Raw genomic sequence first — 72,089 nt, 5'->3', positions numbered from 1 at the left:
GGTAGATTGGAATTGCGAATGTTAATGTTATCCGCAAGAACACTTTTTAATTTATATCAAAATTGTATAAACAGGGTCACCAGTGCTAAATGGGATGTCAATGACCTATGAAGATCAGAAAGTAAGCAAAGATCTTAAAATAAGCAAGTAACCTGAACACCTCGAGAATTGTTGTATATTGAAAGGCATTTGTTTACATAAAGAAAGGGAAAATTACTTAGTGCTAATTCAGTTTGTGGCAGGCTCCTTCTTTCTCAATCCATCAGCAAAATTGTGATGGACCAAAGTTTCACCCTGTCTATTTTAAAGGGCTGTGGAGAAAACCAACATGAACCAATGGTTCATTCACGTCCTTTGAAATCATGGGCATTCAGAAGCTACTTCCTTTATGGGCTATTTAACTTCAGGCCAAGTTCTTTTTTTCAGGATGAGCATCACTGAGGAAAGAGGATAGCCAGGAAACTTGAGCAAGATTAAAGGAGTAAGATACAGCCGGCAGGAAGAGGTAGGTAGATTCACTGAGGACATGTTCAGGGATTTCTTTGAAGCCCAAACTCCCAACTTTAAAAGGAATTCCAGACAGATGGAGAACAAATGGGAACATGTTTTGGGGTGGGTGAGCCACATGTTTTGGTTTCAGGGGTGAAGGAGTGATGCATCCAAAAAACGTTTGTGTAAAAAGAGGAGAATGAATTAAGAAAAAGAAACACTATTTTTATTATGACTTATTAGATACATTTGATTATGGATCTGAAACTGAGGTAAATTAAAAATTCACCAAAATATGGTCATCCTCCCTTATCCTTGGGGATACATTCCAAGAACCTCAGTGGATTTCTGAAACCACAGGTGGTGCCAAACCCGATTGCTGTCAATTGAAACACATTTTTGTTCATTTCTTCCACAGATTTAATGCCTTTTCTATCTTAATTATTTATCACACACTGTAACCTTAACATTTGTAGCTAAGGTGTGACAGCAAAACTGGTACAAATTTGTTTTTCCTTCTTCACAATTATTGGATAGAAGATTTATTCTTACCATAGATCTTAGCATCCCCAGCATAGGATTTTTTTCTTTCCTTATTAAGTCCAGAACTTTCATCTTTTCACTTAAAGGAAGTAATTTATACCTTCTTTTTGGTGTATTCGAATGGCTAGCATCATTACTCTTGCCTTTTGGAGCCATTATTAAGTAAAAGAAGAGTTACTTGAACACAGCACTGGGATGCTGCAAGAGTCCATTTGATAACCGCACCAGTTACTATTAATAGGTGACTGACTGGAGGGTAGTGTAGACAGCCTTCCAAGTCACCAAGGACGTGATTCCAGAGGTAGTGTAGTCTAGCAACTGTTGCTCTGTGGTCATACTGCCTAGATTTGGATCCAGGCTCTTCAAGTTACACTGCATGACTCTCAGGAGGTAATTTGGCCTCTCTGTGCCTGACTTTCCTTATCACTAAAATGAAAGTAATAATAGTTTCCACCTGCTAGGTTAGTTGTAAAGAGTAAATGAGCTATTAGGTGCAATGTGCTTAGAACAGTGCTTGACACATGTAGTAAGTCCTCAATGAATGTTAGTCTATTTGTTTGAATAAAGACCCACTGGATCTTTATATAAGCTGGATATACTTCTTGTTCTCCCTCCCTTCCCTCCCTCCCCCTCCCTTGCTTTCTTCCTTCTTTCCTTCCTTCTTTCCTTCCTTCCTTCCTTCCTTCTTTCACTTTCTCCTTTCTTCCTTCCTCCCTCCCTTTGTCCCTCCCTCCCTCCCTCCCTTCCTTCCTTCCTCTTTCTTTCTTATCTTTCTGTCTTTCAACAGGGCCTTACTTAGTGGCCTAGGCTGGAGTTCAGTGGCTCAATTTCGGTTCATTGCAGCCTCATACTCCTTGGTTTAAGCAATCCTCTCTGCTCAGCCTCCCAAGTAGCTGGGAACACAGTCGTGTGCCACCATGTCTGGCTAATTTTTTGATTTTTTCTTTTTTGTAGAGATGGAGTCTGTGTTGCTCCTGGGCTCAAGAGATCCTCCCGCCTCAGGCTCCCAAAATGCTGAGATCACAGGTGTGAGCCACAGGGCCTAGCCACCATTCCTTTTGATATCTTAATTTATTTGGTTCTTAATGACTGTTTTTTTTTTTGTCAAGAGTCACTTCTCAAAATATAAAGTCTATTAATGATTTATATTTGAGTGGACCCACCCCAAAGCTGCTATAATTAATAAATACTACAGCAGGGTTTAATTTGTTTCCATATTTACTCAATGGGATACCACTTTGGGGGAAGAGCAAGAAGTGCTGAACCAGTGGGAAGCATCCTAGGACAAACCTAACTCACCCTTTTCTACTTTATACTAAACAGCCTACCAATTATAATTTTGCTAATTGCAAGGAAAATGTTAAGCCTACAATTTTTCATGCAAAGCACTAAAGAAAGAACATGCTAATACAATTCTGTGAGATAAAATAGAAGGTTGTGATACGTTTTCTGGCTCCTTGCCTGAACCATGGGAAGAAAAAAGTGTCTTATTTGAAGGCAGTCATGAAAGGGGAGGAGCTCATGAAAGAGTCGCATAGGTTGATTGTGAAAAACATGATGTGGAGGAATTCCAGAGTCTCTGTTTTAGTTGCATGCTGTGGAAAGCCTAGTTAGCATAGAGCTGAGGATGAATCCCAAACAACCACATGCTTGAGGCATCAAAAGACAGAGACAGGAAAGGAAGGACAGGCAGGCACGAGCGCGCGCGGGCACACACACACACACACACACACACACTCTCAAAGGAATTATTTTAAAGCAGTAAACGTGTCTTTTACTGAAATACCAAATTTTATTTTATGGGGTTTTTTTTCTTTTGTTTTTCAGTTATATATGTCAGAGAAGGGCACTCTCATCCTCTCAATGTTTGAGTTTGTTCCAGTGTTGATCCAATCCTAACTGCAAGATTTGTTCAGTGAACAAAGACATGCATCTTTAAAGCCAAAGGTCGTTTCCTTAAAACAGTGATTCTCAAACTTTTCGATCTCATATCCTTATACAACTTTTTAAAATTATTGAGAATTTCATTTTGTTATTATATCCATTGATATTTACCATATTAGAAACTGGAACTGAGAAAAAACTACTTATTCACTTATCTAAATCCCATTTCACATTTTGACAAATTTTTTTTTGTGAAAACATATTTTTCAAAACAAAAAAATAACGAGAAGAGTGGCAAAATGTTCAGCTTAATAGATGACAGACTCTCATATCAGTTTCTCGATTTAATTTGTTTTGTATTTCATGTCATGTAGTCTCTAGAAAACTCTGCTGTACTATAATGAGAGAACAAGAATGAAAATGGAAAGAACACTTTAGTATTTTGGGGGAAATAGTTTTGAATTCATAGACTTCCTGAATGTGTCTCAGGAATACCCCGGGAATCTCCATACCGCACTTGGAGAGCTACTATCCCAGGACAAAGTCGTATGCTTGGTCAAGACTGAGTGGCCTGATTTAATTGTTGCTGTTGTTATTGCATAACTATAGGTTATTGGTTTTAAAAAGCCCATCTCTTCACACTCTGAATTTGGAAATATCTTACATTGAGAATGACTTACAACAGCTGTTGGCCCAGTGGCAGTTGTGATGTAGTTATTACCTGCACAAGCCTGAATTTGGTCATAGCTATTCATACATAATCTTTTTTATTGAATTATCTGCATTGTTGTTATTATGTGTTCAGAGTTTAATTGTCATTTAAAGTCTCTTTCTCTTAGAATTTATAGTATAATATAGTTCTGAGATGAGAAGTTACTATAGAAGCAGAAAGGCAAGAAGAGAGCAGTGGGGCATATATTTGACATTAGGAAAGCAGTTTTGGGGGAAGGAGTAGGATTCTATATTTTCTTGCACAAGAACAACAATGTGCTTCATGGTACCAGAAAAGGTACTAAGTCCACACGTATCTGTGGCTGAATTGTGTGTGGTTAGTGAGAAATGTGCAAAATGATTACCTTTCATATGCCAAACCACACACCTGAAGACACAAAAACTTGCCAAATCTCTTGGTATCGAGGAAAGATGCTGCTCAGCAATGAGAGGATGATGTGACCAATTTACGTGTCATGCAGGATTATCATTAAGGTAGGGTGTCATTACTTAATTGGCAGCCTTTTTCCTTCCTTAGAGGTTCATGAAATAATTCATGTCTTTCCATTGATGACACCTTAGGTTGGATACAATACTCACAAAGACATTTTTAACTGGTTTATTAGTTTCCTAGACTTGTGATAACAGGTTACCACAAACCAGGTGGCTTAACACAACAGAAATTTATTCACTCACAGTTTTGGGGACTAGAAGCCTGAAATCAAGGTGTCAGCAGAGTCATGTACCCTAACACTGGTGGAATCCCTCCTTTCCTCCTTCTAGTTTCTGATGGTGGCTGTAATTCCTTGGTGTTTCTTGGCATGCAGGTGTATCATCCCAGTCTTTGCTTCTGTCATCACAGGATGGTCTCCTTGTGTACCTCTGTCTTCACATGGTGTTTTTCCCTCTTTGTAGGGACACCAGTCATATTGGATTAAGGGCTCACCCTACTCCAATATGACCTCATCTTAACTAATTACAACTATAAAATCTCTATTTCCAAAAATGTCACATTCCGTAGTACTGGGGGTTAGGATTTCAACATGTCTTTTGGGAGGCTATAATTCAGCCCATAACAACAGGTAAGGAACATAGCATTTCTATGCCTGTGGCAGAGAAAATTCTATGAGTTTCCAAATTCTATTTTGTATCCCTCTCTCCTGGGCACAATAAAGATTTTATTTTCCAGTTCCCTTGCAGTAAAGCAAGAGTGTGTAATCAATTATGGGCAATGAAATATGAGAATAAGTGGCATGTGTCATTTCTGGGCTGAGGCAGTAAAAAGCTGCCGTGTGAGTTTTCAGTTTCTTGATTTTCCTCAGGTAGTGAGTGTAAGACCAATGTGTTGAGCTAGCAAAGCACAAGATCACAGCAGCCTGGATCTCTGAGTCACTATATGGATGATGAAGCACTACACTGTTGAGTCTGACCTAAAGCAATCTTTATATTGTGAGAAATTTGTGTGTGTTAAACCACTGAGATTTTGGAGTCATTTGTCACAGAAGCATAATCTAGTCTATCCTGATTAACACATGAAGATGCACCAAAAGGTAGAGGATGGCATGAAGTGATGAATTTCCAATTAACTTTCTATAGCCATATCTATAAATTCTTTCGAAGGATGAAATACTCCTTTTAACATTCAAAAATCAATCAATGTTACACACCACATCAACAGAATAAAGGACAAAAACTACATGATTACTCAATAGATGCAGAAAAAAACATTTGACAACATCCAACACTTTGTTATGATGAAAACACTGAACAAATGAAGGCAAGTCAACTTTCTCAACCTAACAAAGGGCATCTACAAAAAATCCATCACTATGATCATATATAATGGTGATTTCCCCCTGAGATTAAGAACAAAATGAGAATGTCCACTCTCATCAGTTCTGTTCAACATTTGTACTGGAGGTTTGCTAGCCAGAGCAATTAAGCAAGAAAACAAGATAAAGGCATCCAGACAGGAAGGGAAAACGTAAAACAATTTTTATTCACATGTGATATGGTCTTATGTGTAAAAAATTTGAAGGAACCCACAAAAAATGATTAAATATAATAAATTAATTGAGCAAAGTTGCAAGGTACAAGCTCAATATATTAAATCAATTTTATTTATATGTATTAGCAATGAACAAGCCAAAGTGAAGTTAAGAAAACAACTCAATTTATAATAGAATTAAAAGAATAAAATTCTTGGGAATACATTTAAAAAGTGCAAGATGTGAACACTGAAAACAATAAAACATTATTGAAAGATATTAAAGAAGATGTAAATAAATGGAAAGGTATCCCATGTTCCTAGATTGGAAGACAGTATTGGGTTTTGTTTGTTTGTTTGTTTACTTTCTTAAGTTGTATTTTAGGTTCAGGGGTACATGTCAAAGTTCGTTACATAGGTAAACTCATGTCAGAGGGGTTTGTTATACAGATTATTTCATCACCTGTGAATTAAGCCCAGTGCCCAATAGTTATATTTTCTGCTCCTGATAATATTGCTAAGGTGATAATACTCCCCCAAATTGATCTATAGATTCACACAATTCCTATTAAATTCCAGTTGCCTTTTTTTTTGGTAAAAGTTGATAACTAATGTTAAAATACATATGGAAATTCAAGGGACCCAGAACACCTAGAACAACCCTGAAAAACAGCAAAGTTGGAGGACTCACTCATCAGAATAAAATTAACAGGCTCACACACACTGCTTTTCAGAAAAGCAACATCTTTATTTTACACATAAAATTAATATATTCTTACTTGTGCTAGTCAGGATAGGCAAGGTCATTCTTCATGAACAAACTCTCCAAATCTTAAAAGTTTAGAATAATAAGAGTTCATTTTTTGCTTTAATTAAGTGTCCACTGGGGATTGGCTGAGAGCTTAGATCCACATCTCATTTCCGAACCTAGACTGATGGAGCAGTCACTATCTCAAACTTGAGCCCCCATCTCAAGGTTTTGTGTCAACAGAAAAGAGCTCAGAAGGATCCTGCACCAGCTATAAAGCATTCCAGCCTGGAAGTGACACATACCATTTTTGCTTATAATTCTTTAGAAAGAACCAATCACGTGGTGCCACCCAACCACAAGGAGTCTGGTATAATTCTTTCATGGGCTACCATAACAAGGAAATGCAACTCTGTAGTGAAGAGATAGCTTATCTCTTGTAAGAAAATCAAATGATACAAAACCATTTCACTCAGTAATACCCCGGAGATTATCACCGTTAACAAGGTGGCATATATTTTCTAGACTCTTGTAGGAATATACATATCCACACATACACAATTTAATTTTAAAAATCACACTAGAAATATCATTCTAAAATCCGTTCCTCCCTGGGCCCCCAATCATATAACAGTCACATTTCTCCACGAAAAGACATATAATTTTACCTCACATCTTTTAGCTGCTGCAGGCTAGGATGGACTGTGATTTACTTCATTTACTCTGCATAGAGTTATATTTAGTTTCTTTCTAGTTTTTGATATTATTAAACACTTTGTAATCAATACTTTTGCACATGTATCTTAGCTAACAGTAAATGTTTATGACTGACTGAATAAAGATGTCAACAAATGAATGAATGAAGATAATCAATCACCAGTGATTTAAGACTCCAAACACACCGTGAGAGAAGTAAAAAAATGCATTATTCTAACCTTTTTCACGTTGTTCAGCATGTTCCAGAATGGCAATAAAGGCAGAGGAATTCTTAACTAAGCTAATGTAGCAGTTCATTCACATTAGCGTTTCCAGAGTTCGTTGTACCCCTGGATTCCTGTTCAAGTAAAAAATTTTTTGATTATAAAACTTAATATCCACTCTGAGAGCCTGTGGAAATTGAAAGTAGATGGCAATGTTATTGCCGGAAGTCTGAAGCTCCCAAGACATGAACAAGATGGTAATGTGACCCCTCATTTACTTTTTATCTTCAGCTTCAATTTTTTAGTCATCATGTATCTAGAATGACTAGTGATTTAAATGAGAAATTGGAATCTACAGATAATCTGAGTTTTAGTAGTTTAAACCAATCACCAGTGCACCAGCTTGAAAAGCTTTGTGACTTTGACTGTGGAGCTATTTACAGTCCCAGGAGGAAAGTGTCTTTGGCAGCTCTCAGTTTTGATGGGTTAAGTAGTTTGTAGTTGGTTTTGGAGGGGGTGTTACTGTGGAAGATAAATGAGTTCCTCAGTTTATGAACTTACTCCCCAGGCTGCTCAACTCAGCTAAGCTCTCCTGGCAACTGCTCGATGGGGTTCTCACTGTGAGACAGTCAGCACCGTGCTTGAAGCCCTGCAGGAAAAACAAACCCCACTGAACCAACCAAAATACTTGAGAGAACTTCAGTAGTTTCAGTAAATCCTAAATCAGAGAAGATGGGATGTGTGTGAGTGTGTGTGTGCGTGTGTGTGCGCGTGCATGCTTATCATACATCCTTATTCACGTGAACTTTATAAGGACTCATCATAAAAGATGACTGAAAGCAACCAGAAAAACATTCTTCTTAGGCTGATCTATTTCATTTTCAATTCAAGCTGTATATAGTATGCATAGCACATTTTAAAGATCTGTTTAATTTTGGCAATTATATTTGAGTAGTTATTTTCTTAGTCTCTCTCTGTGTGTGTGTATGTGTGACAAGGGGCGGGGGGAGGGAGGGAGAGAGAGAGAAAGAGAGAGAGAGAGAGAATTTGGCCAAGGAGATAATAAGGGGGAAGGTAAATAATATGAGGAATTGAAGCAAATTATTATGTCTGATTTGGGAATATAGAACAGGAATGTATCAATTAACTAGGAATGCACTACAAAATGCCATAGATTGGGCTTATTTCTTACAGTCCTAGAGATAGAGAATTTTAAGATCAAGGTTCCAGCAAGGTAGGCTTCATTCTGAACCTTTTTCTCATGGCTTGTAGGCAGCCACCATCTGAATGTGTGCTCACATGACTTTTTTGTATGAGCACATGGAGAGAGAGAGGTAGAGAGAGGTGTGGGGGGGAGGAGGCAGCACATTAGCTCTCCAGTATGCTTTCTTGTAAGGGCACTAATCCCATCATGAGTGCTCCTCTCATTACTTCATCTAATCCTAATGATCTCCCAAAATCCCATCTTCAAACACCGTCACGCTGGGGGTTAGGGTTTCAACCAATGAATTTAGGGATGCACAAACATTCATTCCATAATAAGAGGTGTTAAATTCTTTGCTCACTAATCAGTCCCCAAAAATTTCCTAGGAAACTGAAGTTTAATACATTTCTATTTTGGACAATCTCCAGGTTAAAAATCTCCACTCTGAAAATGATGTCTACACAAACATTCTTTGTTGCCCCTCCATCTTACACAGGGTTGAACGTCTTCACTTTCATTCCCACCCTGATCTCTTACATCAAATCCTTGTGAAGTTTTTAAAATGGTAGAGTCAGATAAAGATTAAAGAAAGAAGCAGAGAAAAGCAAATTTGAGAAACTGTTTCCAGGGGCCAACCCTGGATACTCTCCTGTTTGCCAATTTCCTACTGCTGCTACCCAAACCTTTAATTTGACTTCACTTTCTTACCTGTCTGAAATTTGACAATTAACGATGCATTTAAGCTAACAAGCATTAGCATTTTAAAAATGCAAATGTGTGTGTGTTTGTGTATGTGTTGAGGAGAATGTCATGTTAATAGACTATTAATTATTTTGACAATAGTAGGATATTGGTCAATCCAAGTCCTTTTCTTTCTAGCAGACGGTTGAAGCTAACTGCACTGAGATCACAGAAGTTGTATGAAGAGGAAGAGATGGAGTATGGAGAAGTGGATATGGGGAGAGGTCAGAATCGTGCACCAATGTGTTCACCCCAGTACACATGACAACTCAAAAGGCTCATTTCCCATAATGGACACTGTATAAATATTTGTCAGATGAGTGAAATGAAGAAAGACTATTGAAGTGTCTTTGCGGTAAATACTAAAAGTTGGGTGTTGGGTCTTATAAAATGATGCTGACACAGCATAACAACTTCTTTTAACCTTTGCCAAGATTTCCTGAGTGTAACTCCCTGTTTATCTTTCTTTTGATTTTCTATCAGTACATCCTGAGCTTGATCTTGGGGGTTATCCGACATGTTATTATCACTTAGATAAACTGTTCACTCTCTGTAACTTGCACCTGAAAATGAACAAGGCCAGCCTCTTGCAGAAAAGGGATGACCTTTGTCACGTGCATAATTTACAAATATTTTCCCTATTCTGTAGGTTGTTTATTTATTCTGTTGATGGTTTCTTTCATTGTGTATGCAGAAGCTCTTTTGTTTAGCTAGATCCCATTTGTCAGTTTTTGCTTGCAATTGCTTTTGGCATCTTCCTCATGAAATATTTGCTTATTCCTATGTCCAGAATGTTATTGCCTAGGTTGTCTTCCAGGATTGTTATAGTTTTGGGTTTTACATTTAAATCTTTAATCCATATTGAGTTTATTTTCATATGTGGAATAAGGAAGGGATCTTCTGCATGTGGCTAGCCAGTTATCCCAGCACCATTTATTGAATAGGGAATCCTTTCCCCATTGCTTGTTTTTGTCAGCTTTGTTGAAGATCATATAGTTGTAGGTGTGTGGCCTTTCTCATAAGGGCTCTCTATTCCGTTCCATTGGTCTATGTGTCAGTTCTTGTACTAGTGCCATGCTGATTGGGTTACTGTAGCCCTATAGTAGAGTTTGAAGTCAGGTAATATGATGCCTCCAGCTTTTTTTTTTTTTTTTTTTTTTTTTTTTTGCTTAGGATTACCTTAGCTATTCAGGCTCTTTTTTGGTTCCATATTAATTTTAAAATAGTTTTTTTCTAGTTCTGTGTAGAATGTCATCGGTAGTTTAATAGGAATAGCATTGAATCTATAAATTGCTGTGGGCAGTATGGTCTTTTAAATAATATTGATTCTTCCTATCCATGAGCATGGCATGTTTTTCCATTTGTTTGTGTCATCTCTGATTTCTTTGAACAGTGTTTTTTAATTCTCCCTGTAGAGATCTTTCACTTTCCTGGTTAGCTGTATTCCTAGGTGTTTTATTCTTTTTGTGGCAGTTGTGAATGGGATTGCATTCCTAATTTGGCTTGCAGCTTGGTTGTTGTCAGTGTATAGGAATACTAGTGATTTTATCCTTTGCTTTTGTATCCTGAGATTGTTGAAGTTGTTTATCAGCTTAAGGAGCTTTTGGGCAGAGACTACGGGGTTTTCTCAATATAGAATCATGTCATCTGCAAAGAGTAATTTCCTCTTTTCCTATTTGGATACCCTTTATTTCTTTCTGTTGCCTGATTTCCCTTGCCAGGACTTTCAGTACAAATGTTGAATAGGAGTGGTGAGAGAGAGCATCCTTGTCTTGTGCCAGTTTTCAAGGGGAATGTTTCCAGCTTTTGCCTGTAAAGTATGTTGCTGGCTGTGGGTTTGTCATAGATGGCTCTTATTACTTTGAGGTATGTTCCTTCAATACCTAGTTTATTGATAATTTTTAATGAAAGGGGTATTGAATTTTATCCAAAGACTTTTCTGCATTTGTGGTTTTTGTCTTTAGTTCTATTTACGTGATAAATCATATATATTGATTTGCGTATGTTGAACCAACCTTGCATTCACTCAAGTAGGGATAAGGCCTACTTGATTGTAGTGGATAAACTTTTTGATGTGCTGCTGGATTCAATTTGTCAGTATGTTGTTGAGGGATTTTTGCATTGATGTTCATCAAGGATATTGGCTTGACATTTTCTTTTTCTGTTGTGTCTGCCAGGTTTCAGTATCAGGATGATGCTGGCTTCATATAATGAGTTAGGGAGGAGTCCCTCCTTCCCAAATTTTGGAACAGTTGCAGTAGGAATGGTACCAGCTCTTCATTGTACATCTGGTAGAATTCGGCTGTAAATCCATCTGGTCCTGGGCTTTTTTGGTTGGTGGGCTGTTTACTACTGATTCAATTTCAGAGCTTGTTATTGGTCTGTTAATGGATTCACTTTTCCCTGGCTCAGTCTTGGGAGGGTGTATGTGCTCAGGAATTTATCAATTTCTTCTAGATTTTCTAGTTTATGTGCGTAGTGGTATTCATAATATTCTCTGATGGTTGTTTGTATTTCTGTGGGGTCAGTGGTATTACCTCCTTTGTCATTTCTAATTGTGCTTATTTTGATCTTCTCTCTTTTCTCCTTTATTGTCTAGCTAGTGGTCTATCATTTTATTTTATTTTTTCAAAAAATGCAACTTCTGGATTCACTGATATTTTGAATGATTTTTCCTGTCTCAACCTCTTTCAGTTCAGCTCTGATTTTGGTTATTTCTTGTCTTCTGCTAGCTTTGGGGTTGGTTTTCTCTTGGTTCTCTAGTTCTTTTAGTTGTGATGTTAGGTTGTTAAATTGATAGCTTTCTAACTCTTTGATGTAGGCACTTCGTGCTATAAATTTTCCTCTTAACACTGCCTTAGCTGTGTCCCAGAGATTCTGGTATGCTGTATCTTTGTTCTTACTACTTTCAAAATAACTTCTTGATTTCTATCTTAATTTCATTATGTGTCCAAAAGTCATTCAGGAGCAGCATACTCAATTTTCATAAAGTCATATGATTTTGAGCAAATTTCTTAGTCTTGATTTCTAATTTGATTTTTCTGTGGTCTGACGGAGTGCTTGTTATGATTTCAGTTCTTTTGCATTTGCTGAGCAGTGTTTTGTGTTTATGTGATTGATTTTACAGTATGTGCCATGTGGCGATGGGAAGAATGTATCTTCTGTTGTTTTTAGGTGGAGAGTTCTGTAGATGTCTAGCAGGTCTGTCTGTAGATGTCTAGCAGGTCCATTTGATCCAGTGCTGAGTTCAGGTCCTAAATATCTTCGTTAATTTTTTACCTTGATGATTTATCTAGTACTGTCAGTGGGGTGTTGAAGTACCCCACTATTATTGTGTGGGAGTCTAAGTCTTTTTGAAGGTCTCAAAAAACTTGCTTTATGAATCTGGGTGCTCCTGTGTTGGTTGTATACATATTTAGGATAGTTAGGTCTTCTTGTTCAATTTGATCCTTTACCATGATGTAATGCCCTTCTTTGTCTTTTTTTGATATTTGTTTGTTTAAAGTCTGTTTTGTGTGAAATTAGATTGCAACACTTGCTTTTCTTCTGTTTTCTATTTGCTTAGGAGATTTTTCTTCTTCCCTTAATTTTGAACTTATGTGTGTCATTGTATGTGAGGTGTGTCTCTTAAAGATAGCATACCAATGGGTCTCAGTTCTTTATCTACCTTGCCACTTAGTGCCTTTTAATTAAGGCATTTAGCCCACTTACATTCAAGGTGAGTATTGATACGTGTAGATTTGGTCCTAGTATCATGTTAGCTGGTTATTTTGCAGACTTATTTATGTGTTTGCTTTACAGTGTCATTGGTCTGTGTACTTAAGTATGTTTTTGTAGTAATTGATAATGACCTTTCCTTTCCACATTTAGCACTTCTTTCAGGAGACCTTGTAAGGCAGGTCTAATGATGATGAATTCTCTCAGCATTTGCTTGTCTGAAAAGGATCTTATTTCTCCTTTGAATATAAAGCTTAGTTTGGATAGCTATGAAATTCTGTGTTGGAATTTGTTTTCTTTAAGGATGTTGGCTATAGGCTCCCAATTTCTTCTGGCTTATAAGGTTTCAGCTGGGAGGTCTGCTGTTAGTCGGATGGGCTTCCATTTGTAGGTGACCTAACCTTTCTCTCTAGCTGCCTTTAACAATTTTTCTTGCATTTTGACCCTGAAGAATCTGATGATAATGTGTCTTGAGGATGATCTTCTTGTGAAGTATCTTACCTAGGTTCTCTGCATTTCCTGAATTTGAATATTGACCTCTCTAGCTAGGCTGGGGAAGTGCTCGTGGATGATATCCTGAAATACGTTTTACAAGTTGCTTATACTCTCCCCATTTCTTTCAGGGATATCAATGAGTCATAGATTTGGTCTCTTTACATAATCCCATATTTCTCAGAGATTTTGTTCATTCCTTTTTATTCTCTTTTCTCTATTCTTGTCTTACTGTTTTATTTCAGAAAGCCAGTCTTCAAGCTCTGAGACTCTCTCTTCCACTTAGTCTATTCTGCTATTAATACTTGTGACCGCATTATGAAATCCCCGTAGTTTGTTTTTCAGCTCTGTCAGGTTGGTTATGTTCTTTTCTACACTGGTTATTTTGTCTGTCAGCTCCAGCATCAGTTTACTGTGATCCTTAGCTTCCTTGGATTGGGTTTCAATGTACTCCTGCGTCTCAATGATCTTTGTTCCTATTCATATTCTGAATCATATTTCTGTCATTTCAGCCATCTTAGCCTGGTTCAGAACCCTTGCTGGAGAGGTGGTGTGGTCATTTGGAGGAAAGGAGGCACTCTGGATTTTTGAGTTGTCAGGGTTTTTGCATTGCATTGGTTCCTTTTCATCTTTGTGGGCTGACGTTCCCTCAGTTTTTGAAGTTGCTGACCTTTGAAATGGGTTTTTTTCTTGTTTTATCTTATTTGATGACCTTGTGAGTTTGATTGTGGTATAAGGTTAAATTCAGCTGACTGGCTTAATTTCTGGAAGATTTTAGGGGGCCAGCGCTCAGCTCCCAACTCCTAAACTGTGTGCTCTAAATCTGGGGTACTTGTATCAGGCTCCAACTTTGTTCTTTGGCTCCTCAAGGTTAGGAATCCACTGTGGTGGGGGTGCTGAGGTGGTCCCAGACTGCTGGTCACTACACTCTAATTGGTAGTGTCATCCAGTTTCATAGTGTGGTGACAGTGGAATCTGTCCTAGTTCATATGTGCTAGCAACAGCTGCAGTGGCAGTGAAGTGGGGTGCACCCTCCTCAGCTGCAGCAGGGTGCTAATGGATGCCAAGGTGCCTGCCTCCGTGCAGGTATTCACCACAGTAGTGGAGGCAACATGTCTCAAGGGGACCAGGGGCTCCTGCTGGCAACTGTGTTTACAGTTGTGCTGATGGTGGTGTTGGCACGGGGTGGAGCACCAGCAGGCACAGGTCTGTGTGTGTTCTCTGCACTGCAGGCCAGGGTGGTCGCTCAGGGCAGGGGAGGGTCTGCTGTTTTCTGTACCTAGTTTCACTCTCGCAGCAGTGTTGGTGCAAGAGCAGGGTACTGGTGGGGTTGGGGCTTACTGGCTCTGTGCCTGTCAGGACTCCGACTGCAACGGCAGTCAGTATGGGGAAGTGGGATGGGCTGCACTCTCACTGCAGCAGGGGCAGGGCAGGGTGCATGCACACGCAGCATTGGTGGGATAAGGAAGGTAATACCGGCCTGTGTACACAAGTCCAGCAAAATAATGTGGGTAGTTGCTGTGGGCACAGGGGAAGCTGCTGTGTGGGGAGTGGTTGAGCTGGTGCATGGCCATGGGGGCCACCCTGCTGGAGCACTCCACTGGTTCGGCATGGTTGCCAGTACAGGAGCTATGATGTGGGTTCCCAGGGCACCTGAGGCTGCCTTGCAAGCAGGCCTGGCCAGGCTGGGGCGGCAGGAGAGGTCAGCAGACCAAGGAGTGCCCAGATCAGACCAGGCTGATCTGATGGGTAAGATCAATCTGTAAAGTTCAGGTCCGACAGTTCTTTTAGGGCTAAAGTCTCCTATGGGAGCTACTTGACCCTAGGTGGATGGCCGTCTCTGGCTGTGCTTTGCTACAGATGCAGTGGCACCAAAACATCGGAGTTCCACATCATTGCTGCCCCTACCACTTCTCTAAGCAGCTCTCCCTGCCAACTCGAGTGGTGGTCGAGGGGTCTCCTCCTGCAGTGATTCCAGAGCCCTGTGGTGAGAGTCAGTTGCTCCTTGCCAAGAGTTACTGGAAGCCAGGAATAAGTCCTGGTGCACAGTAGCCCTGTGCAGGGTTCCCAGCTTTGTCTCCCTTCAGCCCATCTTCTGTGTCTTCCCTCTGTCCATCCTCGGGGCCTTCACTCTGAAGCTCTGTTAGGAGATGTCTTGGTCCCTCTGTGGCAGCTGTTCTAGTTGGCTGCATCTAGTCGGCCATCTTGCCCTCTCTCTGAATCCATACTTTCTATGGAAAGATTTTCCTAGCCATACCCATCTTTGGCTTAATTTCATTGATATATTTATTTTTATGTAACCTTTAAAAAAGTGCATTATAAGTTATCTATAAATTACCTACAATAAAATACACAGATCTTAAAGGTCAATTTGATGAATATTGACAGTCAGAGTTTCATGTGTAACCACCACACAAAACAATATATAGGACATTTTTATCATTCAGAAACTTCTATCCTTCCACTTTACTGTCAACTGCCACACCCCACTCACATACAACTGCTTTCTAACAACTATAACTAAAGATTAGTAGTGTCTGTTTTCAGACTTCATGTAAATAGAAACATACAGTATACACACACACACACACACACACACACACACATATATCTATATGTTTCTGTCTTCTTTGTATCAGTATGATGATTTTGAGGTTCATTCATGATGCTTTGTGTAACAGTATATTGTGCCTTTTTACTGTTGTGTAGTATTCCATTGCACAGATTTACCTGAGTTTTAAAGGGGCTTTCCAGGAATAAGAACCTTTTCTCAAAATATGAATTAGAATATAATGACTGAAAGAGAAATGTAGAACTAAAGGGCAGAATGATCTGTGTTGAGTACTCACTGTGGATTTCCTGTCATATTTCTCTCCTTATTTAGGGACTCATCATTAATAGTGTCAGTGGATTTCTTCTTTCCTCTGTGTGTCAACTGCAGACCTACACTTGATAGCATTTTGGCCACTAACCTTGCTTAACCTTGCACTAACCCTCTTTCTATCAATTTCAGACTCCCACACCTGGGTGCCAGACCCACACAACTGTTCCTATCACTGCTACTCCAGCTCCTCAGACATGCTATCAGCCAAGGAACTCCTTTGCCCAATTCCCTCTAAGAACTGCAAGATGCAGCAGCAGTCCCACATCCTCGGCTGCATGTATCTGGCATGCAGGTGTTAGTTTTTATAGTGCACCAGGTGGGAGAGATGCCACTGGAGTAGGCGAGGTTCCCAGGTCCCTTTTTTGGGGATTGCTCTTTTCGTGTCCTCGCACATACTGATCTGACTGTCAAGACAGACCGAGCTGGGTAGCTGAGGACAGAGGGGAAGGAACAGTGCTCTTCATCTTGGGACTTGTCTTTGAGAGGCAACTGAACAATTTTTGATCAATTACTGAATAGCACAAGCCTGGATTCTCCAGAGAGGTGATTATGACATGAAATAAGCACACTCTACAGGTGTTTCTCAGATGCGTAACTCCAAATATACAGTTTTAAAGAAGTCATAAAATAAATGATTTTCCCAGAGAAACTGAAATTATATTCTGAAGGGTGACTTGGCATGATGTCCAGTTAGTTGATATATGACTTCTTGCAGGTATTCCTTTGCATCCCTGCTGCAGTGAAGAAAGCCATTACTACCAGGGAGAAGCGTGGGATTAGTCAGTGGCACATGGCTGTCACCACTTGTCTTACACTGTTGTTAATTTGTTTAACAATTCTGCTTAGCCATTTATTCACACAGTATTCCTCAGCAGCAAGGAGAAAAGTATCAGGGCAACCAAGCCATGGCTTGGAGCCACGACGTGTATAAATGGAAGGGTTAGTTTTACCCTACTGTTCTTTTCTTCCCCATCATTCTTTCTCCTCTCTTGAAACTCAGGCTCTCAATAGTGAATATCATGTGGTATATTTACATAATGGGATAATATGCAATGATGAAAAATGTGTAAACTAGAGTAACATGTATCAAAATGGATATATCTTTAAAAGTATGGAGTAAAACAAAAACTAAATTACCTATGTACAATATGATGCCATTCATACAAAATTTTAAAATATGCAACATGATTCTGTATGTTGTCTAGGGATAGTTATATATATGTAAATCTATAGATTAATATCCTCCCAATTCAGAATCAGAGTTTCCTTTGGCTGGGGAGTTGGAGAGAGATGCACTTGGAAGGAGTACACAACTATGCTTGTAATGTTTAATTTTCTAAACTAGGCCATGACCCAAATGTATTTGGTACATTGTTATTCAGATATTTTTACATATTCAAAAATACTTTACAATAAATGAATAAAAATTAATAAAATAAGATCATTGTTGGTTTATATTGTCTAAATCGTTAAACTTCCAAAGGTTTAATATTCATTCATTTTCACCAGCTGCCAAATTCAAGATTTTGGCAAAAAAATGAGATTGGTATGGAAGTGGGTGTTCTCTTTGTTCTCTGATTTTACAACCTTTTAATGTCAATGAATTATTATTAGAAGGCAGTTTGACCCTCTGAGACAAATACATGGTATTATGTACACCTAATTAATGATATAGGACACAGGCTTTTAGATAAATGCCGGTGTAACCCCTTTTCTCATAGAATTCTGCAATTCCTGTATTCATTTATGAAATATTTATTGAGGCTGCCATGTCTATTGCTGTGGAGTAGGTATCAGGACAGGTGCAGGTAGAAAAAAATGTCACTTTACAAAATGTGAAATACAAAATGAGAAGTAGAGAAAAAACCATGATGAATTCTAGCCAGCTTGGAAAAAGGAAATGCAGCAAAGTACAATGGACAGAAACCTGTCAGGAGCATCTGTACAAGAATGGATAAATGGGGTGTGCTGAGTCATTTCACTTTGTCTGAGTCTGGTATGGGGTGCTGCAAACTGGACATGGGTCAGGGCCTTCTGGAGCTGAGATCAAACCTCTCAGACCTCAGCCCCGGGCTTGCATTCCTTTCTGGATTATCAAGATCCTGTAGCTCAGATCCTGTGAGAAGAGCCCTTTGTCTAATGAGAACCTATGAAAGCCATTCTGGGGACCATGCTGGCCTGGTCTAGAGCTGTGGGCAATGCTGACATCCAGCACACTTGAGGATGCAAGGAGCACCCTACGAGAATGGAGATGCAAAGGCAGAGGAAGAGAAATGATGCAATTTCTTTTTGAGCTAGGGAGAAGGATAGCAGAAATGAACGAGATCTGTGAGGAAATTTATATTAGGGGATAAACAAATGAGTTCTGTGCCCGCCTCTTTAAGTCTCGTCAATGCCATGTTCATTTCTCTTTTTTGATTACCAGGTAGTGCTGTCCTCAGTCTCTTGGGGCATACTTCTTTCCCGATCTGGCACAAACGACCCCTCAGGGCTTAAAGACTTGCGAATGATGGATGATCAAGGTATGCATTTCTTAATCAAGCTGCTGTATTTGCCCATCTAAAGAACTGTTTAAAAAACACATCTAGCAGATCTCTGCCTCCAGTGCTCACATATTATTTAACTCCAACTTTTACTTTTGAAAAATCTAACTAAAATCTTATTCAGGCTGTGACCACAGGAGAGGGCAGGCTAAAAAATGTCCTATGCAGGTGAAGGGCATTTTTTTTTTTTTTAATTTTCAATTCAGTTGCTGATTTTGTTAGCTGCTGTTCTGACCTTCCAGCTAACTTCAGGATTGTTTCGGTTAAGATTGAAAATGTAAATTTGCATGGCAAGAGTGCTTTTCCAAAGGATGCTGTGTAGATAGCTCTTCAAATTGTTGGATGATAATGACTATTGTCCCTTACCTTTCAAAGCTGGAGGAAGGTCTGCAGCCTGTTTACCTGCCCAGCTTATCTAGTGAGAACCTACCAAGTGTCCAGCCATGGGCTGGGTCCTTTCTACCCAATTAAACCCCTCTGACAGAATAGCAAAGATCAAGTTTCAAAAATGTTATTCTCACGTATTTACAGATATTAGGGAGCAACCCAACAAAAAACAAAACAATATTGGTAATGCTAGTCTAGAACATTCAACTTGTTTTACTCTTGCTGACATTTTCCGTCAGGAAAAGTAGTTTGATAGTGAAGTTAGTGAAATGATGGGACTTTACAAGGAGATCAGATCCACAGATAAGAAAAAAAGAAAAAAAAGAAAAAGAGCCAGATGTGCAGGTCCATGTCTGTAGTCCCAGCTACTCAGGAAATGATAGTGGGAGGATTGCTTGAGCCCAGGAGTTTAGATCAGCCTGGGCAATGTAAAAAGCCTTACCTAGTAAATCTCCAAGCAAGTCCCTCTAGAAGTATTCTGGGTACAACTGTTGTCCTCTATGGGACTTCTCTCTCATGCATTACACCGTCAGATTGATCCCCATCTCTGAAAGCCACCGTTGGGTCCCTGCTTCAGTCTGAACTCCTGGGAAATGTAGCATAGCTATTCCTCTTCAACTAAAGATTGGAAGCACTCACTTAATGGTAGGTTTATAGAATGAGAGGAAGTAGGTATTTGACCATTACTTGCCATTCTTCCCAGTTGGAACATTTGGGCCTTTGTTGAGTTGTTCATAGTGGTAAGATGAAATAATAAGCCAGATTTCTACCTTACTCTTTGTTGTGCATAAGATGCTTTACTGAGTACTTCAAATTCACTAATATATGCACTGAACTAGTCATCCAATGTACATTAATTATCTACTGAGACCAAGACCAGAGTGATCTGCTCAATCGAAAACCATTCATATCTTTGAAAAATAAAATTTACTGCTTTTATACAATTTATAATAGTTCCCCCTTTTTTGGGTACTTGATATGTGTCAAGCCCTGACATGGTGTTTTTTTCATACATTATTGTTAACCACGACAACAATACAGAGAGGTTGGTATTAACATAGCTATTTCATAGATGAAGAAACTGGGGCTGAGAAATATTATGTGACTTGCTCAGACTTGTATGGACACCCAGTAGCAGCATTAGGGTAAAAACCCATTTCTTATCATATCTTGGAATCTGTTCTCTTTCCATTGAACCAAACTTCTTTCCTGTTCAAACCATCAATGTGGTCAGTCTGGACCTGGTTAGATCCCTGCAGCTGCTGAATCCACTTGCCTCGTTTGGAGCAACCAGAACAGAAATGTGTTTCATCGGCTTGAGCGAGAAAAATTCATTACAATAGATGTGCTTGTAAAGTGGCCCTCCTTTAAAAGGGATTTGCCTTTTCTATACAGCATAGGACATTAGAAGGGTTTTGCCAAAATAATATACTTTCCAGTATGAATCGTTTTCAGGGAACTTTTGGTTGTTTCTCTCATTATTACATAGGGTATCAAGCTGAAAGCTTTGCCATCCTGGCTACTGAATCCTCAGTCACAGTAAAGTTTTAATTTTAGTTTTTACTAGCATTGAAAATGTAGCAATAAGACACATAAACAGGACATCTAATCCATGAAGTCCTTTGGTACAAGGGAGATTTTCTATCTGCCACTTGGAAAACTTGTATGAAATAAACCCCAATTTGGGGTGTTTTTGGAGGGCAAAGGGTGATGTACCCTATCTGATTGGACTTAGTGATACATTTTAACCTGTGATTTATGCAACCTGACATTGACATTCATTTAGCTCAGATTACAAGTAAAGTAATTCACTCCCTAATGAAGTGTACCCTGCATGACATATTGACCATGGGAGCTGACAATCATTGCTTTAAAACAGGCATAGGTTACACTTTCTTTTGTCATTGAAAGTAGGTTATCAGTTAATAAACTTAAAACAGGGCCTGCTGACCTGCCATTCTTCCAGAAGTGTTTTATTAGAGCATCAGAAAAGCACATACCAAAATTTACATTGTAATGGAAAAAAGAGTGAAAAACTGCATGAATTCACTGTTGTTCAGAGGAATAGCTTTTCCATGCATTTATACAAGTTCCTTCCAACTTTTTATTTTGGAAATCTTCAAACCTATAGAAAAGCAGAAAACATAGTACCGTGAACACCTGTGTACTCTTCACTTGGATTAATCAGTTAATATTTTGTCACATGTGTGTACTCTCTTTTTCATGTGTATACACACACACACACACACACACACAATTTTAAAGTAAATTACAGACATTATGACAATTCACTCCTAAATACTTTAGCATGAATCATCTGAGAATCAGGACATTCTTCTCTATTACCAAAATATCATTATCATACACCTAAGAAAATTAACAATTCAATAACAGAATCTAATATAAAGTCTGTATTCCAGTGTCTTCAATAGTTTCCAAATGTATTTTAAACTTATCTTTTAAAAATCAGAATGCAGTAAAAAATTTCACCTTGCATTCGGTTGTTATGCATTTATACATAATTTTGTGGGGAATAAAAGTGAAAGCACAGGAGCTTTGAGCCACAGTGACTGAAAGCACAGTGATAAAGTGTTGGTTATGTCTTATGCCGAAGTATTTTTCAAGGATCTCTCTTACAATGTATGTATCCCATGATAGTGGTCATTTTTTTTTCCAAAATATTTTGATCAATTTCCCATTTGACTATATTTAAATGGTGGGCACATGGAATATGCTACTACGTATTCATATTTTTAGAAACCTCAGTCCCATTGAATAGTTGAGTGTTTTATTCTGTTTCCATATAAACTGTAGGATTAGAATTCCAAATCTAGAGGATTTGTTCCAACCCCACTCAAAAAGAGAAAAAAAAAAAAAAAAAAAAAAAAAAAAAAAAAAAACAAGAACTTTCCTGAGTAAAATGTTTTTCAGCATTATGTTGAAAATGAATTATAAGTTTCAAATAATTGAATTTTCTTCTAATTTAGACTTTTCCTTATACTCCTGAAAGCAAAATGTGTTGTAATTAAAAATGGAAAGAAAAATGAACATTCACTAGGGAAAATATAATGGTGTTATTACTGCCATGGACATTTGGAGATCAAGTTTAAGAAAATGGTTGAATTCAATGTTGCAAGTGCACTTCTCATCTATAATTACACATGTCTAAGGTCTTGTAAAGTGACTGTATAATGCTTTAGAGTTGCATTTAAAGGAAATATTGAAAAACTGCATTTCACGAATTACAGTTTGCATGGATCTTATGTACTTTATTTTATGTCCTTGTACTTTCATTAGCAGTGCAAAAGCTATTGCAGAAAATAGAAGAGGGGAACTATGACCTTTTATGTTCACTTTGCAGAAGATAGTAACTTTGTTTTTAAAGAAGCAAAACAATATTATCCTCTTCCATAATAAATCATAAAAAGGCTTATGAACAATGCTATATATTTTGAAACAAAAACAAAAATATCTTGTCCATTGGTGATTGCTATTGAATTTTAAAATTAGCTAGTTTTTTCCCTGTCTTTATATGTGTATATATACACACATATATATATCTATATATACACACATACACACACACACACACATATATATATATATATATTTTTTTTTTGAGACAGAGTATCGCTCTGTCGCCCAGGCTGGAGTGCAGTGGCACAATCTTGGCTCACTGCACACTCCGCCTCCCGGATTCATGCCATTCTCCTGCCGCAGCCTCCTGAGTAGCTGGGAATACAGGCACCCACCACCATGTCCAGCTAATTTCTTTTTGTATTTTTAGTAGAGAAGGGGTTTCACTGTGTTAGCCAGATGGTCTCGATCTCCTGACTTTGTCATCTGCCTGTTTTGGCCTCCCTATATTTATATTTTTTTAGAGACTGCCTCACTCTGTCAACCAGTCTGGAGTGACATGATAATAGTTCACTGCAGCCTTGATCTCCTGGGCTTAAGTAATCCTTCTACCTCAGCTTCTAGAGTAGCTGGGACTACAGGTGTACCACATTACACTGGCCAGGATCACTTAATATTATAATAGAAAGTAGATAGGTGTTGTTGTAAGGACTGCCTACCTGTTCTGGTCCACAGGGCCTTCCACATACACACACACATCCTGATAGCTACACACACTTTCTATAAAGTTTAGGGTTATTCTGGCCTCTCATAAGAAAATTCTGGGCTTAAAACATAGCTTCAAAGTGCTGCACTGCTCCCCTCAATAACAGATGGTCAAAGTAAACACATGTCCATGTCAGCCTGGCTAAACTGGGTTGCAACTCTAGAATATCAATTTAGTATATGTAGAGATCCTTAATTGTTACACACACACACACACACACACACACACACACACACACACACACAAAACAACCAAAAAAAAAAAAAAAAAAAAAACCCTAGAGTTGTCTACACAATTGTCTATAATAAATCCAAGGTCTTCTTGGAGAAACATTTTGACTCATACTCCCAGATGGTGCTTCACTTGGTGAGGGAATTAGGACGTTTCTTTATTATTTTTGGTTTTGAGTACCTTCTTGGAGGCAAGCTATAGAAAGAAAAGTGCACAAATGATAAGCTTAGTGAGTTTTCACCAATTGAATGTCCCTGCATAACCCGCCTCCAGATTAAAAAAAAAAAAAAAATCGGAACATTTCCAGCACCTTGGTTACCTCCCTCAAGTCCCTTCAATTCAGGAACCCAACAGGAACTTTAGTACCTTACTGATTTTAATCTCAGCAAATGAGCTTGCTCTACTTTTTGCCCAGTCCCATTAATGAACCCTTCTTCATTTTTAGTAACAACAGAAATGCAGAAGGCACGACTTCTTCATTTCTCGAAGCTGTCTTTAAGGGGTTAGTAAACATGATGGGAAAACTCTTGAGTGATGCAAATGTGGCTTTTCACCTTCATGCCTGCAGAGTGACTGCTACTTCATACTCTGGAGGCATGTACCAAAAGGGTTGTAACAGGGGCAGAAGGGATTGTCCTGGGGCATGTACACAGTTGTATTGATATAAGTACCTTAGTTACAGCAGATAAAAAGCTAAAATTTTCTTAGTCAAATAAGCAGAGTATTTAAATGCATTAAATGCTGGGGAAATCTATAGCTAGCAGGAAATCCTGGATAATTAACTCTTCAAATGTCAAAAGGTAATGCAGACTTCTTTCTGTATCTACGAATCTTACTCTCCACATCGAGTGTTACTTCTCCAACCAGAAGAATCGCCTTGTGAAATAATTTGGGTTCTCTTTCTTGCTATTAACAGGACAACAAGGAATGGGATGGGGGAGGCAGAGGGGAAGGGGCGGTCAGTTAGACCTGGCCCTTCATGCTATTGGGTGGGCATAAAAGGAAATGGACTAGAACTGTCCATATCTTTTCAAGGAGTTGTCAACTCAAACTTAAGAAAATAATTCTAGAGATGTTAATATTTTACCCTAAGCCTTTTGATTGTGCATGAAATGGAAGTGGGTGAGGTTTAGCATGTCACTGAAATTTGCCATTGATGCATATCCACCATTCTGAGAACTGTATCCTGCCTCTATGATTTAGCATGACAACTGGATTATATTTATACAATTAATTAATGTTTGCTTGACCACTTTTATCCAATTTCTTTCCATAGCACATAAAAGAGAACCTGACATAAATTTCTCTTTCAAAACAATTGACTTAGCAACTGCTGACCTTCTGTTCTGTCATTCTAAGGATTGATTGGATATTGTTGAATTGTTTCATTCTACAGTAATTAAACATAAAATTAATTATGCTAGTAACCCATTATTTTTCTGAACCAAGGACTAAGTCATTTGTTTTTGCTTGATTACTCAGAGAATCTGCCATTAGGTGAACAGGGAAAAGGAAATTGTACTGTTGCAAACAGAAACTAAATATTTTAAGGCACATTTTAATGGCTAAAATATAATCTGAAAGCTTTTCATTTCTATGTGCACAGCATATTGAATTTGTTTAATGTAATTTAGGCCATAAATCTTTTACCGTATGATATGGTCATTTAAATATTTTCTCAGGTGGCTAATCATTTAGAAAACATGTCAAAGAAGAATATATGTTAAGAAAGAGAGACGGGTGAATAAAACTGGAAGCATCCGTAAAACCATCATGAATCTCTAATTCCTGATTTGGTTTGCTGCTCACCCGAAATGAAATTTACTTCACAAGTCATTTTCTTTGTTAGTTTTGTATAGAAAATGCTTAAAATTATCCTGATATTGTGAGCATTAAATCTGGTATTGAGAGGCATACAAGTATGGCAGGATTAAATTATCAAAATGTATGTGCTGATAGAGACCAAAATAGGTTTTTGCAGTTTTCATTAGTGCAGGTCATACTAATTTAATTAACATGATTGAAGACAATATCACTAGATGAGGCAGCATATACCTAGCCCTGGCCTATTACTCACCCATAGGCTATAAAATGATGCACCTGACACATGGGTATGCAATCTCACATATTTCACATTTGGACCCTGCCTTTTACTGCAAGGTTCCTATGGCTTTGGAATATGTGGTGAACTTCATCAGATGAAATTCCTGATGCTTTTCACAATTCACGATCCTGATCAGTATTTTAAATATTGAGCAAATCTTTGGCTTTTACTTTATGCAATTTGGACTGTCATATTTATTATCTAGCCTGCTGAGCACCCCGTTTCTTTATGTGACAATTGTGCTTCCTTCTAAGTTTAGACTCCTCTCCTCCTAACCTGCCTGTGGTTCTGTGAATCATAATAGCCCACTTTCCTGGCCACAAGAGTGAGTGCGAGGACTAAGGGAGTCAATTAGTGGCTCTTTTCAGGATTTGTCTGGTTGGAAATAATAGAGAAGACAACTTACCTACCCAACATCCATTCTTTCCTTTTCCCCTGTGAAGAAAATCCCATTAAAAAAAATAGTGGTAGTGTTTCCAGTTGAAAATATCCATCTCCTCACATTCTCCTGGAGTCAAATGTGATCAGTTCCCATTTCTGGCCAATGTGATTCAAATGGAAGTCTGCAGTGTAGGGCTTCTGGCATGATATTGGTGTCCTGATAAAAGACTCAGCTGACAAGTGACTTTTGCCCTTACTCCTCTTCCATTTTCTGCCTGAAACTTACACACCATGGACTAGTCTTAAGCCTGCTAAGAACAATGGAGTAGGAATCAACAGGACCCTGGATCATTGATGACTGGCTCAAGTAGCTGTGCCAGCCTTCATCTACTCCATTTCAGAATTCTTGTTATGAGAAAAATAAAACTTCTGTTTAGTTATGCTCATGTGAGTGGGTTGCTGTCATATTAAGCAGGACATTGCCCTAATTGTTATAATTCTTTTCCTATATCAAGGCGGATTTGTAGAGAAGGCCAGCGTGAGAAAATGAGTCAACTTACAAAGAAAGAGTCAAGAGACCAATAGCAAGACCTGGTCTTGTGCCCTGAATTTTTACGCAGCCTGGGGTTATGTTATGTGAGCCCATGCAACCCTGCTCTGCTGAACTTTCCTAAAGTTGGTTTCTATCACAAATACAAGAATTCTTGGAAATATGAGAATAAAAACACACTCTCCATGCAACAGATATTCAAAATCTTGAATTAGTTTTTCTTAGCACTAATTCCCTATTTTCTGGGATGGGAAGGAGGAGCCCTGAGTTCTTAAGTTAACAGTACAGGTTTAGGGGCTTTGGAACATCACCCAGCATTTTTGAACCTCAGTCTTCTCATCTGCAAAACAATGTGAACAGATTAGAAGTTCTCTAGTGTAGCTTCAGTTCTAAATGACCATGACTCCATGCACATTTTCCACAAATGTGGGCTGGAAGGGAGGATGTAAAATACAGAATTCAATTATGAAAGAAATGTACTCAGAGATTTACCATAAACACCTGCTCCTACAGAGTAATAAAAAAGAATAAAGTTACAGCCCAAGTAGAGATTTTCTGTGGATGAGGTTGCACATGCTCTGGTTATCAGTCTATAAAGGTGGTGTGTACAGAGTCAGGGAAAGAAACAGACTTTTCCTCAGGATTAAATTACTTCTAAGCACTGATGTTTAGATTTGAAGAAGACTTTCATCCTCAAATATGAAAACTATCATACTAATAACAATAATTACAGAGAACTACATACTATGAACTATGCTATTTTGCATGCATTATCACATTTCATCCTCAGTGATGCTTTGAGATAGAGAATCATATTATTTCCATTTTATAACTATTTGCTATTTTTTTTAGTTACAGTCAGAATCATTCCAAATTTGTAAATAGTTAAGGCTTATTTTTTGCTGTTTTCAACAAAGCAGAGAAATCTGAATATCAGTGTTGATTCCAAAGATATTTCTCCATTTTCTCACTACATATTAAAGGAAATAATGGGCTCCAAAGGAAATGTTGATTGGGAATTAATTGTGTAACTGCCTGCAAGACAATTTTGCCTATTAATATACCAGTGCAAGAGAAGAATTTCCTATTGTATAGATCAGTGAAAATCCAGAGGCACTCAGTGAAGTAAAGTTGCATTGACCTTGGAGAAGATCTGAGATAGACAAAATCTACATATTTAAATACAAAATTGTCTTTGTAACAAATGTTGATTAGACTTAAGAGACTGGGTTTTAAAAAGAGAAAAAATCCTAACATTTGTTGAGCTCCTTCTGTGGAGCAGGCATTGGGCTACATCCTCTTCACACTGCATCTCATTTAGTCACCAAGGAAGCCCAGCGTAGTAGATATAATTGATTCCATTTTACAGAGGAAGAACAGAGGGACTGAGTAACTTGCTAAAAGTCACACAGGTGGGAACGAGTGAAAGGGGCTGTGAGCCCAGCTCTTTCAGCTGCCAGAGTCTGAGCTCTTGCAGCAGATGGGAGTGTGAGTGTCAGTTTTTCAAATTCCATGATGGGAACCCTGGAAAAAGTCAGATGTCTAGTGAATGAAGGGGAAGAATGAGCTGTAGATTGTGACTGGTTTTGTATTCTGAGCAGGCAAAGAGCTGAGATTAAAGAGTTTAACCTGAAGAAAATTTGTTGTGTTGGCTACTAACCAAATCTGTTTTCATTCTCCTGGAAGCTCTGGACCCATGTTGAAAGCAGACTTCTGTAAGTTTTCCTGAGTTGATGTCTGGGCTTTTTCCTCAAAGGAGATAGATGTGAAGCTCTTAATCTGGTGCCTTCTAACATGGGGAGCAGAAAGTCAGAAGCCAAGATGCCCTGACTGATCTGTTCTGCTGTCTTGAGGAAAGAGTATACGTTTAACTATTTCCATCTGATGTAAATCTGAAACACTCTCCGGTGCGGGAAAACAGAGGAAAAGTTTCTTATCACTCCGATTGAGGAACAAAGGAAGGTAAAATAATTATCTTAGTCCACCAAAAGGTAGAGAAATGGGTCTGGGCCCACCTGAATGTATAGTGTGCTTTGTGCTCTCTCTCTTCTTCCCCTCTATTCAAGTAAGACCTGGAAACTCTTAAAAACCTCCAGGGAGGTAGGTAACACTTTCTCTTAGTAACCCTCTAAGCCCATCATAGTGCTTAATAACCCTTATGTAAGGACTTTTCCCCTCTAGAGCAAACTTAAATCATTTGGCTTGCAGGTTAATTCTATTTTCTCTCTTCTCTCTAGTGAGGAGAAAGAACAGCTGTTTATCATCTTCCCAGAGTTAGATTGAACACACCGGAACAGAGAGGTATCAAATCACCCTCAGACTTTCATCATTCAGGCAAAATGGCATTGACATGTCAGTAGTTCTCAAAGTGGTTCTCTGAACAGCAGGATCAGTTTCCCCTGGGAACTTGTTAGATATGCAAATTCTCAGGCCCCACACCAGGCCTGCTGAATCAGAAATTCAGTAGGTGGCCCCAGAAGTTGGTGTTTTAACAAGTCTTCCAGGTAATTTTCATGCTATCTGAAGTCTGGGAACTCAATAGTTATAAATGATATCACATGTAGATATTTTGATCAGATATGGGTGACTATTACTAATAATTATTTGAATAATTCATAATGTTTTTCTACATTTATGTGTATGTCTGTATATAAGAATGTATATCATTATGTATTGATTTAAGTGAGATTTCTAGTTTGGAATCAGTTATTCTTGTAAGATATGGTGAAACTAGTGAGCATGAGAATTGAACCTTTGGCTCTGGCCTCATGATTATACAACTAACAAAAGTCTAAGAATTTCAGTTGTGTTATGATTTGTGTTAAAGAGTTATGGCCTGCAGAAAGTTTTGAGTTTCTTCCAAACATTTTAAATATTGTTGCTGTGCAATGGTAGTCCGTGCACAGTTGGTAACATCCCCATTTCAAATCTTCCTCTTTACAGAAACTCTCATGATACCATGATCAACGAGATGTTAAGCTGCCATGACCCAGGGGCCCTCTATATCTTTTCTACTAACTCTTGATAAAAGTTGACCTATATTGAAGGACCTTCTCCTTGTTTTTCACTCAAGCTTAGCTTTGGGAATCTTGCCTATACTAAAGTGAGATTAATGTTTTGAAACATTACTCAGACTCCTTAATTTGTCTTGATTATTCTCAGATTGTGTTGCATAGTCAACATAACTCCTGTTCTTCCCCTACAAGCTTTAATGAGGTATAATTGACCGATAAAATTGTATGAATTTAAGATGTTCAATGTGACGATTTGATATACTTATATATCCCTATTTTTTGAAGAAGTGAGAAAACACATCCAGGCTGCAAGACTAGGACAAAAGATTTTCCACCATTTTTATATGGGTGTACATAAGCCAGCAGGAAATCTTTGTCAACCATACCCTTTTAGGCATAGATCATATCTGTTTTGTTCACTGCTGTGTAACTGTAACTAACCTTGGGCTTAGCACAGGTATGTAGTCAATGAAAACTCGCTGAAAGAATGTATGAAGGAAACCATTTTTATGACTATTTCAATGGGGCAACTAGAAATTCTGCTTTAAATGATACCTAGAAGGATATATGAGAAATCTTGTAGAAAAACTTTATAGAACCTTTTAGAACACACTCACCGAGGAGCCGAATTTTTTTTTTTTAATGTTTAAAATGAGCATGTTCATTAGTTAAAAAAAAAAAAATATATATATATATATATATGAAACTTAAAATATTTGTTTGGGGATCTCAACTCAGGTCATTAAGATGTTCCAAAACATGGTATTTATCTGTTCAAATCCAACTTTTAGTAATAAATATTTGCCGAGGTAGATGTACCCTAAATATCCAACAGTTTATTTAGCAAAATAACTTGTCTAGAATAATCGAGAGTTCTCAAAAAACTACTGGTTATGAATAAGATTGGCTATTAAGACATGAAACACATCATATTTTTTTCCAAATGTTTTGAACCCTTAACGATATACTTTTCATGATTTTCACTTATTTGCAATATTTTTGTCATGCATATTCTTCAAACAAAACCTTCTCTTATCATGTTATCTCTTTTCTTCCCCTGCTGTCAGTTTAAGATGTAAAGTGCTTTTTCTTTCAACAAAGTTTGGGGGAAAAGATCTTATTTTTAAACTAACTTGGAATGGTATAATTTTTTAAAAAATCCAACATTGATATATTAATAGCATGTACTCAATGTCAGACAGTGTTGTATTTCACAAATGTTAACTTATTTATTATTCACAGGAATTAGGTACAAACACTATCCTCATTTTGCAGGAAAATTTGGGCACAGAAAGGTTAGGTGATTTTCCCAAGGTCGCACAGTCAGGAAAAAGAAGAACTGGGACTCAAACATAGATAGTTTGACTACAGTCCAGATACTTCCTATTGAACCATGAAGCCTTTCTGGGATTATGGCTCTATTTAGGTCATCCTAGGGTATTCTCTCCAATCTTGGGTTTGGGGTGGAGAGGTTCATGTTGAGGATTTATGGATTAGGAGCTGTAGCAGCTGCCCAGATTTTCCATTTTTCTGATATTAAAGTGGTGAGTTTAAAAAGCCGACTTTTGTAAAAGATAATCATTTCTGAATTGGGAGGAGGCGGTTTCCACTATTTAAATGGGACTTTCACAAGCAGAAATAAATTTGCTGAGAAAAATGTGATGTTTTATCTGAACTCCAATTACTTTATTTTTTAAAATAGAAGTTAAAAGTCTCAGAGACAGTTGTCAATAAAGGCTTTGGCTGGAACTAGTATGTTTGCATGCACCTCCCTCTCCTTTGGCTCTTTTCCTTCACCCAACCCTGTGGAAAGTAAAAATGCCAAGAAGAAAAATGGGGAAAGTGATGCTATTAAATATAGCACAGGTGCTATTTTCATAGGTGGTGGGAAGTTTTAGCTTTTCTATCTTTTACATTCTCTATGGAGCTTTATCACCATTTCTCAGAGATACACATACTGCAAGAGAGTCCAGGATGACTGGGGAATTGGGTTTTATTCACTTCACTTGTTTCAGGTAGGGGGGAAATTGTGAAAGAGTGGGAAAACAGCAAGAGCCTACTAGATCAGTATCTGTCTTTAAAGTGGCATTCAATTCAATAAAATTTTTAGAGTGCAGGAGTAGAGTTTTCTGATTTTACTTATTTATTATGGCAAATCTTATTCAATTTTATTATAGAAAAATCAAAAAAAGATAACTGCCATGAGTTTCAGCTTTCTTAAATCAGAACTTAATTTGGGAACTGCCCCCAAAAAATCCCCTCAAAAATCTACCAATACTATTTTCAACTAAAATGGTAAGGAAAGATATTATAAAGTATTAAAATCATAAGGAATACCTTTTTATTCTGAGAGAAAGTAAGGTTTTATATAATTCAACTTGCAGAGTTCAACATTTTGCAAATCAAGGCAGCAACATGTTGGAGCCTTTCCACTCTAGTCAATGGATAAACTCTTGACCCTTAATGTGTAATGAACGTACGCAAATCATGGAAAATATTTTCCAACCGCTGATTCTTTTGCTCATGTTACGAAAGATTGTTTCATAGTTTCAATCATTGAAGTTAGTTTTGCTTCCTTCTCTTACCTTAGTAAAAATATTCTAAATTTGTATTCAAAATCTCCATATCCTTTTGGCTTCCAACTGAGAGTTGACAAACATTACAAAGAATCAGTTAAAACCTGTCCGTTAAAACTTGTGACACTTAGACTATTTGTATACACATGACCTTCAAGGTTATAAGAAGGTAGTCCATTAATCCCTCTGTCTGGTCTTTATGTTTTCCCTTTACTCTTAAAACGAATGAAGTTGATAAGGAATAAATATCACTAGAACCGCATGATTTTGGACCAAGTTACCTGAATTTCCTGTTTGATAATATTCTGTTGAAGAATCATTTACTGGAGGAGCACATGTTCATGGTGGTGGTGAGGAGGAGGTGGTCAGGGATGGGGGAAGGAAGATGGGGGTGGGTGGGGTGGAGAGTATTACAAAAAGAGACCACAGTGTTCTACCCTGCGCTGCTGGTGTTTTCAGATTAAGATGGGGGATTAAGGAATTTTACTCAGCAATTTGAGATGCTTTGTTAGGGACTGAGGAGATTTGAGCTGCTTTGTTCTCAAACCACATGTTAGTGAAAAAGCAAACAGGCACTTAATCCTGACAGACAGCAGAACTTGACATCAATTTGCCCCTTGGGAGGTGACCAAGAGTTCTCTATGAAGGGCTAAAATGGCCAGCCCTTGTTTTCCTGGAGCCTAATGCCAACATTCCATCCTAACCTGTATTCCTCAGCAGTGGGGCTATAACTTATTTGGTTTGACTAACCAAGAGTTTCTAGATACTATGGGCTTTTACATTATTTTAAAAAACAAAACAAAAAACCTTTTAAATGCAAATAACCTACAAGGTGGCAAATATTCAAAGAGTTTTCAAACACGGTTAATAGTTTGGTCACTCAGTCTTGAAGTGAAATATAGAAAGGTTGAGATTTTTTTTTTTCCTTTTGAAAATAATGGATGGTTTCCTCTAACAATAAAATCACAGGGCAACATATCAATTTTGGAACCCATGGTTATAAAATAAACATCAATTCTTATGTAGATGTTTGAGGGAGATTCTCCTGAATAACCAGTTATATTTTAAGGTCATGTCCTTGAAAGTCACTGAAGTAGGACGAAAGCAAACAAAATGAATAGGAAAGAAATTAATGGCTTCTTAAATTGAATCATATACATTATAAAACTTAAGTATACACAGTTATATCGTCTGGCACACAATCTGAAATTGTGGGATAAAGGCTCACTTTTCCATCTTGAGTTTGTGCCACCCTAATCCGTTTACCAAAAGTACACTTTTAGTGGCCTATTGATTTACTCAACGTTGGCATGCATAGGGAAGCCATTTTTAAAATCAGAATGGAAGCAGCAAATTTATAAAACACATTTTAAAGCAAATCTTTACATTATAAAGAGTTTCTAGTTGAATATTCAGCTTGAATCAATAGCTACTGTACTCTGGTAGGATGTAAAAATCTGCTACATCTTAATAATTGAAAAGCACATTTTGTCACCATTGCAAAGTTGCTACATATTGCACTATTTAAACACAGAACTTTTGAGTCAAACCAAGCCTCTGCTCCTGCTCAAACTTATCTCTTCCCTATAAACTCAGGAAAACTTATCTTTTCATATCGACACTATACGTGATTTTCTCCATTCTGCTATAAACTCAACATCTTTTTCTTAAATAACCATAGAGTTGTTCAAATAATCTTTTCTTTCAGCATTGGTGCAGCCCTCTTTATGTTCAAATGACGCTAAACTCATTTTTAAATGAGCATGAACACATGATGATAGAATATCTTTATAAGAAAGTGAATGTCAGCTGGGCCTGGCAGCTCACACCTATATAATCCCAGCAGTTTGGGAGGATGAGGCAGGAGAATCACTTGAGACCAGGAGTTTGAGACCAGCCTGGACAACATGGTAAAACCTCATCTGTACAAAAAACACAAAAATTAGCTGGGTGTGGTGGCATGCACCTGTAGTCCCAGCTACTCAGGAGGCTGAGGCAGGAGGATCACCTGAGCCTGGGAGGGTGAGGGTGCAGTGAGCAAAGATGACCCAACTGTATCCCAGTCTGAGCAACAAAGTGAGAAATTGTCTTAAAAAAATTGATGTCACTTTATATTTCCAAAGAAAAATGGTTGTTTTTGATGTTGAAGCTCTAATTTGAGGAAAAAATACCTGTGCACAGGGCAATGGGAATGAGCCTAAAAAAGTGTTTGTATGCTTAGTTGCCAATTTGGGACACAAGAGACAATTTCCAATATTTTGTATATCCTTAATTATTTATTATAAAAACCAGTGGGGACAGAAATCTGAAATTTAAAATATTATAAAGAGACACTTTCATTAATTTTATTTAAAATGCTATATGCTTGGCTTTAGATGACTTTCGAGTTGTATTGTTTCTCTCTCCTTTATAAAGGTTTACCAGGCATATTAAAAGGATCAAATACAAGGTGAACTAAAATCAGAAACACAATATTCATTTATTTAACTCTGGTACAGTAGAGCAAATTCAGGGTGACTCAAGGGACACAGTGTCTTGTAAAACATATGTACTTAATATAAGGGTCATAAAACTTATTAAATTAAAAGCTAGGTTAAAAATAGGAAGAAAATTTATGCTGCTGTCTAAAATAGCAATAATTTCCCTTTGGCCTTTCCCTTTCCAAGTAATATGGGTTCTGGTCAGGAGGAAAAAAAAAAAGGCAACTTATAAAATCTTCATTTTGGAGGACCAAATGCAAATCTCTTTTAACTACACCATGCATTTTAACAGGCAAGTGATATGGCTGAAAATAGAGTAGTAAGAAGATAAAATGCTAAGCCTTAAAAAGTGTACTTGTGATGAGGATTCAAGGATATAGGTGGCATTATTCCTGAGTACAAACAATAAACTCCATTCATGTTAGCTGGTAGCCAGGAAGAATAGCTTTAGGGGTATGGGGACAGTAGAAAAAATGTTAAAAAATAGTTGATTTGGCTTTGTGGCAGCAGGACAGTGAGTAGGGAGCACAAAGTGTGCACTGCTGTTCAGTCAGGGCGCAGCAGTGCTTCCCTGGACAAAACTTTCTACCCTTGTCCAAGTAAAATTTGGGCTGTAACAAAATCTATGTAAACTAGAAAATTTGAAGTGAAGATTGACCTCTTATTTTGTCTCACTCTGCTGCCTGTGGTCCACATCGGTGTAGTAAAGGATGCATTACCCTTACAAACAACTTCAGGATTTGAGAGTGAGGGTGGCTTCAACTTTGTAAGCACTTGCATTATTTTTTAATCCATGCAGCTAAAATATATTGAGTTTGCTTGAATGTTTATTCTGAACATGATAGCCATTTTCCTTGCTGGGGTTCCTAGGTATAACACCTTAGTAATTCGAAACCAAAATAAATATCAATTTCCTTCTACTGTAGTCACATGGGGGGTTGTTTGGAATTTTATCTTCACACGAAAGTCTTAAGGCTGTTGAGAAAGGGCTGTGCTGGTCATTTATCTGTTTGCTCTCAGACTCACTCCCATCCTTTCCTTGCTCTTTTGTCTTCCAGGGGGCTTAACCCTGCAAAGTACATTGCCATCTGGCTTCCACAAAGGTTCTGCAAAGGGACATGCTGGTTAGGGAGGAGGAGAGAGGCTGGGATAGCCATTCTCCCACTCTCTCACCTGCATTGAAAGTGCTTCTGCAATGGCTACCTCTCCCCTGAGGTCTCAGACCTGCCGCCTTCTCTTTGTCCTTCTAGTCAAGGGGTGGCAGTGGCTTTCTGTCTTGGCCAAACTCTTGGTGATCTCATCATCCCCATTTGGACTTTCAGTTCTTCCAACACTTTTGTAACTAGCTCCCTAGATTAAATCTCCAGGTTGAACTACTTGGTAGGGATTCTGTTTTTCCTGACTAATGCCAGGACCAACTGCTTTACAAAAATTATTTCCAGGTTATTAGTTTGAAAGATAAGAGATTCTATTTGATGTCTTTGGGGTCTTTGTCTGTTGGCCAGTGGGTAGGCTGTTGAGTCATAGAAGTCACTTTGCAAGGTTATCTTTTTAGTTGAAGTGAAGCAAACATGTCTGAAGGTGAAATGAGAAAGTAAGAACTATTCAAGGTCTTTACAGGGTGGACATTTTAGTAACACAAGAGAAGGTGAACTGAAAGGGCCGTGTGGATATGTTGTTGATCTTCGCGAACTCCCTTGAGCTGTATAGCACTGACAATCGGGTGCTGTTATAGCCTTTGGAAAAACTCAGCTAAAACCCCATAATCCATTTTTGTTTCATCCTTGCAATCTTTTTTTTTTTAAAAAAAATTCTGTAATGAACTAGCCTGATAGTGTAAATAGCCTCATTTGAGCTAAGATGGGCAATATAAACACACACACTCAGACAGCAGTAGAGGAATTCTGAAAATCATACACCAGTTTCTCTTTCTTTCTCTTTTTCCTCTTTCTCTTCTTGCTCACATTTTCTAACAAAGTTAAAAGTTGGTTCTCATGATAAAACTTCATAGGCTGCTGTCTGGAATGAGTTTTCCTGAAAGAGCTCTAAATGCTGGGGGAAGGAGGGAATGTGGGGTGGGGTGGGGGAGAATCCAGACCTCAAACCCAATAGCTTTGCCATTCAAAATACCAGCTTGAAGGTTGACATTTGCAGGGACCTTGGGAGTATAGCATGTGGGGACTTTTATCCTGCTACTTCAGTGACAGCTGGGCCTGGTCCAAACAACACTGCCAGTAACATTGTCATCGAGTGGGATAAGTGGAGCTGGAGGGGAACTTCCTTTTAGCTTTAGACTTTAGACTACAAAGTCTCAGAGCCTTTGGGCATTCATTCACCATTCAGTGCACTTACACTGTCCTGAAGTTTATTTTCATCAGGCTGTTAGTAGGGCTTGGGAAACCTTGAAAATGGAATGCTCAGTTTTTGTGAAGATTTTCTTTTGAACCCACAGATTTTATGAAGTTTAAGGACATTGTTCACTGTGTAATTATAGATGAAATATTAGAGAAGTGGACTAATTATACACAATGCACTCAAACCCAATTAAATTAGCATCTGTGGTGAACGTAAGGATATTCTCTTTCACTAACAAGAAATACTTTCTGAACAACAGAGAATAAAATCATTAAATTGGATATGCTGTAGAGATTATAAATATCCTATTAGCATATAAAATGAGGATTAACCTTATTTAATCACTGCATGCCAGATCATCAAAAGTCATGTTGCACCCCCATAATGTTGCTGTATTAATTCTACAAAAATAACAATAAAAAACCCTACTATTAATAAACATAGCTCTCAATAAATGCTGTTCTTGTCTACTAAATTAAACTGTTAGAGAAATTCAAGTATTCCCATAATTGCTTAACAAAATAGCAAAAATACTTTTACCTATTCACTGTAATATTATGGCCGATTCAGATTTACGTCATCTAGTGACTGAAGAGGTGTGTCTTCCTGGCTGGGCAAATTAGCCTGCTTCAAAATAAATAAAATATACTATCCATCCCAGCTAGCACCACAAGTGACCTTTTGAAAATGTAAATTAAGTGATTGCAAATACCAAGAGTGTATTCAAAATGAAAACGTATGGGTTTGAGACATAGTGCCACCATTGCTCCCGGGATTAATTGGCAGACTATGAATCCAGGGATATCTACCTTTCAATCTGGGTCATTGAATATTCCATTGGAAGATACTCATGACCATTGTTTCTGTGACGAAATCATCAAATCTGGATGCAGCAACAACAAAGGGGATTTGGGATTATCCAGATTCATGTTATAGCTTATTATGAATATTGATTGGATGCAGTAACAAAAAGCAAATGACAGGTAAGTTGAAGGCAGCCATTTCGTATATCATGTTCATAGATTGCCATCTTTCCCAGCTGAGGGACAGAAACCAGTCAACAGGGATGGTTGATTCAAGAGGAAGTCTTTGTCAGAAGAGAGTGAAAGAGCTAAAATCAATCTTCCTTGCTCTTTCTTTCTTCCCTGTTTCACTTTCTTCTCTTCTTCCCTCCCTCCCTTCCTTTGTTTTTTCCTTCCTTCCAAAGAGTTCTTTATATTTCTTCCAAAATTTGAAGGGCATTTTTTCTTTCATTCTTGTGAAAACCATAATTACAGGGCCTGGAATATAAATGTATTTATAAATATTGAGAATAATTATGGCTATTACAACTTTGTATTTCTAATTTGGTGAATTTAAAAAAATCAACACATACAATTCTTGTTTAGTGGAACCCTTCCACTTAGTTCGGCTACTCATTCTTATTTGAGGAAGTAAGTTCAGTTTAAACTGTAAAAAATCAGATGTAATTGGAAAGAAATTTAGAATAAACTGGAGGTAATCGGTCTGCGGGTGCATGGTAGGGCACACTGTGATGGGCCCATGGGCAGGGACTGAATCCAGGGATAAATGTGGAGGGCAGAAGAGTCTACCTGGGGAACTGAAATTTAATAAACACATCAAACACATGAAAGAAAGTGTGATTTTATCACACTAGAAGTGTATCTCTCAGTAAGCCAATTCAAAGAAAGCAAGCAGAATGCATGTGCAAGTCAAAGTCCTTTTTCATCCTAAGCTAAGACCAAAGCTGCTTAGCCAAGGAGTTTTTCTTTCTGTCCAGGTGCCATACACCATTTAAGTTTTTTTCCAGGTTCCTTGGATTTTAAAGCCACTTGCACTACATATGTGTAGTGCAAAAAGAATATATATTCTTTTTTTTTTTTTGAGACGGAGTCTTGCTCTGCCCTGGCTGGAGTGCAGTGGCACGATCTCAGCTCACTGCAACCTCTGCCTCCCGGGTTCAAGCGATTCTCCTTCCTCAGCCTCCCGAGTAGCTGGGATTACAGAGATGTGCCACCACGCCACCTAATTTTTGTATTTTTAGTAGAGACAGGGCTTCACCATGTTGGCCAGCCTGGTCTTGAACACCTAACCTCAAGTGATCCACCCTTTTCAGCCTCCCAAAGTGCTGGGATTACAGGCCTGAGCCCAATGCACCCAGCCAATATATGTATATTTAGAAAATCTTCTGTGGCTCCTTTATTCTATAGAGAGACCAATATGTTGTGAATACAGTGTTAATAATAACTACTATATTTGCCCTTTTCGACCAAACCAACAATTGTGAGTTTTAGCTTTTATTTTTGTTCTCTTTAAGCTCAATTAAAAAGTACTTTTGCCTTCCAGGAGGCATTTTTACAATTTATTTGAAGTGCTGGATGAATTAAAGAAAATCCTATGCCTTAAAATTTTAGATGAGCTGATAGATTTTCCACAACGGTATTACTTTAAAAGACTCTTTTTCTTCCCCCTTCTTCCAGGTCTCACTGGCACAGCAATTTAGCCTTGCCTCAGAATTGTTACATTATGGGCAAATGGTCTGGTTGTGACACAGGATCGTTTTCAGAAAAGCAGCAGACAGTGTCTAGAGGCGGGAAAAAAGGTCTTTATTGAGAAGGTCAAAAGGGACATAAAGGCAAAAACTGACTTTCACCGAAACAGAACTGGAGACCAGGCCTCCAGTGTCCTTTTTGTAATGCATTGCTTGTTTTCAGGTCCCGTGATAGAATTCTTCCATAACAGACAGAGGACTTTGTTAAATTGTAAATGAGTATTACTTCAAGCACTCTGTGGAAATATATTCTCCCCCTATAGCCCATACATTATTTCTGCTTATAGTGGCTCACATTTCCCGTAACTATCAGAGAGAACTTAATTCAACTCACACCACATCACTTTACAATTGTGCAGGTCTCTTAATCAACCTTTGTATCAGCCACGAATGTGCAGTATGACCTAATTTGAAAATGTCTCAAAGTGCTGACTCAAACTGTTAGTGAATAAAGGCTAGTCATTACCATTATGACACTAATGTGATGCAAAATAAAATTGAGTTGCATCAGCTGGACATTAGTTTGCAAAAATATTAGTGATTGAATCCATTTTCTGTTCATATTTTATTTATACTTATGTATGTATATATATGCATATGCATATATTTATTTTTTGTTTGTTTGAAACAGGCTTGTGGCAACATTATTGAGGGCAGAGGAAGGAAGCCACATTTTAACACTAGAAAAAGACACTGGGTTAAAGGCTGATCATATGTATATCATGTTCTCCTTTCTATAAGATGAAGACATGTTGCTGTTGAAATCTTATTAGGATATTCATATGCACATAAGCAATAACATATGAAAATTATCATCTTGTTCTGTACTCTGGTGCTAGATTCCATGGTTTCTAACTGCCCTGGCACTTCTTACTACTTCATATTACTCAAAAATTCTGACTTTGTATTCACAAATAACAAAAATTTGAGATTTATTTCTTTCATGGGCCTTCTTTCCTTCTTCTTTACTTGACAAAAAAATTACTTTGAGATAGAAATACCTTTAATAAACACTGTCATTAATTACTTGTGAACGAAAGAAAGTGAGATATAAAACTAGACATTATTTAGCCTCATCCCTACTGATAATGCTTTGTGGAAAGCAACATCAATGATCTTTTTCTTACACAATTCAGAGGGTTTTGAGGAAAAACTCATGGGTTTATTTAATACCTATGCATCCCAAAGCTAGCATTGGTTTCAAATTCTAAGCTGATAAGTAGTCATTGAAAATAAATCAACAGGAAACTTTCTTAATTTAGAGAACTTTTCCTAATGGTAAATGAGGAACTCCACCCTGCGTCTCATTTTGGGCCTCTGGAATTCTGAAAATCCTGAACATAAAACTGATGTATTAGTGATAAAATACTTCTGATTTTATTTCTTTAATGGTTCTAACAAACCTAGCACACAAATACAAAGGAGATATGTTGTCCTTTAAAATTGTCAAGGACAAGACATTTTGGCTGTCAGGAAATTATTTAACCTGCTTACAATTGAGAGAATATATGTCTTCATAATAAAGCACCATAAGTGATCAGTAGAGAATACAGCTAAATTAAAATGCTGGCAAGCTCAGTTCATTCATTTTTTAGAAAAACAAGTAAAACCTTCCAGCAAGATGTGTAGAAATTTTCTACTATGTGATGACTTTCATATTTGAGTCCATTTTACATTGTGTAATATGTGACTTGGGCTGTTTTTATGACCTGTGCTTTATTACCACATTAAGACAATCCACATTTCAAAAAAGAAAAAGTTTGAATAATTTCAAAGTGAACTTGCCAAAACCAGCATTCAGAAGCACGGGTGCTCACGCTCGCAAACACAGGCACACTTTCAACTTACCTAAAAACGGGGATCGCCCTTTGTAGCTAAAATACAATCTTTCTTATTTTTAGGTTACCGTGAGAAAAGGTATGTGGGTGTGATTCCTGCAAATGGATTGCCAGTTTCTTAACAGTTCATCATTCTTAAATGATAGAAGTATAGCAGCGCCCTTCTGAAAAACATCTTTTCTGTAGATTTTACTTTGTCCACACCAGGACAAATTGTGTGCTAAATTGAATAATTCTGAGATGTGAGACACCTCCATAACTGTCCTTGGACTACCAAGGAGCTGGCATTTCTCTTTGGAAGATGAGGGGAGAATGCTCCATGCCCTCTTAATTGATGATTTACTGTGCTTTCCCTTGGGACCACATCCGATGATCTGTAAGCTTGTTGAATTTTGAGGCAGATACTAAATATAATCAATATATGAAAATATAAAAAAAGGAGAGAAAAAAATGCAATGAAAATTTATGACCTTAACATTCCTTCAGGGTCAAGCAATTTATCAAATTCTCTCACTTTCTGGTTTCAATTACACAGCCATTGTGGAAGGAACTTATTTTAGCAGGTTCATTTGCCTCAGTGGGGAATACAGGACTTTGGCCTAATGCTTCACCTTTAGTGCAGGCCATTTGAGCCTTAGAACAAATACCAATCATCACTCTTTGGGAAAAAAGAATCTGCATCGGCGTGGCCTATTGGAATGGGGTTTCTGTCAAGGTAAACGGTTGTCGGCAATGACTGTGGTAGAGTGGCGATAAATCCCATTTTATTGCTGAAAAATTCCAGCTTCTCTCCATGCCTGACAGCTCCCCACATTCTCATACCCATTTGGGCAATTTCTGCACTATGTCCATCTGGTTCTCATTACCTCTCAACCTGCCTGCGTCTGATCCAGAAAAAGAGCAGGTCAGAAATGGGGCTGGGGGGGTAAGAAACCAAGGTGATGAACAAAACAGAAAGCCGGGGGGTGGCCCATGAGGTTCGGGGAAGAGTTGAGGTTGGGCAGAGTGGGGATTCCAGCTAAGACTCTGAGTGGTTTTGAGAAGGGGCCATATCAATTATTAAAAATGATCATGACAGAGTTGGAGCCAGAAGCTGGAGAAACCTGTATCTTTAGACTCAGGTATTAAAAAGACACCTGTTTTAAGGTGAAAGAGAGAGGAGAGAGAGAGAGAATGTGGTAGGTAGAGGAGGGTGGGAAGGCATCTCTATTAAGAGCGCTGCCGGCTGGTTATCAGAGAAGAGGACCTGTTGTAGAAAAGCACAGAGCCCTGTGTACACAGTTGGCAGGCTTCTAAATATGCGGGCAGATCAAACTCTGCTAGAGATTCGATTTTGGTTCAAAAACATACGTTTTTGAGGACAAAGAAAACTCTTGGCTCTCCAATCTTATTGTCTCCATCTCTCTCAAAGAATAATATTTAAAAACTAACTTGTCTTAATTAGGGCATTTAGAATGACGGGACTAGCACTGAGTCACTTGGGAATTCATAACCCGACATATAATCACTTTTGGAATGGAGTGCATTTATGCCTTCAAAAAGTTGGCCTCATTTTCTGAAGCTGAAATCCTTTTGATCATAATTACTTCTGACCTAAAATTACCCACAGTCACCATACAATGCCACGCTGGGACAAAAAAGAAATACACATTGTAAGTATCTGATAACAGATATAAACTATCGGCCAACTTAAATAGTACCATAATTTAGACTACGATGAAACTATACAACTATATGTTTCTGAATATAACATTTACTCATTATTATTATTATTTAGGTGCAGTGGGTGGGGCCATTGTCTTAAATACTAAAATAAGAGTGGTTAAAGTGTATTGAAGTATAAATGATAAAGATCTGATAACTTTCCATACAAATTAGAATCAGATGAATGCATGGATGTAGTTATTTCACCACCTGTTTTGAAGTCAAATTTTGTATGTAAATGTCTTAAAACCAGGTATGATTGTGTATTCTGAAATATGTTGGAGAGCTGCGGCATTGTTATGATTTGTAGACAGAATCTCTCATGTTAGGTATGTTTGGATGGACATATTGAAGGGTCTCTTAGTACCTTCTGGATCCCAGGGGTCCAGAATGTATTTCAGGTCCTCAAAATGGACATTTTTGACAGTCAGAACCCCCAGTACTGCATTGAATGTCTGGTTTTTATTGGTTGAATTCCAATATCGAAATTACGTTAAATTTTAGTTGCTGAGCCAGACCCTTTAGACAAGAAATACTGTCTTCCAGTAATTGGGATTTAATTTCTAAATCTTCAAGTCATGAGTGCTCAAAGGAGGTTTTATGAAATGTATCTGAAATTGTAAATGAATCCCACGTAGACATTTAAATTGAGAAATTGTGGCTAAAAATTTTAAATTAAAATGACAAGATAATTTGGATTGACATACATTAGAAATCATAAAAATGGAAGTTTGTTACCTTTAAAATCAATATTTTAGTCAATAAATAAAATTCTAAAACAGATGTTTTCACGTGGGCATGTTAAAAGGCGTAAACCTTTAGCTAGGGTCACATATCTGTTAAAACAGTCTTGATTTTAATGGTGTCTCTAATTTGGAAAGTAATTTCAGATTCTCAGCCAAGAAGAATCTTGCTTGAACTTTACTTTTCTAGGCTGTACATATAGCAGAGAAACGTGATCATTTAAATTCTAAAGGATGTTTGTTTCTTTTAATAGCATAGCAGAGAATTAATGGCATGGGGGAGAGAGACGTGACAACTTAACCTGATGCTTGATAGCTGTTTACTTATGAATGTGTGCCACAGATTTCAGTGTCTGTAAAAGAAGGGGAAATAAAGAAACCGATGGCTCTTAGGGAACTTAAGACACATGGAAGAAAGTGCTTAGAAGGCTATTGAAATATTTACAAAACAAATCATTTACATTAACTTTCTTATGTGTAGAACCTGGAGTGCCCGTGAAAAAACAGAACCAATTTTGGCTATGAGAAGTATTTCAGCATCAAAATGGTTAATAGTATTATAGCTTCAAAAGAGCCTATTGGCTCACCCTCAAGGATGCCCTGCAGTTGTTGTTAAAGTCATCAGATGAAGCTAGCCTTCTCAGCTAGCCTTTAGATTTGTCTGCTAACAGTAAAAATACTATAATAAATCGGTAACATATGTTGCCAGGCAAGGAAAAGTGATATAAATAAAGAGACTGGGAGACCCAAACCAAGTACAATGTGAAAAGAATTTAACTTTCAATCTATTTGCTGGCTAATTACCATTTGAAAAGTAATTTGAAAGTGTTACTGTTATTTGCTGATATTCTTCCTCATTTTTCTTCTTTTCCTCTTCAGATTGCATTCTTACCCAAATACTCTTCGTGATTGCCTGCTTTGCGGCTTTGGGGTAAGTCCCAGTTTTCCACAACCTTAAGAAAAAAAATGCATAACATAAAAGATGCCAGAAAGACTTATGTGTCCTGATATTCGGGGTCTGTGAAATATACATGGGTTTGTTACCGGGGGTGGGAGGCATAATGAAATAAAGACAAGGGGTTTGTTTCCGCAAGGATCAAAAGTGTGCGAAAGTGTGCATATGCAAACGAGGCTCCCATCAGGAAAGCCACCTCTGGAATGGAAATGACAAAGCTTGGAACACACACAATCAATTATTTTCACCAGCATTTAAAATATAGAAAACAAAATCTGCTTTGGGAATTGACTGAATATTTTATTTAGCTTTTTTATTGAGACATCCTTTGAATAATGGCATAATATAAATAGTTTTACAAAGCAACAATATAATCAATCTCTAAACTAGAATATAAATCAAGGATTTCATTAACTGCTGGTAGCCAGTTTAAATTGTAGTCTTGTCCATAATGTCTATCTATCTATGTATGTCCAAGTTATATTAAAAACCTTTAAATGGCTTTGTAATATCAGCTACATCTAGCTATTATAATAATTAATGGTACTGTTTTATAAATCAATACATGTATTCTTGATAAATTCATATCCAGTTAATGGTGTAATTTAAATAAAAAATTAATGTAATAAAGGACATACAGAAATGGGCAGGAAATCTTTAAAGGTTAAGAGTCAAATTTGTCTAAATTCATTCTTAACCTGTTTTGGAAAAGTTTATATTTAAAATCAGCTGACACTTACCTTGTTTCTGTAAAACTAATCTTGCCATTTCTGGTGGTATCTAGTATTAAATTTGTAAGATGTTTTTTGACGTTGTTTTAATTACATAGTTACAATACTGTGGAATATTTTACTGTCGTTGTACTATTTTGTGACTATTGCATATTCTTCAGTAAAACAGAACAAAACAAACTAAAAACCTCATACCAGTAATTTATTTTTAATTCACAAATGCATGTAAATGATTTATTTTTTTGAAAATCTCCAAAGCTATATACACATTTTATTTAAGGGGAAGAAGGACTGACTAGTTCAAATAATTTGCATGTGGAAGAGCCGAGCATTTTCACTGCTTTCGCTGAGTGAACATTCCAAGAATTTTAGAAAGAAAAGAAAAACGCATGAAAGAGTCTGAAATGTATTTTAACGCTGCACCCGGGTACAGGAACATTCTACCAAAAGATGAGTGTATTATAGTTCTAATTTAAAGAATACATACCAGAGACATATTTAAAAAATAACAAGATTTAGAAAAACAACCGAAGGTTGTATGTTATCAAATACAATATCCAATCTTTCCAAATAAAATTTCATTTGGTTTCTAAGAGTAAGCGTTTTACAAAAAATATCTTTCAAAATTATGCAGACCAGTCTGCCCTGCCATCCTCCTTGACATGGTGCAGAAATGTTCCTTTAATCCACTGAGCTTTTTCTGACATTTTTCTTAACATTGCTGAGCCTTATTTAGAGCACCAAAGGAGGCGTGTGCAGTTTCCTTTGACACTGATGGGTATTTCAAAATGTTACAGAGAGAGGGGGGATAAAAAAGAAAGAAAAGATTTGCTGCCAGTCACTTCATCAATAGAGCTAGAGAAGCAATTACTATTTGTTAAAAGTTTACATTTCAAATGAAGCTAAATTTTAAAGAAGTCTCATCCTTTTAGAAGGACTGGTGCTTGGAAGAGAGAGGAAGAGAATGCACATTAGTGATTACATGTTAAAGTGCACTCAAGTACTGGAACCATTTAAAATGTATTGTGATTTTAGTCGAAACTTGCAGCAAAACCACTCCTAAGAGGCTTAATTTAGGTTTTATAGGAGGAACATAAAAAAGACCAGGTTATAGCAACATGCTGAAATATGGGGTACATTTTAAATATCTTCATTTAAAAACGTATGTTTATTTCCCCTCCTGGGATCACTAACGTGCGTCTCCACAGAGAAAGCAAGGACATGCATTCTTAAAAATTATCTGTTAAAGGGATCACATTCCAAGACAGGTTTGGGCATTTTTATTACTACAGATAACCTCTTAATTATGTCACTGCCTTCCACTTGTTAATCAGGGACATTCAACATAGTTAACCATGGAGTGGTTGCCTTTAGAAGAATACATTATTATTAAGGATTAGAAACACATTTTATTCCTATAATCATATTACATGTATGGTTTTAGCACTGCTAAAACCCTATTTACCTGCTTTAAATACATAACACCTAAGAAAGGATCTAGATGCCTATAACAATGTTGTTCATTACTTCAAACTGTGCAGTTCATGAAAAGCTTCAAGAGACAGATAATATTACTTTTCCTGTCTCCCCGCTCCACCTCCCCCATGTCCCATGCAATTCCTATTTGGATTGATTTTAGGTTTCCTGTGCAGCCACCAGTATGTGAGATACTCAGGTACTCTTTCAGAGACCAAGGTGTAAGTGAAGTAAATAAAATCATGTTTCACTGTTGCTTTATCAACCCTCCTAGGTAGTTTTTCTGCCAGCCAACCTGCACTGTTAAGACCCATAAAATTATGCAATAGTGACTTCTTTGGAGGTTCTCTAATCAGATAATGGCTGGTGTTAGGAGGCAAGGGCCCAAGGCAATGTTGCTGGTACTTAACACTGTGGTTGGTCATTACTTGTCTAGTAGAGACCAATAAACAGCTGATTACTATCCTATACGGAGCCAATATTTTACATTTATCCTAGTTATTTTTTCCTTTTCTTTTCAAGTTCTTATAAGAGGAAGTATTTGTCAAGAAGATCTATGAGTAGTAGCCTCCCAGGCACCTTAAAAATAAGAATATTCCTACCATGAAATGATGGCTTTTGTGGAAAGGTGGGAATGATTCTGGTTTTTACAAGAGCAAAGGTTTGATTTGTTTCAAGTCCATTTCTTTCAGACAGGGACACTCCCCCACACCATCCCTGCTGCTCCCTGTCCCTTTCCCCCTCTATGACAGGTTCACGGGCTGCAACCAAGGGATTTTAAAATGCAAAGGTTTATATTAATATTTGCACTCTGGCAATAACAGGCCCATTTTGCTTCCTCTGTAAGCCTGTGATAATTGATGCTTCATACCAGGAACTATGTTTCATTTATCTTTTTACTCATGAAGATAGTATATAAAGAAAAGGTAATTTATGGAAAGGAACCAACCATTTGAAATAATAATCCTAAATCCAACTAGATAATCTTTTAAAGCTGTAAGAGTCAGAGATGGAGATTTCTAAACTTCTAAAGAAAACTTGATTGCAAAGAAGAAACCTGTGCATTTTTGAATGCTTGTTGAATTTGAATGTCTGTGTGGGCCAAAAAAGAATCAGAGGGACAAATGGAAACCAGGAAACAAAAGGTGTAAATTTTAGATGTTTTTTAAATTAATGTATTTAATGACCTATTAGACTCATCACAATTTTATTGACTTTCCCTTTACATTTGGATATAATTTTTTACTAGCCAATGCAAACTGCAAACTGGTGAGTCTCCTAAGGTGCCTTTCCTTTCCTGGGATCCTCATCTTAGAATGAACAGAGGCACATCGATAAGAACTGGACCTTGATTTCACAACCTCATACAAAGCCAGGCAATTCTTGAGCCAAACAAACAAAGGGGGGTGTAAGCGATTTCATTTATTTTGATAATCCTCCTCTTGCACAGGAGCATTTTGCTGTCTTTGTCAAAGTGAATGACAACAATTTGGCCAACTCTCTCTGAGCTGCACTCAACAGTGACAGGCAAATTATCAGAGGCCCTGCACTTCTTATTATCAGAGGAGAAGCCATCAGGGGGACGCATGGAGGATACCTCTCCCTTGTCACTATTTGTCAGTGGGACAAGGGCCACTGCTATGGGTAGCTGACAGGTAATTTCAACAATAACAATTACTCCTATTACTGGTGTCATAAACAATTCGCCCAAGGCATGACAATAGCAAAGCTTTATAATTCAATGCCATATAAATAAATGCCAGCAGGTAACAAGTAATTTAGCTCCAATCAAGCTTTCACCCCGGCATTAATATTGTTATTGTAAGAAAATGGAAAATTGAAAAAATTCAGTATGTTAATGAATTAAGAGAGGTTCAAGGGCTAGACAAGAGGAGTTGGAAAAAGGAAACCAAAATTATTGTGGTATCATATTTGGTGCCATCCTGGGGGCCAAACATCAGTATAATTACTTTAAGACAAGAAGGGGAACTGGAGTGCCTTAGATCTCAGACCAGGGAAAAATGTGACGTGAGCTTTCAAAAAATCCACCTAACTCCAATTTCCAAAGAATATAAGTAGAAATATGAGAATGTATATATATAATGTAGCATTTCACTGGCTTTCTTTTTCTACCTGAAATATTTCATATGAAGCAGAAGCATGAGTATCAAAGGAATGTTTGCATCTGTTTAAGAAAATTGTATTGGTACCTGCTTCCTTCACATTAAGTCTCATAATGAAACTATTTTAATACTCCTTTTTTATCTGGGGTGAAGGTAAAGCTGAAAGTCATCTTTGCTCTCTAGCTGTCCACCTTTTGGAAGTGGACTAGAGGATACAGTCTTATCTTCATATGTAAAACTTCCTGATCAAACCAATTTGCAATTTTAGTATTTGTCCAGCAAGACAATGTGCCATCACGGTGACAGCAGTAAAAGAATTTGAAAATCTCTAATTAGGAGAGCTGCACACCAATTAACGCATGTCAAATTTCACTTCATCAAGTGCCACTCTAATTTTCCCTCTAAAAATTAATGGATTTTTTTTCTTTTGGTATGTGTGTGTGTGTCCCCTTAAGGCAATGTTGATTCAAATCTGCTCAAGATGCAGTGTTGCACAGCTAAGCATCTTCTTGATTACAATCCGCCACACTTCTAACTGCGCTCATTCGCACTGCCACGGATACTTTGTCAACAGTCAAATTACACCACGCTGATAACAATGCATAATGGTGTTCCTCCTCCAGTCCCCTGTCAGGAGAGGGGCTTCATAAAAATGTGATGTTTTCTTCTCAACTGTATCTAAAGGAAGTTTGTAGGACTAGGTCCCCAGTCAGGCGTTAATTTTTAAAATTAGTTTGTTAATTTCAAAAAAAAAAAAAAAAAAAAAAACAAGAAGAAGAAGAAGCAGCAAAATGATGGCATATGAAAAGTCCTCACTGGAAAAAAAAAAAAAAAAATCAGCAAAGAATGAGGAATGGAGAATATCTATGGCCAAAGTTTTACTTAAACACTTTGTTCGGAGACATTTTCAAGAGCACTATTCTTGGTTAAAAACCAGATTTTTTTTTTCTTTACTTCTGGACTATAAACATTGGAAGCCTCTCTTGAACAGACTGTATTTAGATTGTGCTAGAAGTTTGTTTAACTGCCATATTTGCCAGAATCCTCAAAACATCACAGGACACAGAAGACAAATGACTTTGTGTGTGTGTTGGGGGGGGAGAGGGGGTGCGTAAGGGGGTCAGGATTGCATATTCCACATAAATGTTGATTCACTTTTAACTATTTTTTATCCTAGTTGCTTGTTGCGGATTGGTGTGTCTGAGGCATCAGCACACGTGGGGAATAATTCTCACTGAAAAATGAAAGAAAGAAATGCAGTGATTAGAAGATGATTTTACATTCAGTCTTTTTAGAGATTATTCAGATTTCTTATTTTTCAAACACAATCAAAACCAGAACAAAAACAAGGAAATTAAACAAAATTTTAAATCTATTCTCTTATAGATTCTTCAGGGAGTAGAGAATATTCACAGGGTTAACATCCCAGCCTTCTCAGCATGTAAGCATATTGTAATCCTATTTATTCACTAAAAATGTAAATTCCTCTGATCTACACTTTATTTTCTTTAATCTGCAGGTCGAATACAGCTTCTTATTCACTGATGACTAACTCAAAAATTTAAAACGATATTTTTATGTTTGTATTTCCGAATATTAAAAGTGTCTTCCTTCTCTTATGGCCCCACCCCAGCATGTTCTTAAGTGTCTATTTCAAACAAAAGAAAATGACATCCCCCTTTCAACTAGCCAAACATTAGATTCTCTCAGAACTGACTGGGGATTCACTAGAAGTTTTGCAATTAGGTTCATTCAAATTGAATTATTTTCTTTTTTTCCAAACATCGTTCTTAGAACTTTATAAATGTAGCAATACTGGCTTCACAGTTTCATGTGGCTCGTTTACAAATAAAGGTATTTTAATAAAACCAAGTTCTGTGTACCTTTGAAAAACAAAAAGCTGGAACAATCTCACATTAAAACATTACAAAAGGATTGTAAAGGGAAATTTAAAGGGAGAAAACTTGATTATATAATGCAATCCAGCAGTAATCAATTTTACCTTCAATATCTTGCTTTTGTTTTCAAAATGCTAAATAAACAATACATAATGCATCCCTCATCAGCCAAACCATGGAGGCTCTGTGCTCAAATAACAGGAAACATATTCAATTTTCCTAACAGAAGACAGTTCATTAAGCTGTGCCACATCAAATAAAACTTTAATTTCTCCAGCATCAGAGTCGCAATGAAAGCAATTGAAGAAGATGAGCCATATGGTACTTCTATCAGCAAACACATATTGCTCATTCCCCCAAAGTTTTCTAATTCTGCTCCCCAGACCTGTGTAATATAGATAATGTGCTCCGAGAGCAGCAACCATGAGCTATCTAGTGTACACTTCTAATACTGTATTTAATGGGAAATAATGAATCATAAAAGCCTAGAGAAGACGGCTTTTGCTAACCTAAATCTCAGCTGTAATTTCATTGTTCTGTGCCTAAGATGCTGTTTGCCCTTTCCAAACAACAGCAGTTGAACATAATTATGCTGCTTCGAACCTGGGCTTGAAAAAGCATCCCTAATATAACCAACTTTCTATTAACTCCTGAATTTCTGAATTTAATGATGCACTGATACAGGCCTTGACATAATCAAGCATGTGTCATTTAAAAATCCAAATAAGCATTTTTCCCCTTCTTCTCTTTGGTCAGACTGCTCAATGCTTTTATGCTTCCTCCTCCGCCCCCTGCTTGCGTCCATCCCCCACCCCCCACCCCACCCCATGCAACAGGAGTGGCATGATTAAAAATGAGGAGATTTTCTTGTTATTAGCAAATTTGACATTTGCCTGATGAAATGCACATAAAATGTGAACGCTACACAGTACTCAGAAGAATGTCTCCACTCCAATCCTAGCTACCAAGATGAAATAATTTAGGTAAAGGAAATGTAAAGGTCCTTGTACATCTCTTGCTGCGGAATGCTAGGGCTGTGTTATAAATGAAAGAACCAAATATTGCTGAGCTTTTAGAGTGATAGTATTTTGGCACGTGTGAAGCGCATAGTGTTCCTTCTCTCACCTTAGCTGCTTTGACAATTCACTTAAACACAATACATATGCCCAAACACAGCAATGTGTGTGTCGTGAGCCCAGCCTTTCTCTGGTTTAAGATCTTGGGGCTGGGGCTTTGTTCATTTTTAGGAAAAAATGTTGCTTTTTCCTCTAACTAGGTCAATAATTCCAGCTTTTCCATTTTTAAAGCTTATCAAATCAATATTTTACCAACATGATGCTAATTTAGAACATCATCAAATAACACCGTGGATACATATTGAAAACATATTTTAATGGTTTTGTTTGTTTTGGCATCATATGAACCAAGAACAATTAAATTAAAAAGAGACTTTTAAAAGTTAGAGATTGCCTTTTTAAAGCTTATTAAAATCAGCATGTTAACATGCCTGTCTCTGAATTAGCTCTCACACTTGATTGCCATCATTAAAACTAGTTGTTTGGGTGCTGCTCAAAGCCGATTCTTACTAGTTATTAACTTGAAATCTCTTTCCATTGAAATGTGTAAAAAAAAAAAAAAAAAAAAAAAAAATTCATTCTCACTAGTGGAAGAAACAGTCACCAAAACATGAACTAGCACAGCAAGCCAGCAACATTAAACCACGAAAAGACCAACAGGTAAAATAACTACAGTAACATCTAAAACACACTCAGGAAAAAAAAAAAATCACAACAACAACAAAGAAGCAGTCCATTGATTATATTTCATGAATGCCCTAAAACAAATGTTTAAACAGTTTTCTGAAACAGTGCAGAGAACCTCTGCATGCTCCACTGGGTTGCAATGACAATGGTCTATTGCAATGTAAAACACGCTGGAGGATAAAAAGGTGCTTTTTGTTACCATTTTATCAAAGCTGTTCATCTTCGAGCTGCAGGCAGCATTTTGCTGGAATTGCAGATATTTCTCTGTCCAGGCTCCTTTGTTTGTGCATCTCATTTGCATATATTTATCTCCAGCTGAGGGTGCGTTCTGCTCATTAAGGCCTCCCTTCACATTATTTCATAAGCCAGCTGCTGAGAGGGATTTCACCTGTGGTGACTGAGAAAAGAGGGGTGAAAAACTAAATTCTTCATAAAAAGGAAATCTTCTGAGTCTCTTCCCCTATAAATGGGCACCATTTGTGTTAAACAGCCTCTTGTCATGATAGATGCCTCCAGAGGTCAGGGGTTAAAGTTGATTTGAAGGTCAGCAGTAAAACAACAGACAAACCAGACGCCAAACTGGTTCCTTAGCTGTCGGTGGGAGCTGTGGTACAACCAGGTCTTGAACCTTTTTCAACCTCTAATAAAACAGGGGATGAATCTGAAGTGGATCAACCAGGCCCCTGAGGAAGCAGCACAGAAAAACACAAATAATATCAATATCAGGCAGCCACAGGGAAACAATGGGGCATTTCTCCGTGCTACATGCATGCTGCTATTGTTTCAAGGGCTGGGGAATTAATTCCACTTATTTATTTAAGGCGTGTCAACTCACTGCCTAAACCTGTTTCAGTGTCAAGATGAATAAAACTTTTATGGCTCATAAAATAGAGCCATTCATCTCAATGTTCTTTGTGGTGCATTTTTTTTCTTTTCTTTTCTTTTCTTTTTTTTTTCCTGACATACTGAGCTAGGCCTCTGCTCTGAAATGGTTACATCTGAACTCATTGGTGCTACGATCCACACCATATTAGAGAAAAAAATTATTTTACTGGCAAATGGATCTCAACAGAAATGACACGGGGAAGCATTTTAGCTACGATGTAATAGCTCCAAATATTCTTCTAAATAGTCCGCATGCAGTTGCATCTGTTTTGAGTATGCATTATTTACAAAGCAGAAGTTTTACTATTTTAGAGGAAAAGTTCAAAAGAGATAGCAGTAAAGATATTAGTTTTCTAGAATACTATGTCACATATTTCATTTTACTTTAGAAATGCAACCTTGTTAGGATAGCTCTTTCCCATTCATCATTTTTTGCCCAAGTTTCCACTGTTCTGTAGTCAGCTTATACTGATGTAATAATCAAATGCCTCCTTTAATTCAACTGCTTAGAATTTTATGCTTAATTTTCAGCATAAAATAGCACACATAAATGGAAAAGAAAATGCATTTATGTGCTTTTTGGATTATAAATTTTTTAAAAAGTTCAGTTATAGAATTAATTTTACTTTTGATTTCCTGACAAATGACTTTAATAATAATATAATATAAACAGGTTAACATTTCTAAAGTGCCGCACACAATGCGAAGCACATGTATTTTCTCATGCAGTTATTAATAATAATTCAATCTAAGTCACACAGGTCCCCTTAGAATGGACTGTAACAACATTATTATCCACAACATATTTTAGTTGAGACAAAATGTTCCAGTCACACAATATCATCACTATAGCAGATCATTATAGCTTTAACAGATGACATCATGGGAACATAGTTGCTTTATATCAAAATGAGTAAAAAGAAGCAATTCGATGATATTTCACAAATTTTCTAATCACAGCCTCAGTCATGCATATTAACATTTTTGCTCCATTGTAATGTAAATGGATTTGTGGAGGATTCACTTACTGTCTTGTCCTGGTTGCTTTGTTTTTGAGTTCTCTATTGAATATTGTAGCCTTTACCTATGACGCTGGATTATTTCTGATGTAGTCAGTTGGTAGGTAAGGGTTTTCTCCCACGAACTCAAGTTTTTTCAGCAAGTAGATCATTTAAGAATGGCTCCAAATAAAAGTTGTGTTTTCACATTTTGCTAGTACACAAACATACGGCCCTGAGGAAGAGGGATTCATTTTGGGGTGCTAAGCACTGCTCAAGATATAAGTGCTTTTTATTTTGCATTTGAACTGGTGCATGCCCCTTAGAGATGGACCAGTTGCTTTACATACTGGTGGCCCATTTACAAAGCAGCCCTGTTTGAAAACAGATGCTTTCAAGTGGGTCACCAGGCTTTAAGAAAAATATTTAAACTCATAATTGATTGGCTTTTGGTCATCTATGGCAATGTGTTCTCATTTAAACATAGAGCAGGGGATTTTTCTTCTATAACCAATTACAGTTTAAAAAATGCAACGAATCTTGCTTCACACAAGGAGCTTAACTTGTGGTTGGAGAAATTTTCCAACTTATTAAATGTTGTTTATATCCTCATTTTTGTAGACGCTTTGTCTTCCCAAAGCATTTGATAACTCCCTCTGTAACTGACTTATCAATTTTCTTTCTGACCTTTCATTTTAAATTTAACCACACCCAAATCCCCAAACTCAGAACCTCCAAGCAACTAGACTAGAGCGAAAATATACAATTTACTCTCTCCATATCTCCACCAATGTCTTTCGTTTTTCTTGTACTCTAATCTAATCGGTAATTCATAAGCTTTGGCCAAATAGTTAAAAATGTTAAGTGCTAGCAAAGTCTTTTACCTCCCCCTCAGATCTGTCTCTGTTTATGGAATAGGTCCCAGTTTCCTCCTCTTCTCCTTCAGCCCGGGGTCTTCAGGTCAGAGCACTGTAAATACACACAGCCCTTGCTGGACCCATAAATCTGAGCAAAGGGCAGGCCTATATATTCAGATAAGCAGGGGCAGAGATAGGGGCTTGAAAGGAGGGAGAACTAGTGGAGTCTGAGGCTCTGCAGCCCTGTTCAGAGAACTCAACTCAAAAGACCAAGAATCCTTAGTGCGGAAGGAGGAATTTTGCCTTGAAACATCTCCTCTTATTTCTAATGGATGAGGTTGGCACTGCTTCCTCTTGGTTTATTTTATTTTTTCCACATTGCTTATATTCACATCCTTACTGAACGTATTATCTTAAAGGCAATCAAATTAAACAGTAAATTTAATTTATTTCCAATGTCTTTTTTTCTTAAGTGTGTTTGTGTTTTGACCTCTGTGTGTGTGTGCATGTGTGTGTGTGTGATGTTTCTTGAAGTCATTTTACCAGAAATTCTTCTCTACTGTAATTTTTCAATCCCAAAGTTTTCGACTATATAACTGTATTCTTAGTTACCACGTTGAATCCCCAAGAAAAATACATCTAAAGGAGGAATGACAAAGTGACAAATAAATGCTTACATACCCTTCAGTCTTCAAGGCTTCCATTTTATTCCTGGGTTCAAGTATTTTCTGTTGGATTTTCACTTCTTGAAATTTTCAGTGACTCCTGGAAGACCATCCTTCTTGGGGGATGCACCCATTGTGACCACAAATAAGGTCACCGTGGAAAATCCTGGGCAAGATGACCATGGCTGAGAAGGTCCTTTCTATCACACTTGACAGAATCACTGCATGATTCTTCTTTAGATACAATGAGTCGCACTACAGATTCATCTGGGTCATTTCAGACTCCAGGAAAATGTGTCACTCGATTTGTTTCCGAGCAATGTTTTGTATTTTATTGTATATATGTATATATAATTTTAATCTGATTTCTCTAGGTTATTCTTTTTGGCTAATAGAGAATCGATTTTTTAAACATGCTAATTCATGTTCCTCAAAAGTGGCTTCTTTTCTTCTTTTCCTTGGTTGAAAAGTTAGTGATAATTCCAGGTAATTAAGAAAATTTTATGGAAAAAAATTGCCAAGACAGTAATTGGGCTGGGAGCCCAGCATGTTACACCTACAGTAGAGCCTCATTTTTGACAAATCTCTTAAATGATAACAAAAATAATGATAATAATCATTATGTATCATTTATTGAGCACTTACTTTGGAAAGCAATGTACTAGGAACTTAAGATGTATATTGATTTTTATCTTTACAAGTGGTAAATGATGTACGACTCTACAGTCTCAATCTTATAAATGAAAAAAACCCTCTGATTTGAAAAGTAAAGAAACTGAATCCAGAACACACATGGAAGCCCAGAACTTGAAAGTGGTTCTGGCTCTAGAGGGCTGTCTTCTGAGCTGCCTCTCATAGCCTCAGGTTCTGCATCTTCAGGATGAGTGTCTTGGGTGGAAGGGGGTCTATGTAGGGGTGATCTTCCATGGCCAGTTGATTTTCTCCAGCCCCTACTATCCTGAGCCTAGCCTTGGCATTTTCAATAGCTCTCTGGCATCTGGGCCTGTCTCTCAAAGACCTCCTGGACCACATGTCTGAATCGGAACTCATTGATTCTCTACCTGCCGTGTCTGTACTCTGTGATCCATGTGATGTTTAGTGGGAGGGAGCACCCTCGATTCTGTAGTCTGAGCTTAAGGCTGTCTAACTACCTACCTTGTTTCACCTGTCATGATTATCATCCAACCTGGCAGAGAAGTGACCTGTGCAGGGGGTATTACAGTCTGACCACCTGGGTTTGAACCCGGACTCCCCTGTTTACCAGCTGTGCAGTGCTGGACAAGTTACTTTACTCTTCTGTGCCTTGATTTTTTTCATCTGTAAAATGGAGTCTAAAATATTATTTATTATTTAAGGTGGTCTAGTTCAGACTGTTGGTAATGTTTGACAGAACTATTAAAATAGCCTTCAGGCTGCTGTTTCTGCAGTGAGGCTCTTCCTTTGATAATCCAGCCCCTCTGGATTGCAGAATAAAATAAATAATAAACATGATAATTTCCTGCTTAAAAATCTTTGAGACTCCCTACTGCCCTCAGGTCAAACTATTGAATCAGGAAAAGGCTTTCATTATTTTCCTCCAACTGCCCTTTCCAGAGTCATTTTCCACCATGACCCTCTAAGCAATTTCCACTCTAGCAGCAAAAAATTATACATATGATGTTCTTTTATGTCTCCAGACTTTTGACTGTGCTGTGCTCTCTCTATCAGGAATGCCCTTCCTTCCAGTTTCCATGTAGCAAAAGTACATTTATCTTGCATGGCTCAGTTCAAAAGTCACTTTTTATTTTTTAAGGCAGCATAAATTGAGTCAGTCACTTCTAGAATGCATTCCTCTGTTTTAGAAGCTAGTATGTTGATAGCAGTCATATGCATGGTAATTATTTGTCTACCACTAGGCTGTGGACTGCTGTGGGGAGGGACTGTTTTTTTTAAACTTAATATCTTTTGTTCTAGGGCCCCACATGTAGTGGGAGCCTCCCAAATTTAGATTAATATATAAAATATCTTTCCTCACTCCTAAAAATGACTTAGAGCAAATGTGAATCAAATGACTGTAATGTTGTTAACTAGTTGAATTAACTCCTGTTAGCTTAAGATAATAAAGGCAGTGAACTTGTAACAAAATTAAATTAAAAACTGAAGTGCAATTATAGTGTTCTTACTGTCTCCAAGATAAAACCATGATATATTTTTTTCCTAGTACACATGTTACATTTTTTTCTGACATCATAAGAAAATCTGAGAACGGAAATCCTTTCAAGCATTTCATTTGATATAGAACATCTATATTCCATACAGCATTTCATTAGGAAAGGAGCCTACTTTTCTCTTATCTGCCCTTACTCTAAACATAATATCTTATGGAGACAGTATATTCGTGGTTAAGATCAGAAGCTCTGAATCTGGAATGTCTGGGTTTAAATGCTGGTGTTGCCATTTATAAGCTGTGTAATGGCTGGAAACAGTTTTCTTGGGGCCTGCTATCTCATCTATAAAATGGGTACCCTAGTAACATTCAGTGTAGAGAGTGGTTATGAGGATCAAATGAGTTAATGCATCTAGCACTTAGATGAGAGTTCATGTATCTTGCACTTAGATGAAAGCCTGGCTTATACCAGATGCTCTAAAAATGTGTCTTCTTATTTGATGGGTGTTTCTAAGAGAGGCACCTGAAATCCTGATAGAGAGGTGAGGAGGATTTCATCATCAGGGAACAGTGGAAAGAGATGGACGGGTCTTGAGAGTGTGTGAGAATGTTCCTTCGCCTGTGTAAGGGCCAGTTTATCTATTTCAGATATAATTCCAATACTTGCAGATTTAATGCTTCATTTCATCGTTTTACACATGGAACTACATGTAGGAACGAACCCAAGTATAAACTTGGCCATCAGGAAAGTTAGCTCCAGAACTATCGTGCCTGAGTTTGAATCCCAGCTCCATGACATGCTGGCTGTCTCACCTTGGGCAAGTGTTTTCATTTATTAAAGATTAAATGTTTTCATCTGGCAAATGAGGAAAAAAAGATTAATTTTTGCCTTTTACTTGTGGTGAGAATTAAATGAAAAACCATCATTCAACATGCTTATCACGGTGCCTGTCATATAGTAAGTGCTTAATGTGTTGACTACTAGTTTCATGTTGCAAATATTATTGAATATTTTTACCACATGGTGTGGTTTTATCATGTAGTTATTGAAGAGAGTAAAAACATTTATTTATGTAGATTTAAAAACATAAGGTGAACACCTCTATACTCACCATCCCAGGTTAAAAAAATAAAAGGTTGCCAGTTTCTTAGAAGTCCCTGCAGACCTTTCTGGGCACATTCCCATCTCTCTCTCCAGCGCGTTACTGTTCTCCTGGCCTTTGGATCATCATATACTTACTTTACTTTATAATTTTAGTTCTTATAAATGTATCACTAAATAGTATGCTATTTGGTGTTGTCTTTTATGAATATTATAGTAATGTAATTGATACATATTTATATATTCTGTGTTTTGCACTCAGCAGATGCAGCTGGATTGATGCATGTACTATGGTTCATTTAGTGTCATGCTGAATAGTATTTTATGATATCAACACCCTACAGTTTACTTTGCTATTATTTTTTCTATTGATGGCCATCTGGACTGTTATTTATTTATTGCTATTACAAAGCCTGCTGTATAGAACATTCTTGTACCTGTGCCCCTATAGAAGACTTTCTATATATACACCCTGGTGTCTATATGAAGACTTTCTTTAGGAAGTTAGACCTAGGAGTCGAGTTGCTCACTTGTAAGATATGGGAATATTCAAATTTACTTGGTAATGGTAAACTCTTTTCTAAGTGGCAGCACATGAAGGAGTTTTTGGCAGAAAATTATTAGGTACATATTTCGGATCCTCATAAAAATTATAAATGTGATAGTTAGTCTCCAAGATTCCACAGTTTCAATATAAAATCCAAATCATCCACGTCTCTTGGTGTTCACACCCTTGTGTGGCCCCCTCCCACATTATGCCAAGGTTGGTCTGTATGACCAGTATAATTCGGGAAGAGTGATGGTATTGTTGCTTCTGTTTTTGGATATCTTTCTTCTTGTCTCTTTTGCATCTCTCACTCTGGGGGACACAGCTTCCCTGTTGGAAGCAATTCTGTGGAGAGGTCCATGAGGTGAGGAGCAGAGGTCTCCAGCAAACAGCCAGTGAGGAACTGTAGCATGCCACCAGCCATGTGATTGAGCATAGGAGCCAATTTCTAGCTCCTTGGGTCTTGAGATGTCTACAGTTGGAGAGCTTGACTAGAACAGCATGAAAGATCCTGAACTAGAATTGCCCTGCTAAGCTGTACCTGGTTATGAGTCCACACACACACACACACACACACACACACACACACACACACACACACACACAAATGTGAGATTATAAGTATTTGTTGTCTTGAGCTAAGCTTTGAGGTAATTTTTTATGCAGCAAACATAACTAATATATATTCTATTAAAGAGGTGAAAAATTCCAGGTTCCCTTAAGGAATATGTGAAATAAAGTAGGATATTAAAACAAATAGATTTGAAAATGGGTAACATTAAAAGTTGATGCACCTATAATTCTAGGTGCTATTACGTTAGTTAGCCACGTTAAAAAAAAAAAAACCCATAGAGATGGGAGACCAAGGATAATTTGTGATTCATTATCTGTAGCAACGCATGTCAAGTGTGTTCACATTTTTTAAGATGATCTTGATTTATCATTATTAGAGTCCTTTAGATGTCTTTATAAGTTATTCTTGATGCAGAAACATTGATTGTAACATAATAGCAAAAAAGAAGCCATTTAGTTATACAGAAATAAGAGAAAAGTTAAATACGTCATATATCTACTCAAGAGAATATTATAAAGTCGTGATAAATATATATTTTTTAAGTGACATATTCCCAGCATAATGTTAAATGACAAGAGCAGGATATGCTAGACAAACAGTATAAAACCAACTATTCAGTGACTTAAGGGTGAAAATGGCATCTCTTAGTTGTGAGATTACGTGGGAATTTGTTTTCTTCATGAAACTTCGGTATTTTCAAAGTCTAATAAACATATGTTAAGACTTCTATTGTTAGAAAAAAGTGTATTTAGCATTGAAGAAATTACTCTTAATTCATTTTTAGTAATACAAAGAAATGCGGACAGCAAACTTTGCCTTCAGATTGGGAGGAAATCCCTATCAAATATATATCAACAATGAGCATCTGGAAAGGTTCTGGTTGCTATTTCGAGTTGGCTTCCTTTCACATTATCTTGATCTTTGGATCTAATCATAGTCTTCAATCTTGTTATAATTGCTGGTCCTTTTGATTTCTCTTACAGAAGTGAAGATATATTCTAAGAAGTGTATCCTTAGATGATTTCATGGTTGTGTAAACATTATAGCATGTATTTACATCAACCTAAATATTATAGTATAGCCTACTACAGACTTAGGCTGTGGTGGTCTAGTCTTTTGCTTCTAGTCTACAAATGCGTACAGTATGTTACTATTCTGAATACTGTAGGCAATTGGGACACAATGGTAAGAATTTGTATATTTAAACATAAATGTATAAGAATTGGTATATCCCAACATGCAAAAGGAAATGTTTTATGATAACATCTTACTATGGCTTCAATGTCACTAGGCCATAGATAGGAATTTTTCAGCTCTATTATACTCTTATGGGACCACCATCATATATGTAATCCACTGTTGGTGGAAATGTCATTGGAAGGCATGACTTTTTTATTCATTGTTTTGTGGACATCAGAGCTATAGGTGAATCAGGGTAAATTCACAGAATGCTCTAAATGTAAATGTGACTAAAGTGTATATTCTTCAGTTTCTGCTCATGAAGTTGAGAAGAATAAGGTAAATGAGATTTCATGGAGGCACTGTGGAGGTGAGGGTTGCCTAATACCTTTTTATACCAGAAATGATTTTTATCTAAGGCAGCCAATGCTGGCATAATTGAAGAAGGAATTTAAGTTGAATAGGAGCTGGAGTCATTGCCTGAACAGTGACACTTCATGGCATCATAGGTATAGACATTTTTGATATTAGTTAAAAAAGAAAAATTCTCAAAACTTAGTGTTTGAATAGACTGGAAGTGTTCTTTTTTCTTTTAAAAATGCTCTTTATAACAACATTTTTGCCCATTAAATTAAGCTTGGAAAATACCTTAAAATAGAGTATTTAATTTGGAAGAATTAAGCAAAGTTCTACCACACAGGAACTGCTTCAACATGTTGGTGTATTTATTCTGATACTTGTATTTCCTTCCTGCATTTCCATTATACCCTGGGCTTTTAGCTTGCATGCTTTGTTATTACTGTATATTTCCTTCTAGATTGTCACTTCCCTGGGGACAGAGGCTATGTCTTTCTGGCTTATCATCTTTTCCTCACCTTAGCATTTAGTAGGTGCTTAATAAAAACATGTTGAATGACTAACTTGGTCGGACAATTACACGGAAAAGAGGAAATTCATGAGTAGAAAAATAAGTGAAAGTAAAGCTCTATGCCAGTTGAGACTATTGGCAATTTGAAGTGTCAGTGTCCTACTGCTGTTGGTCCCAGGTGCCATCAAAGGTAGGTGGAACCAAGGCCAGGTACCAGGTGCCACCCGAGTGCTTCAGGGCCAGTGCCAAGTAGAAGTTCTGGGAAGGTTTCTGTGAGGGTACTCAGTCAGTGCCAAGGAAAGAGATCAAAGCTGGGTTTCTGAGCTCCTAAAGGGCAAACCAGAAGAAGGAGCTCATAACTGAAACTTTGGGCTTAGCGGGAAAATATCATGGCTTCTGGCTTTATTTGAAACCTCGAACACTGAATCATTTTTGCTTCTCAAAGCAGTGAGCTTTTTTGTTTTATCATGTACAAAATACTGATCTCAGATATTTCAAGCAATAAGAAAACATATTACCAGTTATGGCAAGCACTCACTGGAATATATAATTTGGTGACTCTGCAAAGATCTAATCATTCCAACATCATGATTCCAAGCATTATTTTATTAATCATTGCATTTATAGAGAATCTCTTAGCCAGTATTTATTGTTTAGATTTTTCCAGTGCCCTCATCACTGAGGTCTCTGGTTGCGTGTGTAGAAGATTAAGAGATACAATAAACTAAGAAGAATAGATCAAGCAACACACACTAGACCTAGGCCAAACTAAATAAATATGTCTATTTCTAAGGCCTGGAATTCAACAAGAACAGAAACAAATTCTTGCATACAAAAAAGTAAAATTTTTACAAGAAAGAGATTTCAGCCTTAATTTGATCTGATTTTGTTTAAGCAGTTTTTTATCTAAAAGCCAGTGTTCATAATTATTCTTTTCAATTATTTTTCATATTATTTTTCCAACCATGGTTTGAAGATAATAGGAGCCATGAGGAAGCAGAACCAAGAAATTAAAAATAAAATTCTCCAAGTTGTGAATTGAGGACAAGGCATGTGTTTCCAACTCAAAACAAATAGCTTAAAATCCTTTTTGAATCTGGTGTTAATAAAATCAACCAGAACAAATTACAGCTAAATGCAATTCTTCCTAGTGTCAGTTACAAGCCAAATCCCCTAGTTTAGATTCTGAATTTTAATTTCTGATCATGGATGAATTACTCACCTCTTTGTGCCTCAGTTTCCTCTCCTATAAAGTGGGGACAATAACAGTATCCATCTCACAGGGTTGCTGTGAGGATCCCACAAGGTAATATGTGTTAAGTTCTGAGAATAATGATGGACAAATAATAAGTGCTATATAAATAGCTGTAATTACGATTAAACAATGAAGCAAAACACTTGCCTGTTGTTCTGGATCATTTCATCTTTTTTTCTTTACAAGAGAACGCATTTGTTCCTCTTTCTAGTTTTACAGTTCATTTTATACTCATTCTTATCCTTCTTTACAAGACGACTTCTCTTGTTCTTGTGTTGGTAAGTCTTTCTTTAACTAGCCACTTATAAGGTAGAATGCTACAATACGCTGGGGCCAGAAAATGGCTCAAAGGTGTCTTTGTATTTTTTGACATTCTAGAATCAGCCACAGCATGTGATCCACATTAGAAATCTGTAGGAAAATAAGAGCAATTTCTTAAAATCCTTTTGTGTTCTTATTTTTACTTTTTGAGACAGGGTCTCACTCTGTCACCCAAGCTGGAGTGCAGTGGCACGATTACAGCTCACTGTAGCCATTATCAACCTCACTGGCTCAAGCAATCCTCTCGCCTCCGCCTCCCAAGTAGCTGGGACCACAGGTGCACACCATCATGCCTGGCTAATTTTTTAAATTTTTCATAGAGATGGGGGTCTCCTTATGTTGCCCTGACTGGTCTCAAACTCCTAGGCTCAAGTGATCCTCCCACCTCAGCCTTCCAAAGTGCTAAGATTGTAGGCCTGAGCCACTGTGCCCAGCCTTTCTCTGTTCCTAAAATACATCTCTTTATAAATTTGTGTCCTGGAATGCAGGTGCTTGAGTACCTCATTTTGCTATTATTTAAAAATGCGGAATAAGAGAGAAATTTTTTTTATGTGAGTATCATTATTGACATGACTGTGCATAAGAAAGCTGAATATACTGGTTTTTTCCTGGGAGATCTGAAGTGAGAAACCAGTTGTCCATTTCACTGGCTCTTCACTTGGCCATCTCCTCCATGGTGAAGCTGTGCAGTGGACAGAGGTCTCTGGACAGCAGAAGCTGCACCCTAATTCTCTACCTGTTATTGCAGACTCTATCACATGGATGGTTATTTCAGTTCCCAAGCTTCAGTTACCCTGGCTATCCTATGTGAGCTGTACAACCCTACCTATATCAAAGCAAGAACTTTGTCCAGGGGGCATTAGACCAAGTGGTCCAGGACCCAACTCTTAGGTTGACTCAGTTTACTTGGTTTGCTGGAAGAGCCTTGTAATTCTTCCTACCTATTGAAACATCTTTAAAATCCAGCACTCAAACAAGAATATCTCTTGCCATGGACTTTTTCTAAATCTATTTGCCTTCAGCTATGGAACTGGGAAGCCTCTTTCAAAGGGACATTTTTCTCCTCCCACCCAAGGTGATAGTCACCTTGCTAAATGCCATTTGGATCATGTCGCTTCCCCTCGAGAAATCCTCCAATTGCTTTTCCTAGAGTATGGGGTACCATAACAGTATCTACATGTTATTCACAGCCCTTTGTGCTGGACCTCTGGGCTCTACTTTCCCACTAATATCTTGGCTTTGACCCTGATAAGTGTGACACTTTCCCTCATTTGCTGTATTTTCTCTTCCTCATCCCTTGCCTTTGGATGGATTATTTTTTCTGTTGTTGAGGTATTTCTTTGCTTTTTTGCTAGGCTAAATCCTCCCCTTCCTATACATTAAACTCAGGTGTCTTGTCCTCTAAGAAGTGTGTCCTGAACTCTAGGGTGAGCTGGATGATGCCCTTTGTGCCCATCCAGTGCTGACAGCATTAGCCTCACTGCATTGTACCTGCCTTTTGGTTTTCATGTTGTTCATTGATCTGGAAGCTTCTGAGGACAGGGACTGAAACTTTTGTTTTGGCAACTCCTGCACCCAGTCCAGAGCCTGGCAGATGGTAAGAAGGTCACTAAATGCTTATTGAATAAATAAATGAATGAAGCCTAAATTTGATAAGTTCTCCCATATGATAATTAGAGACACCGTAAACCTAGACAACATTATGATTTTAGGCAGATTTATAGCTAGTGAAAAACTGTTCCCAAAGAATTTAGAGAAGGGAGACATAGATCAGATGATAAATGTATGATGGTTTATAAGAATTAGAAGAATATAAAGTAAGATGCAGGGGCTCCTGAACCTGGGGAGGAGTTTTCAATAGGTAATATACTCAAATGAGTTAGCTTTGAAACAGATGAGGTGAAAAGTTCTGCTTTTAGGGATTAAAAAGTTCATTAAATTAATACAAATTGTTGGAAGAGAACTTGTCAAAATAAGCCAAGAGTGTAATAGAAGCTCTCTAAACTTTTATTATTATTAACAGTTTATTAAGCACCCAGTACCTGTTGAGCATTTTCAGTAAATGCTTTAAATGTATAACCTTATAGGATTTAGCCCTCATCACATCTCTATGAAGTAGGTCGCTGGTAATATTAGCCCTGTTTGTGGATGAGGAGCTGAGGTTAAAGTATTATAACCCACATGCCCAAGCTCACAGGGTTGGAAAAGGTGGGTCTGACTGGATGAGTCCAAAGGCCATGGATTGGAGGAGGGACGGTCTCACTTCATTCTGCATTGTCAGATCGCGGGGAAAGATTAGTTCTATTTTGAGTGACCATTTTAAGATGGTTATAGACAAACTAGAGTACATTCTGTAGGGGGATGCGGTTGTGAATTTAGGAATGACCATTAATCATGTCTTGTTCTCTTACTCAGATTTCTGAACCAACTGGGAGATACAAAAAGAAGTCAGACAAGGCCGGGCGCGGTGGCTCACGCCTGTAATCCCAGCACTTTGGGAGGCCAAGGCAGGCGGATCAAGAGGTCAGGAGATTAAGACCAATCTAGCTAACATGGTGAAACCCCATCTCTACTAAAAATACAAAAAATTAGCCAGATGTGGTGGCGGGCACCTATAGTCCCAGCTACTTGGGAGGTTGAGGCAGGAGAATGGTGTGAACCCGGGAGGCAGAGCTTGCAGTGAGCCGAGATTGTGCCACTGCATTCCAGCCTGGGTGACAGAGCAAGACTCCATCTCAAAACAAACAAACAAACAAAAACAAGTCAGACAAATAGAAATCCAAATGTCAGTTTTTTCAGAGGAAACTTGTGTTGTGGTTAAATAGATGGGCTAATCCTGTACCCCTAGCCCCACATTAAGTGTAGCCACCAGAACTGTGGGTTCACCATGGAAGGGCCTAAGCCTGCCTGCTAAACTCACCACAGGCAGGGAGAAAATTGAACTCTGCAGGCTGGTCCGAAGCAGCAGGTGCCGTAGACCTATATGGACTTAGCCAGCCATGCCCAGGGGTGTCTCTCAGATTCAACAATCAGGCCAGCTATTCCTCTTCTTATGGGCAGGAAGGAATCAGAGAGAGGGCAATAGTGTGACTCTAAATCTTCTCAGAGACACATAAAACCCAGGAATAAAGTCCTCATCCTTAGCCATGGCCAGGATGCTAATTGTCACATCAGTGGGACCAACGGGTGGAAAGACTGGTGTAAGAGTTAAATTTATGTGTCCAATTGACTGGGCTGTGGTACCCAGATTTGGGGTCAAACATCAGTTGAATTGCTGTGAAGGTGTTTTGTAGATGTGATTAACACTTGAATCAGTAGACTTTGAGTAAAGCAGATGAACTTCCATAATATGTGTGGGCCATATCCAATCAGTTGAAGGTCTCAGGGGCCAGAAGAAATACTCCTCAAGACTACAATATCAACTCTTTCTTGAATTTCCAGCCTGCCCTACAGATTTCAGAGCTGCCAGTCCCCAAAATTCTGTGAGCCATTCTTTAAAGCCAGTCTCCCTCTCTCTCTCTCACTCTCTGTCTCTCTCTAGACATAGGTACATATATATATATAGATGGATGTATGTATACACATACACGTACATATATATGAATATCTCCTATTGGTTCTGTTTCTCTGAAGAGTTCTGATTAATACAGTGTGGAATGTGGGAATGTGGAATCTGTAGCTGAGGAGTCAAGATGGTGATCATGGAAGCTCTTTTCACATTTCTGATGGGTTCCCACAGGACAAGCTATGTAGCATCTGAGATGGTTTAAATGGAGCGTGATAACCTTGTTGGTCGTATTATAGAAGAAATGCTAATGTTATGAGAAGGCTGACTCATGGCTGGCTGTTTGGGTCACTTTGAACTCTTTTAAGAGTAGTGAAGCTATTTCATGCTTCTGTTAAATAATCTAATGCCATTGTGGTTTTTTTTTTTCACATTTCATTGTTTGTGAATTTCTTTCACATCCCAGTTTATTGGTTTTCCCATAGTGCATAGCACACAAATAGGCAATTATGGAATTGAATTAAGAGTTTAATAATGGCTCATTAGGAACCAAATTTCAACTTTAAATGAGCACATATTTCTCTATTTTTTTGTGTTGCTTTGTTCCTATATGTATTTCTTTTAAAGTATTCATTTGTAAAAAATGACCAGCATATTGGTAAAGTCCGGTATTACTTGGTTATTTAATTATAAATTAAAGTACATAGCTCACAGGATTTTTGGATTTTTGACCAGAATAAAGCACGAAATTAAAATACAAACAAGAAAATAACCTAATTTGTAAAATAACATTTCTCTGAAATCAATTATCTTAAATTTTCACAGGAAATAAAATTAGGAGAAATCTGCTAAATTTATCCAAAAGAATACAAGAGTTTTGGAATATAAAAAAGTACTACTTCTTTAAATGCTAATGAACACCAGCTTTATCATTTCTAAAGAAGAGGGTTTTGGTGTTATTTTTTTTCTCCCAGTGAAAAATTTTACGGCTCCTACCTGGTAAAAGGACATGGGCTTGAGCCTGATATTTGAGACTATGTAAATAGCTGATCTGGAAATTTCAAGCCAATTGTATCCTCTTTCTTTCAACTGCAGTTTCATGCTCCCCCCTCTACTCCTTGAATTATCCCATGAACCCTCTTGGTCATTCAGGGTTGATGAAGCCATCACGCCATGGTCAGCTGCTTAACTTGGCACTCTATGAGGGAGGAGGGATCTTTTTGAAGCCCTGCCACCATTGCCCTGTCCAGCTCATCTTGCAGGGCAGTGAACAAGAGCCTGAGCAGAAGGTATCAGAATCTTTGGAAATGGGGGACCCATCAGATGTTTCACATGTCAAAGTGTTCTGATGAATACTCAGGTTTGAGAGCTACTGGTTTATAGCAGTTCAGCTCCTCATCAACACAAATATATGCACATTTGTGGTATTCCTTCAGTAAAGACGGCTCTGGTCACATTGAAACAGTGAATATGTGCCTTTGTGTGTGTGTGTCTGTGTGTGCATGTGTGTGTGTGTGTCTGGTGTTTAGGGGTAGAAGTGATAACCAGGATTGACTGCAATGTCCCATGAAGCAGGGGCAGGGCTAATTTCTATGAACTATCTCCATTAATCTGTGGGCCTGCATTCCTGGGAAATAGTCACTCAGGATCCCCAAGGCTACCTAGAGCAAAGGTGGCCCAGCCTGGGTCTTGGCATAGTATGATCTCAGGGTGTCCAGGCTGAGGACAAGGTGAATGTTCTGCCTCTGCTGCACTGGGCTTGGGAAGCCTGGTGTGCTCCTGCCCCCTCCTTATCAGGGAACCCTGGACAGGGTCTGGGACCTGAGCTCAATTCCCAGATCCACCTCTATTGAGCTATGTGACCTTGGGTGTGTCCCATGCTCCCTAGGCCATCTGTGGTGAATAGGCCATGTGACAGGCCATCTCAGGGAGGTGGGCAGGGATGGTGCTCACCATACAGGCCTCCCTCACCCCTCTTCACCTCCTACTGTACGCAGAAGACTTCGGTATTGCACATCCTTCCATGAAGGACCTGTCCTACCAGAAAAAAATTATAAAGCAAAAGGAAATGATTTATCGTTCACTTTCAGCTCGGAAACTCGACAGGCAGGCCTTGACTTGGTGTCCTAACTTGGCAACCCTGTGGTGCTAGGTTTTATACATTATTTCAAAGGGCTAGAGTTCCCCTCTGAAGATTTGTTTTCTGGTGGTGGGCTTAGCAACTCTATTTTTTTCTTCTTAATCTATTTTCTTACACAAAGAACTAATGCCCCCAAGTACAATTGCACCCAGATTACTAGACTCTCAACTTAAACATTACCAAAAGCTATAATTTTGAAATTCTTTTATCTATCCCAAGCTAATAGCAGTTTTGCATGTCTTTATATTGTTTTCATCTGTTTCTTAGCCCCCCTCCTCTTGGGTTATTGTCTCTGGAATATGTGCGGGCTTGTTTAATTTTAGTGCTGAATTTGGGATATGGAAAAGATTACTCTTAATTATATTACTTACTTATTGAAACATAATATATTTATATGGACTTTCCGTGCTCCAGAAGCAGTGTGCTCTTTTATGAAGACATTGCTGGAGGTTGCCAAGGCGGGGATCTGAATTGAACGGGATCTGAATCTAAAGCAATCTAGGAGTAGATCTATCCTGCAGCATCTTCAAACCAGCTTCTCAAATACTTCTTTCAACACGAAACATTCATCCCAGCCCTGCAGCCAACCAGCTCAGTGCTATTTTTTCTACAATTCAATGAACCTGTGAGGCCCCATCTAAAACAATCACCACAGCAGAACCTTGGGGTCTGACAAAGATTTCCCTCCCAGGGAGAATAAGGCATGTTGAATTGGTTTGAATCAATGGGGCATTTTTTCTCTTGTTGGCCTGGTGATTACAACCCTGTCTCATAAACTGCACTGGGTCAAACCACAACCCGAATGACTTTTTAAAATGATACAATGCTATTAAAGAATAGAAAATACATTCTTGGTCAAGCGATTACCAAGTAGAAAAGACAAAAAAAAGTCATCACTCTGAATTTCTTACTTTGTCAATAAAATTATCAACCTCGACTTCCTTTATGTTTCTTGGTGCCTGCTGTTAAGCCGTGCGTCAGAAACCCCCAGCTTTGGATGTTGTCATAGAGCCCAGACACCATATGCTCCTCTGTCATGAGAGCAGGACGAGCTACATGATTCGTGGGGGAGCCCAATGCAAAATGAAAGTGTGAGGCCCCCTGTTCAAAAATTATGTAGAATTTCAAGACAGCAACAGCAGAGCATTTAAGGAAGTGCTGGGCCCTTGGGAACCGCACAGGTCACATGTGCATGAAGCTAGACCTTGTTCCAAGACAGACCTAGTTGAGGAGGCAGAAGAGTCCATTTCCTTCTCTCCTGCTTGTCAGCCCTTGTTATTTAGGTTTATCTCAGAGGTCTGCTTTCAATTCTCCCAACTCAATGAACTGCCTCTCTCCTTTCCAAATTCGCTCCTCATCTGGGACTGTCTCTAAACAAGGTGTGCAGCTCGGTGCAAAGTTAAGTCACATTGCCAAGTCCTCCAAGGCCTGATGAAAGCCTTGGGGCACCGGGAGGGGCAGAGAAGCAGCCCTTGTACCTCACCATGGTGCTTTGCTCTGCCAGAGGTAATCGCTTTGCAGATCCTCAACTACATCTCCAACTGTGGCGTTTTCTCTCCTTTGTCCTTCTGACAAAGTCTTTTATAATTCTCTTTAAATGTTCCAGGGATTTTTTTTTTTTTTTTGCTCTTTCAAATAATTGTTATCAATCCTACTAAAAGCCTTAGATCTTTTCCTCCTCCTTGTCTTCACTGTAAATATTTTCCCTACTCTTCAGCAGCAATATTACGGCTATACATAGTAACAAAATCTCTACAGCTATCTTAGTTTCTTTATTCTTGTGTTGTCAAAGACTCCCAAATCTTGCTCTATTGGTGTTTGTTGAACTTTTCTAATAAGATAACTTTTAAAAGAAAGCTAAATACATATTTATAACTCTTCTATGAAAGTCTGCCTGCTATCCCCACTCCAAAATATATTAGTGATTTCTGAGCATAAAACATAGATTGATTTTGTGACATTATGAACTGGTAGTCATAGTTTGCTTAGTGATAACTACGCCAAACACAAGAGCATGTGGACATTGTTGCCTCTAAACCTAGCTGCATTCCCTGCAAACTGGATGCCCTCAGAGGAAAAGGGTAAGAGGATCCTTTATAGAATATTTTTGCTGCTAGTGGTTGCCACTAGGCAATGACATTCACAGATGTTAGCAAATGGGTGGTTCAATTAAAAGGTTTCATAAATCAAGTTCAGGACCT

General features: G+C 37.8%; 1 long non-coding RNA gene across 3 annotated transcripts; it reads left to right on the top strand.

Moving 5' to 3' along the window:
• The first annotated feature begins 18,754 nt into the window (after positions 1 to 18,754).
• LOC126933489 (uncharacterized) lies at positions 18,755 to 49,968 on the top strand. Of its 3 annotated transcripts, none has more exons than XR_007718640.1 (2): positions 18,755 to 18,842; positions 44,780 to 49,968. It is a non-coding gene; the product is annotated as an uncharacterized LOC126933489 (long non-coding RNA). The 3 variants fall into 3 exon arrangements; XR_007718639.1 differs by lacking the exon at positions 18,755 to 18,842 and adding an exon at positions 42,277 to 42,357; XR_007718638.1 differs by lacking the exon at positions 18,755 to 18,842 and adding an exon at positions 42,820 to 43,105.
• Positions 49,969 to 72,089: the final 22,121 nt, after the last annotated feature.

This window comes from Macaca thibetana, chromosome 13 (assembly GCF_024542745.1).
Source record: "Macaca thibetana thibetana isolate TM-01 chromosome 13, ASM2454274v1, whole genome shotgun sequence".
Taxonomy (NCBI): Eukaryota; Metazoa; Chordata; class Mammalia; order Primates; family Cercopithecidae; genus Macaca; species Macaca thibetana.
The sequence above is the reverse complement of the archived record's forward strand: the minus strand, read 5'-3'. Positions and strand labels throughout refer to the sequence as shown.